Source organism: Pongo abelii, chromosome 10 (genome assembly GCF_028885655.2).
Source record: "Pongo abelii isolate AG06213 chromosome 10, NHGRI_mPonAbe1-v2.0_pri, whole genome shotgun sequence".
NCBI classification, from domain to species: domain Eukaryota; kingdom Metazoa; phylum Chordata; class Mammalia; order Primates; family Hominidae; genus Pongo; species Pongo abelii.
The window spans coordinates 67,241,762-67,313,850 of record NC_071995.2 but is presented as its reverse complement, the minus strand read 5'-3'; the positions used below and the strand labels follow the sequence as shown (position 1 = coordinate 67,313,850).

Below are 72,089 nucleotides of genomic sequence, written 5' to 3'. Positions count from 1 at the left end.
TCCATCTCAAATAAAATAAAATAAAATAACCAAGCTACAGCAATCTTAATCATTTTTAACTTAAAAATGATTACATTTCAGTAGTGTTAAATATATTCACATTATTGTGCAACAGATATCTAGGATGCTTTCATCTTGCAAAACTGAAACTTTATACCCCCAAACACTAATTCCTCTTCCCCCAACCTCCAGCCCTTAAAAACTACCTTTCTGCACTCTGTTTCTATAATTTCTGACTACTCTAAATACACCATATGAGTGGAATCACATAGTACTTGTCCTTTTATGAATGGTTTATTTCACTCAGCATCATGTCCTTGAGGATCATTCATGTTGTAGCATATGACAGAATTCCTTAAGGCTGCATAGTATTCCATTGTATAAATATACCACACTTTCCTTATCCATTCATCTGTTGATGGACATTTGGGTTGCTTCCACCTCTTGGCTATTATGAATAATGCCACAATAAACATAAGTGTGCAAATATCATTTAGAGACCTTGCTTTCAATTATTCTGCATATACACCCAGAAATGAGATTGCTAGATCACATGGTTTTTCTATATTTAATTTTTTGAGGAACCGCCATATGGTCTTCCACAGTGGCTGTGCCATTTTACATGACCACCACCAATGGAAAAGTGTTCCAACTTCTCCATATCCTCTCCAACATGTGTTATTTTCTGTTTTTTTTTTTTTTGATAGTGGCCATACTGGTAGGTGTGAGATAATATCTCATTGTGGTCTTGATTTCCATTTCTTTAATGATTGGTCATGCTGGGCATCGTCCTGTGCATTTATTGGCCATTCACATATCTCTGGAAAAATGTCTATTTGGATCCTTTGCCCATTTTTAACTTGAGTTTTTGTTGTTGAGTTGTAGAAGTTCCTTATATGTTCTGGATATTAACCCCTTATCAGGTACATAATTTGCAATTATTTTCTCCCATTCTATAGGTTTTCTTTTCACTGTTTCCTTTAGTGTGCTAAAGCACTTAAGTTTAATGTAGTCCCGTTATCAATTACTGCTTTTCTTGCCTAGTGTTTTTGGTGTCATATCCAAAATATCATCGCCAAATCCAATGTCCTGAAGCCTTCCTCCCATATTTTCTCCAGGAGTTTTATAGTTTTAAGGCTTAGAGTTAGGTCTTTGATCCATCCTTTTTAACTTAATTTTTGTGGGGTAGGGTAAGGATTCAGTGTCATGCTTTTGCATCCAGTTATCCCAACACCATTTACTGAAGAGACACCTTTCCCTATTGTGTGGTCTAGGCATACTGCCAAAGTTTATTTGACTATACATACAAAAGCTTATTTCTGGGCTCTCCATTCTGTTCCATTGGTCTATATATCTACTTTTATGCCATTATCACATCATCTTAATTGCAGTTTTTTTGTGGTATGTTTTAAAATCAGTAAGTGTGAGGCCTCCTACTCTGTCCTTTTTTAAGATTGTTTTGACTATTTGGCATCCCTGGAGCTTCCACATACAATTTAGAATTTTTTTTCTCTTTTCTGCAAAGAATGCATTGGGATTTTCATAGATATTGCATAGAATCTGTAGATTACTTTGGGTAGTATGAATATTTTAACAATATTTAGGCTTCCAAGTCATGAACATGGGATGTCTTACATTTATCTGTGTCTTCTTTGATTTCTTTTAGCAATGCTTTGTAGTTTTCAGTGTATAAGTCTTTCATGTCCTAAGTGTTTTACCCTTTCTTATGTTATAGTATATAGTATGTGTTTTTGTAATTTCCTTTTCTGGTCAATGTTAGTGCATAAAAACACAAATGATTTTTATGTGTTGACTTTGTATCCCACAAATTTTTTGAAAGTGTTTATTGTAATTGTTGTGGAATCTGTAGAATTTTCTAAATATGAGATCATATTGTTAGCAAATAGAGATAATTTTACTTCTTTTCCAGTTTGGATGTCTTATATTTCTTTTTCTTGCCAAGTAGCTCTTGCCAGACTTCCCGTGTTAAATATTAGTGGTGAGAGTGCAAATCCTTGCTTTATTCTTAATCTTAGAGGAAAAGCTTTCAGTCTTTCTTCATTGAATGTGATGCTAGTATGGGCTTGTCTTATATGACCTTTATTATATTGAGGTAAGTTCCTTATATACCTATTTTGTTGCATCTATATTCATCAGCAATATCAGTCCATTATTGGTCCATAGTTTTTTCTTTTTCTTTTCTTTTCTTTTTTTTTTTTTTGTGTGTGTGTGTGTTTTGTTTTGTTTTTGAGAGAGTATCTCATTCCTGTTGCTCAGGCTGCAGTGCAGTGGCACAATCTCAGCTCAGCACACTGCAGCCTCGACTTCTCGGGCTCAGGTGATTCTCCCACCTCAACCTCCTGAGTAGCTCCAAATGCACATCACACCTGGCTGATTTTTTTTTGTTTTAGTAGAGATGGAGTTTCACCATGTTGCCCAGTCTAGTCTTAAACTCCTGGGCTGAAGAGACCCACCTGCTTTGGTCTCCCAAAGTGCTAGAATTATAGATGTGAGCCACCATGCCCAGTCTCTTGTGTTTTATTCTGGTTTTGTTATCAGGTTACTGCTGCCCTCAAAGACTCAGTTTGGGATTGTTCCCTCCTCTTCAATTCTCTGGAAGAGTTTGAAAAGAATTGGTATTAGTTCTTTAAATGTTTGGTGGATTTTTTTTGTGAAACCATCAGGTCCTGGGCTTTTCTTCATTGGGAAGGTTTTGATTATTGCTTCAATTTATTTACTCACATTATGTTTATTCATATTCTTTATTTCTTCATGATTCAGTCTTTGTAGGTGGTATTCCTCTAGGAATTTATCCATTTCTTTTACATGATCCAATTTGTTGGCATAGTTGTTCACAACAGTCTCATAATCCTTATTTCTGTGACAATGGTTATAACGTCCTCTCATTTCTTTTTTTTCTTTTTATTTTTTATTATACTTTAAGTTCTAGGGTACATGTGCACAACATGCAGGTTTGTTACATATGTATACATGCGCCATGTTGGTGTGCTGCACCCATTAACTTGTCATTTACATTATGTATATCTCCTAATGCTATCCCTCCCCGCTCCTCCCACCCCACAACAGGCCCCAGTGTGTGATGTTCCCCTTCCTGTGTCCAAGTGTTCTCATTGTTCAATTCCCACCTATGAGTGAGAACATGCAGTATTTGGTTTTTTGCCCTTGCGATAGTTTGCCGAGAATGATGGTTTCCAGCTTCTCATTCGTTTATAACATTTTTTATTTTACTTCATTTTTAGAGATAGGGTTTCGCTGTGTTGCCCAGGCTGGTCTTGAACTCCTAGGCTCAAGCAATCCTCCCACCTTGGCCTCCCAAAGTGCTGGGATTACTGGTATGAGCCACTGCACCCGGCTTTCTAATTTTACTTATTTCAGTCTTCTCTCTTATTTTCTCAGTTGGTCTAGCTAAGCGTTAGACAATTTCATTGATCTTTTCAACAAAAGCAACTCTTGGTTTCCTTGATGTTTTTCTATGGTATTTCTATTCTCTAATGCATTTACCTATGCTCTAATCCTTCTGATAACTTAGGGTTTAGTTTGTTGTTCTTTTCTAGTTCTTTGAGGTATGAGATTAGGTTGTTGATTTGAGATCTTTCTTCTTTTTTAATGTAGGTGTTTACCACTATAAACCTCTCCCTCACTTCTACTTTCACTGCATTCCATAAGTGTGATATGTTGCATTTTTGCTTTCATTAGTTTCCAGATATTCTCTAAACTCACTTGTGTTTTCTTCTCTGACCCATTCATTAAGAGGGCACTGCTTAGTTCCCACAAATTCGTGGACTTTCTTGTTTTCCTTCTGCTATTGATTTCTTGTTTTATTTCATTGTGATTGGAGAAGATACTTTGTATGATTTCAATCTCCTTAAACTTGTCAAGATTTGTTTTATGGCCTAACATGTGGTCTATCTTGGAGAAGCCTCCATGAGTACTTAAGAATGTGTATTCTGCTGTTGTTGAGTGGACATCAGTTACAGCCAACTGATCTATACTGTGTTCATGTCTTCTGTTTCCTTGTCGATCTTCTGTATGGTTGTTCTGGCCATAAATGAAAGAGAAGTATTATGTCTCCTGCTATTATTGTATTGCTGTTAATTTCTTCTTTCAGTCCTGTCAATGCTTCACCTATTTGGGAGTTCTAACATTAGATGTGCATATATTTATAGTTGTTATATGTTCCTGATGAATGGACCCTTTATCATTACATAACATCCTTTCTTGTCCTCCTGACAGTTTCTACTTAAAGACTATCTTGTCTAGTATTACATATGGCCACCCCTGCTCTCTTGTAGGTTCCCATTTACATGGAATCTTTTTCTGTCCCTTTACTTTTAGACTATGTGTGCCTTAAGTGTAAAGTAAGTCTCTTGTAGAAAGCATATAGCTAGATCTTGTTTTTTAAAATACGTTCAGCCAATCTACGTCTTTTAATTGGTGGGTTTAATGCATTCACATTTAAAGTAATTGCTGATAGGAAAGAACTCACTATTGCCAGTTTGTTAATTGTTTTCTGTTTGTTGTGTAGCTTTTTGTCCCTCCTTTCTTCCCTTGCTGTCTCCTTTTGTGTTTTGTTGATTTTTTTGTAGTGACGTATTTTGACTCCCTTCTCATTTCCCTTTGTGTATATTCTGTAGATATTTTCTCTGTGGTTACCATTGCAATTACATAAAACATCTTAACATTGTAACATTCTATTTTATGCTGCTAACAACTTACCTTCTTTCATGTGTAAAACTCTGCTCCTTTACATCCTGCCCCTCTTCATGTTATGTTATTAATAACACAAATTTTCTCTTTTTATAATGAGTATCCAGTAATATACATACATAATTACTTATAATTTTTTTAAATTCAATTTTATTTTATTTCAAGACAGGGTCTCTTTGTATCACTCAGGCTGGAGTGCAGTGATGTGATCATGGCTCACCGTGGCCTCAACCTCCTGGGCTCAAGCAATCCTTTTGCCTCACCTACCCAAGTAGCTAGGACTACAGGCATGCACCACCATGCCTGGCTCCTTTTGTTTTTGGAGAGAGATGAGGTCTTGCTATGTTGCCCAGGATGGAAGAGCAAATATAAATTGATTAGAAAAAAAAACCAACAACCCTATGAAAAAAATGAGTAACAAACAGACAACTGACTCAAAAAAGGAAATACATATGGATTTTAAGCATATAAAAAGTTGCTAGGCCTGCCCAGCACTGCCCGCCCCATGTCAGAGTCCCAGCCCCCTTCGCCTGTGTCCAACATTCCATGCAGAGGCACCACCAGCATGTCTGACAAACTGCCCCACACAGTCACTGACATCAGCCTGGACGCTTGGGGACACAAGGCCCTAGACATTGTGGAGGCTGACATGGTGGGCCTGATGTACATGAGGTAGTTGTTCCTGGCTCCAAGCCACTGAAAGGCACTCACTCACATTACTAGCTGCCTGCAAATGACAGCGGAGACCACTGTCCTCATTGAGACCCTCATTACCTCAAGTGCTGAGATGCAATGGTCCAGCTGCAACATCTCCACCTAGAACCATGTGGCAGCTGCCATTGCCGAGGCTGGCATTCCAGTGTGTGCCTGGAAGGGTGAAAGAGATGACAAGTACCTGTGGTGCATCGAGCAGATACTGTATTTCAAAGATAGGCCCCTCAACGTGATTCTGGATGATGCTGGTGACCTCAACCAACCTCATTTACACCAGGTACCCACAGCTTCTGTCAGTCAGCTGAGGCATCTTTGAGGAGACCATGACTGGGTCCACAGGATGATGGCCAATGGGATCATGAGGGCACCTACCATCAATGTCAATGACTCCATCACCAAGAGCAAGTTTAACAACCTCTATGTCTGCCAGGAGTCCCACATAGATAACATCAAGTGGGCCACACACGTGATGATTGCTGGCAAGGTAGCAGTGGTGGTGGGCTGTGGCGATGTGGGCAATGGTTGTGTCCAGGCCCTGAAGGGTTTTGGGGCTTGCATAATCATCACCAAAATCCACCCACTCAACACACTGCAGGCTGCTATTGATGGCTATGAGGTGACTACCATGGAGGAGACCTGCCAGGATGGCAACATCTTTGACACCACCACAGACTTTTTCAATATCATCCTTGGCCGACACATTGAGCAGATGAAGGATGTTGCCATTGTGTATAACACTGGACCCTTTGACACGGAGATCAATGTCAAGTGCCTCAACGAGAATGCTGTGGAGAAGGTGAACATCAAGCCCCAGCTGGATGAGGCAGTGGCTGAAGCACACCTGGGCAAGCTGAACATGAAGCTGACCAAGCTGACCGCGAAGCAGGCCCAGTACTTGGGCATGACCCATGATGGCCCTTCAAGCCTGATCACTACTACTACTTAAAGGCAGGCCTGCCCTTCACCTTCCAGTTGCTGTCCTTGCCCAGGCCCCAGCTTTCCTCCCCAAGAGCAAATGATACCAATCCCATTGACTCCCTAAGGCGGATTCCTCAGTTTTTGACCTCTACTGCATCCCTCATATGGTTCCAAGTGTCACAGGGGAAGCTGAGAGGCACCTCCTCAAACCTTGGTCATGAAGGGGGTATGAAGGAGACATCCACTGGGAACCAGCTCAGTGGTCTCGGAACTGCTAAGTCAGTCAGTCCTTCCTTAGCCTGAAGTTGGCAGTGGGGTCACAAAGCCCATGTACTTTACCATCCAGTCTTCATGTGGCCTACAGACTTATGCCCATGGTGCTTGGTTTACAGGTTCACTGGTTCCTCAGCCCATGACAGATGAGAGGGAGCTATATATATTGAAGGGCAAGGGAGAACTGAAGGGCAAGGAAGAACTGTTCCTGAGAGCCTGGCTTAGTGCTGGGCCTTCTCTTAAACCTCCTAACAATGAGGTTGGCACTTTTAGTCCCTATTTTACAGGGGTTAGAATAGTTAAGTGACAACCACGAAAGGACAGAGAAGTGACAGCTTGAGGTTGAGAGAGGCCAGAAAAACATAAAAGCAGGCATAGACCTGCCACCATTTTGTAACAAGAATGGTTCTTATCACAACTCTCAGTCAAAAAGAGAGTAATTTGGTTTATAATGTCTATACAGTGTTTGTAATGTTAAAATAAAGCAGGAGTTTGGTAAATAAAAATTTGGGTGCCTAAAGGAAAAAAAGGTGCTTAATGACCTTCATAATACAAGAAATGTGAATTAAAACTATAATCTGATGCTACTTTTGGCCTATTACATTGGCAAAAATCAAAAGGCTTGACAAAATCCTATGTTCGCAAGGATATAGAGAAACAGACACCTTCATACATTGCTGGGGGAAGAATGTTCAATCTCCTCAAGATCATGTTGGCAATGTTGTTATCTGTCAAAACTACAAATTTACTCAGCCAATTCATTTCTAGGATTTTGTCCACTAGTTTCACATGTGTAAAATGACATGCATAAGGTTTCGCTTCAGCATTATTTATTATTGCAAAACATTGGAAAAAACCTACATGCACTGAAGAGGAAACTGATTATATAAATTATGTCACACATATACACAATGAGATAATATGTAGTCATAAACAAGATTAAGGAAGTTAATTATATACAGATATAGTATGTTTGCAAGATATATTTAAACATTAAAAAGCAACGTACAGGGCTGGGTACAGTGATTCATGCGTGTAATCCTAGCACTTTGGGAGGTCAAGGTGGGTGAATCACTTGAGCCCAGGAGTTTGAGACCTGCCTGGGCAACATGGTGAAACCCCATCTGTACAAAAAAATACAAAAATGAGCCGGTCGTAGTGCCTCGTGCCTGTGGTCCCAGTTACTTGAGGCTGAGGCTGGGGGATCACTTGAGCTGGGAAGCGGAGGTTGCAGTGAACCAAGATCGTACCACTGCACTCCAGCCTGGACGACAGAGTGAGGCCCTGTGTCAAAAACAAAAACAAACAACAACAACAACAACAAAACCCAAAAAAAACCCCACCAAAATTACTAAATTCTGATATATATACTCATCAGTACAAGTACTGATACAGGCTACCACAAGTATAAACCTTGAAAAAAGTATGCTAAGTGAAAGAAGCTAGTCACAGGAGACCATATATTGTATGAGTCCATTCTTGTAAAATGTGCAAAATAGGGAAATTATTATAGAGACAGAAGGTAGATTAGTGGTTGTCTAGGTCTGGGTGGGAGGAGTGTTAGAGGATAGGTGGGTAATAGCTAAAGAGTAAATGGTTTTTTTTCTTTTCTTTTTTTCCTTCTTTATTGTGGTAAAATATACAAAACATAAAATTTACCATCTTAACAAATTGTAAGTGTACAATACCGTGGCATTAAATACATTCATAATATTGTGCATCCATCACCACCATCCATCTCCAGAACTCTTTTTATTTTGTAAAACTGAAACTCTACCCACTAAACAGTAACTTTCAATTCTTCCCCAGCCCCACCATTCTACTTCCTATGATTTCGACTACTCTAGGTACCTCACCTCATATAAATGGAATCATAGTTATTCGTCTTTTTGAGATTGACATTTCACTAAGCAGAATGTCCTCAAGATTCTTCCATGTTGTAACACATGTCAGAGTTTCCTTCCTTTTTAAGGCTGGACAGTATTACATTTGCATGTAGATGCTTTACCACATTTTGTGAACCCTTCAACCCTGGATGGATGCTTGGGTTGCTTCCACATTTTGGCTATTGTGCCTAATGCTCTGAATATGAATGTACAAATATAAACATTCTTATTCACTCTATTGATATTCATGGATTTTTAAAAATGTGACAGATTCATCTATGATCAAACCCTTTTGAAAATCTGTGGCAGGATAAGTATACCAATGGTTCACTATGTTGAATCTCGGTTTACCACTTCACTAATTTCTGCTGTTATCTTTACGACTGTCTTTCTTCAATTTTTTAAAAATTTGCTATTCTTTTGATATCTTATTGCAGGAAATGCTTAAATCAGGGGATCAACAAACTTTTTTTGTAAAGGGCCAGATGGTAAATGTTTTAGGCTTTGTGGTGGTAAATATTTTAGGTTACTTACTCTGCTGTCAGAGTACAAAAACACTCATAGAGAATAAACCTTTATTTACAAAAACTAGCAGTGGGCTGGATTTGGCTCATGGGCCACAGTCTGCTGATCCCTGGCTTACATCATTAGATCCCTCATAGACCTGTTTCCATTGTTCATTGTTTCTCTTGGCTTTTATCCATGTTTTGTCTTCTGGTAAATCCAATAATTTTTTATTGAGTGTCAGAATAGCATTTGAAGAACTGTAGGTAGTTTGAAACTCTGCATGATGTTAACCTTCTCCAGATAACTTACTTTTGCTTTTGGTAGCAGGTAGACCAATGTCACTAGCAGTTCCTCTTAATTCCCATAAACCAACAGGGATTGAGACAATCTGAAACTAAATGAGTCTTTTGGGGTTCCAAATGAAAACTTGAGGTGTACACCTTCTCTTAGCAGCCTTCATCTTCAATTTTGTTCCTTCAGCACCGTGCATCTGTTGAAACCCCTATTGAGCTTCTAGACCTCTTGGCCTCCTTCAGAATTGGCAGGAAGAGGTGGCCTCAAATACCAGACTCTTATCTTTGGGCTTCTCTCCTTTCCTAGATATTAACCCCACAATTCCTCATGCATTACTTGCTTTCTGAGGCTTCAGGCAGATATATTTTCTCCAGCTTTTCTGGTTGTCTTCTGTGAGAGAGGAAGCCTAAACCATCTATTTTACCATTGCTTGAAACAGAGCTTTCTTTGTGGCAACCATTCTGGGTCAATATTTCCTATTACAGTGTGCCTTTTCAATGTACACACTTGAGCCTTCAGTTTGCAAAATTACATTTGGGTTTTCTACTAAGAATTTCAATTGTGACTGTTAGATTTCCTTTGCCTGCCTTCTTGTATTTCTGTAACTCAGTGGTGCTCAGCTTACTTTTTAAAAAAGGTTTAAGAACTATTGCTTTTTAAAAAGGGATTTAGGACGCTGAGGCGGGAGGATTACATTAGGCCAGAAAATGGAAACCAGCCTGGGGAATGTAGTAAGACTCTCCACCTCAAAAACAAAAAATTGACTCACTTGTTCTTTCAATACTGATTTTAGGCCAGCCATGGTGGTTAACACCCGTAATCTAAGCACTTTGGGAGGCTGAGATGGGCAGATCACTTGAGGCCAGGAGTTTGAGACCACCCAGGCTAACATGGCAAAACCCCATCTCTACTAAAAATAGAAAAAAAATTAGCCAGGCATGGTGGCACACACCTGTAGTTCCAGCCACTTGGGAGGCTGAGGCAGGAGAATCACTTGAACCCAGGAGGTGGAGGTGCAGTGACCCGAGATGGCTCCACTGCACTCCAGCCTGGGTGACAGAGTGAGACTCCGTCTCAAAAAAAAAAAAATTATTTTCATTTCTACGATGGTTTCCTTTTTTCTTTTATTTTCTCCCTCAGTCTGTCATTTCTTATTTCATCTCCTTCAATTATCAGACCATCTATGTTGTATTTTTGCATTGTGTTCTTTTACAACAGCAATAAGCACCTCATTGTCTACCAATTTCAATTCATAGTAAAAATGTTTGGCAGCCCCACTCTTTATATTTGCAGGGCCTGGGGCAAGAGTAAAAACGGAACCCCCAGCCACATGTCTAAATGTAAAGGTTATAAATCAAGCTTTGCAGCTATTAAATAAACCACATCCTGCTCTCTTAATTGGACCAATATACCTTTATGAGATTAAAATATGCAGAGAGATGGTTTTTATATGATTAAATGCAGTCAATATAAAAGAGAACTAAATTTAATTACTACTGCACATGTCTAGGTGTTCTATTCATGCATAAGCAATGTTTGCATAAAAAATAAACACATGTATTTCATAAATTTATTGGTTTTTTGCCTTCATTTTAGCACAATCACAATATATCACAACAAATGTTATACTGTTTTCACATAATTTCTGTTCCATTCACAGAAATGATCTAAATGATTACAAAAGAAACATTTTATTCAAAGTGTACCAAATTTCCACAAAGGGGTATCAAATGTTTACACTTTGAACACAAATAAAATCAGTAGGGCACTTAGTGAAAAATAATACTGCATTATGCAAAAATCGTTTGCATTTATGTTGAGGAAAAATATGACAGGTTGTCATTTCTGCTTCCTGAAACTTCTGACACTCCAATCCTCGCTGAGGTTGACTGCCAGTAGCAGTCAACCCATAAACCTGAATAATAGTTGGGCAGAGTTACCCATTATTTTAAAGATACTGGGCAAAGGATTTGGAGAAGCATTTCTCTGGGGACCGAATGGCGTTGTTCACAAAAAGTTTAGAACTATTAGTCATGCTATGCTGACTCCGAGCATCAAATCCAAAAGTGACAGAGCTGCCTATGTGTTCTTTAATAAACATCTGTGCTTGTGATATATGGGTCCCTCTGAAGTGTGGAACCCAGAGCAGGGGCTCCGTTTTTCTGGGTTGATGGGTGATACTGGCATTTGGTACTTCCCATCTTCTCTGTACCATGTTTTTCTGGTTAATTTTCTTCGTCTGATGCCATGTTTGACTGCTCTTTTTCACATTTTTTTCTCTAGTATCCTTATGTACCAGTGCAATGGCAGTACCTCAGATCATCTATCCTCATTGGTTCTTTATAGGAGCTGCTATGATCCCTCCCCAGCCCACTATGCCAACAGTCCATTCACACCACCTGTTGTCAACACTACTTAACTATTTTTACATTTGAGGATCTTCATCTGGTATCCAGTTCTGCCTAGTGTTATGGGTTGAATCGTGTCCTCATGTAAGTAAAAGATATGTTGAAGTCTTAACCCTTAGTACTTCAGAATGTGACCTCATCTGGAATTAGGGTCATTGCAGATGTAACTGGTTAATATGAGGTCATACTGGAGTAGAGTAGGCTCCTGATCCAATCTCAATGGTATCCTTATAAGAAGACAGGTACGGGAGGTCAGAGACACACATGGAGAATGCCATGTTATGACTAAGGCAGAGACTGGACTTATGCAACTGCAAACCAAGGCACACCAAAAATTGCCAGTAAACCACCAAAAGCTGGGAAGAGGCAAGGAAGGACATCTCTGCCATTTCAAGAGGAAGCATAGCCCTGCTTACACCTTGATTTTGAACTTCTAGGTCCCAGAACTGAAGAGATAATGAGTATCTATTGTTTTGTGGTACTTTGTTATGACAGCACTAGGAAACTAATACATGGTGTGTTTTACCTGTCTCTTGTTGCTCTGGTTCATTTCTAAAAGAAGATGAAACTTTGGATCTAAGATGTCATCAAGTTCATGGTGTCAACGATTCTCCACATTTGCAGTAGAGTTATGAGATTAGAATTGTCTACATGATTGCCCTAAAAGGAATGGATTTCTATTCCATCTATTAACCCACAAAAATCCTGAATAAATATATATGAGAAGAATTTTCATATATGGAGGCAACTAAACTTCCCCATAGTGTGTGACTGCAATTTGGAAGGTGTTTGAATTATTGTGAGATCATTTGTGTCCTTGCAAAGCTTTTGCCTTCTTAGAAACAGAGGCTCCCTGTAAGTAAATATAACCAAGTTGTGCTAAAAGTCCATGATGCCCTCTCAGTCCCATATGGGGACATAGACTTATGATGTTAGAGAAACGTGGAATTCTGTTTTCCATTGAAGACTGTGGAGGCCTCAATGTATTCACTGTTCTGTACCTTTCTTACACTCCCACTACTTCCCACAAGGAGTAGCTCATTGGAGGGTGAATATTTTATAAAATTGTGTAGTTCTTGAGGCTTCAACTTTACATAAAGAAAGGCAAGAAGTGGAAGGTGGCCTTTCAAATGTGGCTTGACTGTTCTGAATCATCATGACACTTGGCTTGTGCAAATCCCAAACATTCATTGCTTAATAATAACATTCCCTTCTAGTTACTTTCCCATTTCTCTTCTCAATTTTTAAAAACTAGAGGTGGACATTTGTGTTGCTTCCACCTCTTGGCTATTGTGAATAATGCCACATAAACGTGGGTGTGCAAGTATCATTTAGAGACCTTGCTTTCAATTATTTTTGCATGTATACCCAGAGGTGGAATTGCTAGATCATATGGTTTTTCTAATTTTTTGAGAAACCTCCATACTGTTTCCCACAGTGGCTGTACATTACCACCATCAATGCACAAGGGTTACAACTTCTCCACAGCCTCTCCAACATATATTATTCCTGTTCTTTTGATAGTGGCCATAATGATATGTATGAGGTAATACCTCGTTGTGGTTTTGATTTCCATTTCTTTAATGATTTGTGATATTGAGCATCATTCTGTGCATTTATTGGCTATTTGCATATCACCTCTGGAGAAATGTCTGTTCAGGTCCTTTATCCAGTTTTAGCTTTATTTATTTTTTTTTGTCGCTGAGTTGTAAGTTCTTTATATATTCTGGATACCAACCCCTTATCGGGTACATGATTTGCAATTATTTTCTCCCAATGCACAGGTTGCCTTTCACTGTTTCCTTTAATGTGCTAATAAAGCATTTAAGTTTGATGTAGTTCCATTTATCAATTACTGCTTTTGTTGCCTGTTTTTGGTGTTGTATTCAATAAATACTTGCCAAATCCAATATCCTGAAGGCTTCCTCGCATAATTTTCTTGTTTTTTAGTTTCTAGGAGTTTTATAGTTGTAAGTCTTAGAGTTCAGTCTTCGATCCATCCTTTTTAATTTTTGTATGTGGTATAGGGTAAGGATCCAACATTATGCTTTTGCAACCAGTTTCCCCAACGTCATTTAGTGGAGATACTCCTTTCCCTATTGTGGAAAAGTGTGGTCTAGATACACTGTCAAAGTTCATGTGGCCATATGTACAAAAACTTATCTCCGGGCTCTCTAATTTGTTCCATTGGTTTATATATCTATCTTTATGACATCATCACATCATCTTAATTGCAGTTTTTGTGATATGTTTTGAAATCATTTAAGTGTAGGCCTTCCACTCAGTCCTTTTTCAAGATTGTTTTGCCTATTTGAGGTCCCTTGAGGATCCACATACAATTTAGAACTTTTTTTATTTTCTGTAAAAAATGCATTGGGATACTGATAGACATTGCATTGAATCTGTAGATTGCTTTAGGTAGTATGGATATTTTAACAATATTAAGTCTTCCAAGTCATGAGCATGGGCTCTTAATCCATTTATCTGTATCTTCTTTGATTTCTTTACAATGTTTTGTAGTTTTCAGTGTACAAGTCTTTCATGTCCTAAGTATTTTATCCTTTTTCATGTTATAGTGTATGGTATGTAATTTCCTTTTGATTGGTCACTGTTAGTGCATAAAAACTCAAATGACTTTTATGTGTTGACTTTTTGTCTTGCAATTTTGCTGAAATTATTAGTTGTAATTTTGTGGTGTCTTTAGAATTTTTCAAATATGAGAGCACACTGTCAGCAAATAGAGGTAATTTTACCTCTTTTCCAATTTGGATGTCTTATATTTCTTTTTCTTGCCTAATAGCTCTTGCCAGAATTCCCACATTAAATATTAGTGGTATTAGTGGTAAGGGCGGACAATCTTGCTTTATTCCTAATCTTAAGAGAAAAAGCTTTCAATCTTTCTCCACTGAGTGTCATATATGACCTAAATATACATATATATAAAGAGACAGGGTCTCGCTATGTTGCCCAGGCAGGAGTACAGTGGCCATTCACAGGTGTGATTCCACTACTGATCAGCACAGGAGTTTTGACCTGCTCCTTTTCCGATCTGGGCCAGTTCACCCCTCCTTAGGCAACCTGGTCGTCCCCCCCTCTGGAAGGTCACCATACTGATGCCCAACTTAGTACAGACACCTGATCAGCATAGCGCACTACAGCCCAGAACTTCTGGCCTCAAGTGATCCTCCTGCTTCAGCCTCCCGAGCAGCCAGGAATACAGGCATGTGCCACCATGCCCAGGGGACCTTTATTATATTGAGGTAAATTCCTTATCTACCTATTTTGTTGCTACTGTATTAATCCAAAATGTTGGTCCATAGTTTTCTTGTTGTGTTTTTGTCTGTTTTCAGTATCAGGGTACTGCTATAAACCTCTCTCTCACTTCTACTTTCACTGCATTCTGTAAGTGTGATATGTTGCCTTTTTGTTTTGTTTCCAGACAGTTTTTAAATTCACTGGTGTTTTCTTCTCTGACCCATTCATTAAGAGGGCACTGCTTAGTTTCCACAAACTCATGGACTTTCTTTCTGCTATTAAGTTCTTGTTTTACTTCATTGTGATTGGAGAAGATACTTTGTATGATTTTCAATCTCTTTAAATTTGTCAAGATTTGTTTTATGGCCTAACACGTGGTCTATCTTGGAGAAGCCTCCACGAGTACTTAAGAATGTGTATTCTGCTGTTGATGAGTGGACATCAGTTACAGCCAACTGATCTATACTGTGTTCATGTCTTCTGTTTCCTTGTCGATCTTCTGTATGGTTGTTCTGGCCATAAATGAAAGAGAAGTATTATGTCTCCTGCTATTATTGTGTTGCTGTTAATTTCTTCTTTCAGTCCTGTCAATACTCCACCTATTTGGGAGTTCTAACATTAGATGTGCATATATTTATAGTTGTTATATGTTCCTGATGAATGGACCCCTTATCATTACATAACATCCTTTTTTGTCCTCCTGAGTTTCTACTTAACGACTATCTTGGCTAATATTACATATGGCCACCCCTGCTCTCTTTTAGCTTCCCATTTACATGCAACTGTTTTCTATCCCTTCACATTTAGACTTTGTGTGTCCCTAAGTCTAAGGTAAGTCTCTTGTAAAAAGCATATAGTTGGATCTTGTTTTTTTTTTTTTTTTAAATCCACTCAGCCAATCTATGTCTTTTAATTAGTGTTCATCACATCTACCTTTAAAGTAATTGCTGATAGGAAAGAACTATTGTCATTTTGTTGTTTTCTGTATGTCATGTAGCTTTCTTTTCCGTACTTTCTTCCATTGCTGTCTTTTTTGTTTTGTTGTGTTTTTTGTTTTTTGTTTCTTTTTTTTTTTTTGTAGTGGCATGCTTTGATTCCCTTCTCATTTCCCTTTGTGTATATTTTGTAGCTATTTTCTCTGTGGTTACCACTGCAATTACATAAAACACCTAAACATTGTAACATCCTATTTGAAACAGCTAACAACTTCATTCATGTATAAAAACTCTACTCCTTTACATCTCTGCCCCCCTCCACTTTGTAATTAATAACACAATTTTCTCTTTTTATAATGAGTATCCATTACTCAGATATATAATTACTTTTTACACTTTTGTTTTTTGTATTCAAAACTGGTACCTGGGCATGGTGGTGCACACCTGTAGCCCCAACTACTCAGAGGGTAAGGCAGGAGGATTACTTGAGCCCAAAAGTTCAAGACCAGCTTGGACAACAAAGCTAGACCCCAACTTTAAAAATAATAAATTCTATGCTAGAATTAAATGTAATTTACACACCTACATTACAATATTATAGGATTGTATATATTTCTATGCATTTACCTTATCAGGAACTTCTATACTTTGAATATATCATCCCATTCCCTTCTAGTCTGCAAGGTTTCTGCTGAGAAACCTGCTAATAATTGATCAGGAGCCCTCTTGTACATGATGAGTGCTTTTCTCTTGCTGCTTTCATGATTCTGTTTTTGATAGTTTATTATGATGTGTCTTGGTGTGGTCTCTTGAGATTTATCTTTGCTGGCATTTTCTTAGTTTCTTTTATATGTCAATTTCTCTCATATCTAGGAAATTTTTTGCTGTTATTTCTTCTAATAGGTCTGTGCCTTTCTCTCTATTTTTCTTCTGAAACTCCCATAATGTTGTTCTATTTGATGGTGTCCCATAAACCCCCTAGGCTCTCTTCATATTTTTTCATTCTCCTGTGCCTCGGCAATTTTGAAAGTCCTGTCTTTGAGTTCACTATTTCTTCTGTTCAATCCCTCTAGAGATTTTTTTTTTTTTCAATTCAGTTATTATATTCTTCAGTTGCAGAATTTGTTTGGTATTTCTTTACAGTTTCTCTTTGATGATATTCTCCATCAGTTTATGCATGATATTCTTGGTTTTGTTTAGCTATCTATGCTCTATTTTAATTAAGCATTCTTTTAATGGTATTTCTTAATTCTCTGGCACCTCATTTACCTCCATTTATTTCAAATTGGTTTCTGGAAATTTAATTGGTTTCTTAAATGTGCCATGTTTCCATTTCTTTGTTATGCCTCATTAATTTTTGTTGGGATTTTAGTACTGAAGAATCAGCCATCTCACCCAGATTTTCTGATCTCGTTTTCTATATCAAAGACTTTCTCCATTCAGCCTGGCTAGAGATTCTGGAGGCTTCTTAAGCCTTTTCTGGGAATGCATCCTCTTTAGGCTTGTGTGTGAATTCTACTTGAAGAGGTTTGCGGGGTTTCTAATCAGAAGTTCCCCTGCAATACTGTGGCGTCTTGGGTGCTATAGCAAGTCATGGTACTGGAGCTTCGCCTAGTGTCTGTCTGTGGTACTGCAGACTCCGGAGTAGTGTGTTCCCACAGCTTACAGCTGGTGCCCCCTTGCTGTGCTCAGATTCAGGCAAAAATACAGAAAGCGGTCCCTCAGCCAGGTCCCTAAAACTTAGAATGTTGGATATATGTTCTAGTCCTTTTCCTCTGCAGATAGAAGTTTGAAGGTTTCCTCCCAATTGCTCCACGTTGTGCAGGGGTTGGGGGCTGGGAGGCTCTGGCAAGCGACAAGTAGTTGAATTTTCCTACCTGGCTTTGATGCCGTTGATTTTAGTCTCACTTGTGGTAAAGCAACCTGTAACCGGTTTCTGGATTTCTCACAGAGGGATTTGGTCTATCATTGTTAAATTCATTTATCCATGACAGAAGAAGGGTCTTGGGCTTCCTGTTCCATCGCCTTGCTGACATACTACAGTACTCTTCTAAAGACCATTTCTGGGATGGGCACAGTGGCTCACACCTGTAATCCTCACACTTTGGGAGGCCAAGGCAGGAGGATAACTTGAGTCCAGGAGTTCAAGACCAGCCTGGGCAACATAGTAAGGACCTCATCTCTACAAAAAATTTTTAAAAATTGCCAGGCTTGGTGGTGAATGCTTTTAGTCTCAACCACTTGGGAGGCTGAGGTGGGAAGATTGCTTGAGCCCAGGAGGTTGAGGCTGCAATGAGCCATAATCACATCACTACACTCCAGCCTCGGTGACAGGGCAAGACCCAATCTCCACAAACAAACAAAAAAACTGTTTTCACTATCTCCCCTCTTATTCCCTCCTCAGTTCACTCAAATCACCCTTTTGTCCTCACCACTCCATTCAAACCATACTGCTCAGCCACTAGTGAACCTAATTGTCAAATCAAATGGTCAATTCGGTCTTCATCTTAGTCAGTCCTTCAGTAGTATGCCAGACACTTAATGTTTCTCCCTCTTTTATGAAACTTTGCTTCAAGGTCCCCCACGCAACTTTAATTTTTTTTTTCTCTTTCTCTCTCAGCTCTCTTACCTCACAGGTTGTCCCCTCAGTCTTCTTTATTGAGTCACTCTAATTTTGTCTATCTTAAATATAGGAGAACCCCAGGGTTCAGCCTGCTGACCTTTTAACTATCATTCTCTCAGTAAGCTCATCTGGTCCCACTGCTTTAAATACTATTTATATACCCATACTTCCCACACTTTTTTTTTTTTTTTTTGAGATGGAGTCTTACTCTGTCGCCCAGGCTGGAGTGCAGTGGCATGATCTCGGCTCACTGCAACCTCCACCTCCTGGGTTCACGCCATTCTCCTGCCTCAGCCTCCCAAGTAGCTGGGACTACAGGTGTCTGCCACCATGCCTGGCTTATTTTTTGTATTTTTAGTAGAGACGGGGTTTCACCATGTTAGCCAGGATGGTCTCGATCTCCTGACCTCATGATCCACTTGCCTCGGCCTCCCAAAGTGCTGGATTACAGGCTTGGGCCACCACGCCCAGCCCTATACTTCCCATAATTCTATCTCTAGCCCTGATTAAAGAAACTATACCTTTTTCTCTTACCCATATTAAAGCCTTTGCTTTAATTCCAATTGGTCCACCTGCTTCTGGAATTGTTCCCTAACAGCTTATTTTTCAAATAGTAACCAGTGATAAAATGTAGGATTATACCTTATCTGCTCATATCCTTCCAAATTTTGTCATACCATGAAAAAACCTGAAATCTTTACCATTCCCAATAAAGCCCTACAAAATCATGTCCCCAAATATCTTCTTGAACCCATTTCTGACCATTCTTCTCTTCTCTCATTCTAGCAGCCTTTTGCTGCCTCAATTACACTTAAGGGCACTTGCACTATTACTTCTGCGAGAATGTTTTCTCTGGCTGGGCATCATGGCTCACATCTGTAATCCCAGCCCTTTGGAAGGCCAAGGTTGGTGGATCACCTGAGGTCAAGAGTTCGAGACCAGCCTGGCCAACATGATGAAACTCCATCTCTACTAAAAATACAAAAAAATTAGCCGGCATGGTGGTGGGCACCTGTAATCTCAGCTACTCAGGAGGCTGAGGCAGGAGAATCGCTTGAACCCGGCAGGTGGAGGCTGCAGTAAGCCGAGGTCGCACCATTGCACTCCAGCCTGGGCAACAAGAGCGAAACTCCATCTTAAAAAAAGAATGGTTTTCTCCCTGATAGCCACATGACTATCACTCCCTCTCTATCTTTTCAGCTCTGTTCAAACCAAATTTCATAAGGATCTTCCTTGACAAACATATATAGTAATACCTTGCTTTATACTGGTTAATAATTTTTAACACAAACTGATATATTTGATCATTGTCTGCCTTTCCTCACTACAAATAATCTTCAAGAGATGAGAGATGTCATGTTACATTCATGGCTATATTCATTGTGGCACCTGGATATGTGACCAGAATATTTTTTAAATGAATCCTACCTGAAGAGAGATACTAACTATATCTTATCTGATTCAGATCCCATAGTGACCTCACATAAACTCTTCTTCTAAGACATAAGACATCCTGAATAGTGCAGCACCACCTCTTTTTGGCTAACCCTGAAAAGTGCATATATGTGAAAGCCCAAAAAATGAAATTCCTGAGCTACGTCTTTTCTAAGTTATCTCTATAAGATTCAACAAGATCTCAGACATAGCAGATTGGGAGGCCTACAGATCGAGCAAAATTGCTGGGTACAGTGGCACACACCTGTGGTCCCAGCTACTCAGGAGTCTGAGGCAGGAGGATCACTTGATCCTAGGAGTTCAAGTCTAGCCTGGGCAACATAGTAAGACCCTGTCTCTAAAAAGATTAAAATATCTACTGTTTCATGCAAATATTAGCTAATCTTGAGGTGGAGTTTTTAGTTTGACCCTAGCACAGTGCCTGACATCTAATGGGCAACTCAGTAATTCTGAATGAATGAATACACAGAACCCAATAGTACTTAAGGTTTCTCAAATGTTGGAAGACACTATTCATCACCAAAATTCTGGCTTCCCCAACCCATCTTGGTAAGCTGTCATGTAATGGTAGTTGCTTTCAACAATGCTAAGGTTTAATCTGTCCTGGAACAACTCTGGTTCTGGTAATCTCTACCTTGGCCAGTTTCTCCAGGAAGCAGGCTCCAATTGAGGTCATCATTCTGAGATCTGAGAGCTGTTAGGACTCTGAAAAGTATTTGAAAAAATGAGATACCACACCACCATAAGGGCAGAAATGGTTTGGCACAGGTAGATTACCACCAGGTGCAAACGTGTCAGGAAGATATACAGGCTCACCAGAGTGGCCCCAAGTTGCGTGAAATTCTACAGCAGTCTGCTTCATAAGGGAGGATGACTGTTAAGTCCCCATTCAGGTACATTACTTGTACTAATCACTGTGTCCCAACCAAGACAACAAATAGAGAAACTTTTGTGTGGCATCAACTGCAACTCAATGTTTCAAACTGTTTACCTTGTTGTAGACCTAGAGATACCATAATTGGTAACTGAAGTCCTCCCAACCCCCAGTCCAGTACTTGGTACACTGGTGACCAGGCCCTTGTCTTCCTCCACCTAGTGCTGTATGAAGACTAATTTTATGGCTATCTGGAGAGGAAGTGGTGTTAAGCCTTACAATCTCCTTTGATGTTATTTGAAAGAAAATATATCAAAGCAATAATAGTTTCAAAATATGCTTTTTCAACCTACATGTTCCTCTCTTTCATGTTGAGATTCTCTGATAGAGCAGAAAACTCTTTATAACATTAACTATTTGTTACTTCCATGCCCTCATTGGACTATTATCTCCCATTTCAAGTAAAATGTACTAAAACAAAATTTCAGATAATATAAATAGAAAATTATTTTAAAGTAGTATTTGACATGTTTTTGGAAAAACACCTAAGTATTATTTTAAGTATTTATTACTATCACCTTCTAGGTATAATGGTCACTTAAACGATCTAGAATTCAGCTAGACTTATACAATAGTAAGCATATTTCTATTATTTTATTGATTATAAAATACATCATACTTGTGTATCAAAATATATACTGTCCAAAAAGTAAAAACGCTTGGATGCCAGCCATTCTGGTTGGTTATGGCACATTAGATGCCCTGTGAGACTTCCTCCTTGATTACATCCCTCTACCTTCCTGCCCCTAGAAACCTATGCTGAATTTTATTAATGGTTTCTTACGTTGCTTTTCTAATATGTCTCTAAATGTTAGAATCTCTAATATAAATGGAATACTGTGTGAATTCGTCTGTGACTTGCTTATTCCAGTAAAGATGTTAAGTTTTTTTATTTTTTTTTGAGATGGAGTTTCACTCTGTTGCCCAGGCTGGGGTGCAGTGGTGTGAGCTCGGCTGACTGCAGCCTCCGCCTCCTGGGTTCAAGCAATTCTCTGCCTCAGCCTCCCGAGTAGCTGGGATTATAGGCGCCTGCCACCATGCCCGGCTAATTTTTGTATTTTTAGTAGAGACGAGGGTTCATCATCTTGGCCAGGATGGTCTTGAACTCCTGACCTTGTGATCCATCACACCCTGCCAATGTTAAGATCTTTTTATGTTCATGTGTGTAACTAGTTCTTACATTTTCAGGCTCCATACTATTTTATTGTATGAATGTCCTACTATTTATCTATTCTATTGGTGGATATTTGAGATGTTTCCAGTTTTCTATTACAAATGATGTTGCTATAAACATTCTTGTAAATGTCTTCTAGTGTAAAGATATGAGTTTCTCTTGGGGATACATGCACATTTACTTTACCAAGTAATGTTAAACTAGATTCCAAAATCGTCATATGAATTTATACCCCTTCCAGCAGTATTTTCACTTGCACCGTATACTAGCCAATACTCAGATTACATTTTGAACATTTTTTTTTGCCAATATTGTAGGTAAAAAATGGCACCTGTGATTTTAATATGCACTTTCCAGAATAAAATTAAATTTTATTTCATATATTTATAAACTTTCTTCTGTGAAATGTCAGTTCATGTCTGTTGTCCTTTTTTTTTTTTAATTTTCTTTGGGGCAGATCTGTTTATTACTAACATGGTGCACTGTAGTTTTAGCAAATTTAATTGTTTTAGTTTCTCAGTGACAATAATACAGATGGTCAAAAATAGGCAACAAAATCTCTTCTAGTTCCTCTACCTGGTCACCATTTTAAAAACACAAGTTCTTCATATATATAGATATATTTATATATTACTGTATGAAAACGCATTTTAACAGACTTCACAGCTCATTTAAAGCTTCAGTTTATAATCATTCATGTGAAAGATTTCTACATGGAATGTTCACTTAGAATTCCTCATGGGATTCCAGTGTTCTATGTTAGAAATGCAGAAGTCCTTCTTCAGTGCAATGCTCGACATTTTACCTTTGTTCATCATTTACTTTCATGCAAGGGTTTCCTAACCTCACTTTTGTACCTTCATTTTTGTTTGCTTGACTAATTTCCCTTAGTATATTTTCAGGTAAGGCAGGTTGATATCTGTATAAATAATCACATAGACGACGATGATAAATGAGGTATCCTAACTCATGCATAGTTGTAGAATCAACATAGTGAAAAGAAACTACAAGATCAGAACAGCAACCAGGACCCTCTACAGGAGGATAACAGTTGTAATTCCAGTGCCAAAAGGTTCTGGGTAGATAACCTTTAATTAAATGTTCTGGCATAAAGGGATGAAAAGTTTCTTTTCCAGTGGTATCTCTGGAATCTCCTGCTTCTACATTTATAATTTCCGTGCATTTCCCCAGTGCTGTCTTCAATGGAGGAACTAAATGTATGCTTGTCTGTTTTAAATGCATCAACAAATCTCTTCAAGGCTTCTTTGCTTAGCACATATTCTGCTCCTCCACTGAATGTAGCCCTGCTTTACATATAGGGTTTTAATTTTTCTCTCAAAGTAAATGGGTTCTTCAGGGTAATATTTTGAAAGAAGCCATCTCAAATTGTCTAGTATGACATACGTGTCATCATCTGCTTTCAAAAACCAATCAGCATCTTCTAAATAATGTTCATGAACATACTGAAAAGCTTTGTTTTCCAGTATAGCTGATCTCTGCCTTCTTTGGTTTTCAATCCCACAGTAGGGAAGTCTTTATTTTCCTCTGAACTCATAACACTTTGTGACAATGCTGAGCCCATGTAACTTTGACAAGTTTGGCCTTTTTCTCTAGGTTTTAAGGGCTTGTCATAACCCAGCAAAGAATTTTAACTTTCTGATAGAGGTTTTCAGCGATGTCGGTGTTCTCGTCTTTATGTTGGCTAGAATCTGCATTGAAGTTCATATGTCCTTCTAGATGATTGTGCTATTATCATCTGAATGCCTCGCATGAGGATCATTATGAAGAGTATTAGGTTGGGTGTCACCCTATTCTCCCAACAAAATACTAAATAGCTGAGAACATTAAAAAAAAAAAACAAAAAATCCTATTGCCGATCCAGAGAGGAAGGCTAAAAAATTCAGCCAGGATTTAGAGGCCATTTCCCGGAAGTCTATTTCTCACATCAACCGCGGCTCCCTCTCGCTCCTCCTGGGGGCGAAGAGGAAGACGACACGGGATCGACGATCTCTGGTTCTCTGGGCAGCCGCACAAGTGGCTCGCGGCCACAAGCCGAAACCGCCCGCTGTAGCTCAAATCATTCAGCGGCAGCGGCAGCGGCAGCTGCGGCGGCCCGAGTTGACCATTTTTCTATCGGGTTTCTACTGTTCTCATATATGTATGGTTTATTACCTATTCTTGATAAAAGTCCTTTGTCAATTATCTGTGTTCTAATTTCTTCTCCCAGTCTGGGACTTTTCGTTTCACTCTTTTAATAATCAGGAGTTCTTAATTTTATTCAAATTTATCAATCTTTCCCTTTATAATTTGTCCTTTTATGTCTTAAGAACTCCTTCTCCAATCCAAGGTCATACAATTATTTCCTATAACTTATTCTTAAGAATCTGGCTTTGCCTCTTACATTAAGTCCACATTTAATCCACCTAGAATTGATATTTATATATGAGATTCCCATTCTATCATAAATCTAGTTTTCATAATATGTGGCTTCTAGTCTCTGTATATTGTTCCATGGTCTATTCCTGCATCAAGTCTGTATTATCTTACTTACAATACGGCTTAGTATCTGGTAAGGCAAGTCTCACTCCACCTCCCTCTTGGTTATCATTTGCTTTTGAGCTTCCATATAAAATTTAGAACCAGAGAGTCATATTCAGTAACAAAAACAAACTTCTTGGGATATTATTCTGATTTGCATTGATGCTATAGATTTGGGCAGAGCTGTCATATTTAATGATACTGATTCCTCCTACCCAACAACAGGAATATTGATGTCAACGATGCCAGTCTGTAGAACACACTTTCAGGAGCAAACAGATGTCCATTGATTTGGGCCTATCTTAATGTCTTTCAGTAAAGGTTTAAAACTTTCTACAAAGAGAACTTTGCACACCTTTTATTAAATTTAACACTAGCTACATTATATCTGGCTTCTAAATTGACTTTGTATTCATTGATCTTGCTAAATTTTTAAGTCTATTAACGTATCTGTAGATTCTTTCACAATATACATATCACCTCATATCTTCAAATAATGACCTCTAAGAATCAGTTCTACCGTCACATTCTCTGGGTTGGCTTTTCTGACTCCTAACGTGATCATTGCTCTGCTACTGAATCTTACAAAATACCTTACCTCACCTGTAACCAAGGAATCCCAATAGGACTGTTTTTAACACTTACATGAAATAACATATGGGAAAGCACATATTAGTCTCTTTAGTTCCTTTCTTCTGGACAGTCAATTGTTTTTCCTTTGTATGCTCAAGGTATTTTGCACATTGCAATCACTTTGAGTTACTCACTGAATGGAAATTATTTTATTTCCTGGTTCCTAAAAAAACAGAAGTAATATTCACTGGCTTTGTATCTCCTTCCTGAATACCACACAAAGAGACATTCAAATGCTATATATATATATATATATATATATAATATATTTATATATATAATATATATTTATATATATAAAATATATTTTATATATATATAGCCTATAATAGACTTTCACCTAGCGCTAAAAACAAAAACAAAAAGCAGCATTACATAGCTAAGTAAAATTAAGACCACTTTCTTACACCTACCATGAGAATTCTATTCAGAATGTGAGGATACTATACATTTCCTAAAAAAAAAACAAAACAAAACTTAAATGTATTCTCAGGCCAGGTGCAGTGGCTCATGCCTGCAATCCCAGCACTTTTGGGAGGCCGAGGAGGGTGGATCACTTGAGCCCAGGATCCAAGACCAGCCTGGGCAACATGGCAAAATCTGCCTCTACAAAAATACAAAAATCAGCTGGGTGTGGTGGTGCACATCTGTAGTCCCCGCTATGCAGGAGGCTTGAGCCCAAGAGGTTGAGGCTATGACGAACCATGATCATGCCACTGCACTCCAGCCTGGGTGACAGAGTGACACCCTACATAAAAATAAAAGTATTATCTAAGGATTCTCTAAGGTAACAATCTAAATAGTAAATAACTTCTTTTTAAATGATTCTCATTGTGTGCACTAAGTAAACTTAGAAACATTTTCAGTATAAGAATGGAAATAAAAAGGGTTTGATTTGATTAGCTGACTCCACCATAATAGTCAGAATATACCAGGTTAATTCTGGTTTGATAGATTAGAAAAGGATCTTTCAGATCTTTCTTGGTTCCTAAATCAGATCTTCAGTTCCTGGGTCTGCCCTTTACTGGTTGTATTACTGAACTGTTTCCTCAATTACTAAAATGGAAATACCAAATCATGATTCACCGATTCATTTCTTATGTACGCCTATCTCTAGATGGAAGCACATAACTAACATTTAAATATATTTAAGCCACTCTAACAATCACGAAATAGTTAAAAATAAGATACCCATTTCCACCACTAAAATAGATTTTTTAAAGCACTAATTACTGAAAAGAATGTGGAGAAATACACATTTTCACATACAGCTGGGGTAAAAGTAAATCGGGGCAATTTAATGTGTCAAAAACTCAAATATTCATACTCTCAATCAAGCACTCCAAGAAATTCATTACTGGAAAACAGATATTTGCACTAAGATTTACCTATAAAGAAATTCATTGCAGCATCCTTTATAATATTCAAAAACCTAGTGAAATAACCTGAACACCCAGTGGCAAGAACTGGTTAAAATTATGTCACAAGTTGAAACACCAGGTAGCCATTAAAAGTAGTTTAAAGGCACAATTTGTCAATCTTTAATGTGCATACAAATTACTGGGGATCTTGCTCAAATGTAGACTTTGATTTCGCATGGTACATTCTGCACTGGTGACCAGTTCCCAGACCAGGTGATGCCAATGTTGATACCCTGTAGACCATACTTCCAGGAGCAAACTTAGAGCATTTAAGAAAATGTCAATATTCTAAAAGCCCTCAGTTGGCCCCACATAACTATACATTCTCTCTATAAAACTGACTTAGTCACACAAAATAGATCATATCCAAGAACTCATGCTACTAGTAATGTTTAGAGTCAGCTGTGTTTATTTCTAAACTATGTCAATGGTAATTTTGCCTGTGAGTTCATCTCAATATTATGCAAACCAATGAAACATTGAGTGCAAAAGAGAATTGGTTCAATGAAAACTAAGTTTACTTTGTTTTTTCTTTTTGAGACAGGGTCTCACTGAGGGTCTCACTGTCGCCCAACCTGGGGTGCAGTGGGACAATCTTCACTTGCTGCAGCCTCGACCTACCAGGCTCAGGCGATCCTCCCACATCAGTCTCCTGAGTAGCTGGGCCCACAAGCCTGTGCCACCACACCCAGCTAATTTTTGTATTTTTGTAGAGATGGGGTTTCACCATGTTACCCAGGCTAGAACTCCTGAGCTCAAGTGATCCACCTGCCTTGGCCTCCCAAAGCGCTGGGATTACAGACATGAGCCACTGTGCCCGGCAAGTTAAGTACTTTGTAGAGTCTCAATAAAAATGAGCTGCTTTAAAAATTGCCACTGACAATGAAATAACCACTTGTCCCCATTAGGATGACTACTATCAGATAAAAAGAAAAGCACAAGTATTGTTGAGGATGTACAGAAACTACAATCCTCATGCACTGCTGGTGAGAACGTAAAATGGTACAGTAGCTGCGGGAAAGTTTCATGATTCCCCAAAAAGTTAAACATAGAATTACCATTACCCAGCAATTTCACTCCTATATACCCAGAACTGAAAACAGGGACTTAAAGATAGTTGTACATCTATGTTCATAGTAGCATTATTCACAATATTCAAAAGGTAGAAACAAGCTGTCCACTGACAGATGGATAAACACGTGGCATATATGTATATAAAATGGGATGATATTCAGCCACATATTGACACATGCTACAACATGGATGAATCTTAAAAACACACCAAGTGAAACAGCCGGGCGCAGTGGCTCACGCCTGTAATCTCAGCACTTTGGGAGGCCGAGGCAGGCGGATCATGAGGTCAGGAGATCGAGACCATCCTGGCTAACACAGTGAAACCCTGTCTCTACTAAAAATACAAAAAATTAGCCGGGTGTGGTGGCGGACACTGTAGTCCCAGCTACTCAGGAGGCTGAGGCAGGAGAATGGCATGAACGCGGGAGGCGGAGATTGCAGTGAGCCGAGATTGCACCACTGCACTCCAGCCTGGGCGACACAGCGAGACTCCCGTCTCAAAAAACAAAAAGCATACTAAGTGAAATAAACCAGACCCAAAGCACAAATATTGTATGATTCTATTTATATGATGTACCCAGAATAGGCAAATTCAGAGACAGAAGTACAACAGAGATGATCGGGGACTGGGGCTAGGGTGGGAATGGGGAGTTACTGTTTAATGGGTAGAGTTTGTTTGGGATGATGGAAAAGTTCTGGAAATGGATAGTGGTGATGGTTGCAAAACACTGTGAATGTATTTAATGCCACTGAACTGTATGCTTAAAAACTGTTAGAATGTCAACTTCTATATGCTTTACAATTTTAAACATGCTGACGTAGCTCTTACAATAGTTGCTAACAAGACAGTGAGGCAGAACTACAATTCAAGATCGTTCATTCAAATATTAACATTTGCTTGCCACACGCTGATGTAGACACTTGGCATGTTAACAGAAACTACAATAAGATCCTTGCTTTCATGGGACTTTATATTTGAATGAACAAGCAAAATACATAGTGTTAGGTCGTAAATGCTTGGGAAGAGTAAAGAATAAAGCAGTTAAGGGAGGTAGCAGTTTCCATTCAATAGAATGGTAAAAACAAACCTCACTGAGATTCTTCTCAGGCAGCTATCTCCAGCACTCCAGGCAGGGAAAATGGCCCACACAAAGGCTCAGACACAAGACGATACCTAGCCTGTTTGAAAAACAAGGCCAGAGTGGCTAGAATGGAGTGAGCATGGGGAAAGGTATTGGCAGATCTGGTCAGAGGTAAGAGAAGCCAAATTGGTTGGGCGCGGCAGTTCACGCCAGTAATCCCAGCACTTGGGGGGCTGAGGCAGGGGAGCTTGAGTCCAGGAATTCGAGTCCAGCCTTGGCAAGATGGCAAAAAGCCCATCTCTACAAAACTGACAAAAACTAGCCAGGTGTGGTGGTGCGCACCTCCAGCTACTCAGGAGGCTGGGGTGGGAGAATTGCTTGAGATCAGGAGGTGGAGGTTGCAGTGAGCTGAGCTCATGCTACTACACTCCAACCAAGGTGAGAGTGAGACTCTATCTCAAAAAAAAAAAAAAAAAAAAAAAAAAAAAGAAAAGAAAAAAAGGTGGGGGGAGTGGGGGAGCAAATCATGGAGAGACTTTTGTCAGGACTGCAGCTTTACTCTGATAGAAATGAAGAGCGGGCTGGGTGAGGTGGCTCAAACCTGTAATCCTAGTGCTCTGGGAGGTTGAGGTGTGAGGATCGTTTGAACCCAGGAGTTCAAGGTTGCAGTGAGCTACGGTCACACCATTGCACTCAAACCTGGGTGACAGAGATCCTGTCTCTTAAGTAAAGAAATGGGGAGGCACTGCAGGATTTTTAAGAAACAATATAGATTGACAGCTATACTGACAGCAGACTGCAGTGGCAAAGGCAGAGAGCAACCCCAGCATTAGTAAGAGGTCCCAGGTATTTTCTGGTGGTAGAGACAAAGTACATCCCTGTATATGTAGGGTGTGAGGAGTCAAGAGTGATCTGTTTTGGGCCTACACAATTGAAATGATAGTATTTATATTCGCTGTTGGGTAAGACTGTGGGCTGAGCAGGCAGATAGTAGGGGAGAGGAGGGGCTGAAATATTAGCCCATCTGAATTGGAAATATAAATTTGGAAACTGGCAGCATGTAAATCCTACAGCCATGAGACTGGATAAGAGCACCAAGTGTAGAGACTAGTCCCCTGTAAGTGCCCTCAAAATTAAAAGGTTAGGGGAGAGAAACAGCAAAGGAAACTAAAAAGAATATAAATTTGACTCCCTGTTTTTACCTTTCCTATTAACCGATCAAATAACTAGTATCGGCCAAATCTAATTAGAGGGCACATTCTTGACTCCCTGTTTTTACCTTTCCTATTAACCGATCAAATAACTAGTATCGGCCAAATCTAATTAGAGGGCACATTCTGTCTGCGTGTGTAAGCAGAAGAAACAACTGTCAGAAGATAAATTACTCTAGATAACTTACTGCCCAGGTACACATAATAGAGATAAGAGGAGGTGGGCCATTCGTCTTTTAGTGTTCATTCAGATGATTTAGTAAGTCAAGGAAAACATAAAATGGACTGTTATAGAAGTAGGCAGTCTCTCACTGTGCACAAGCATACACAGCATGTGTTTACAATGTGAAATATAAAAGGCTCAAGTTTACACACTTGGAGTAGAATGGGCTGCCAGTATCCTTGGATCAATTTCTGAGTTGTATAAAAATGACTTCATCAGAAAAGTGTTTATAATAGATAACCTAAGATATACTATTGTGAAAAGGCAGCCATCACTAAAATCCTTTAATAACTTTTTTTTTTTTTTTTTTTTTTTTTGAGACAGAGTCTCGCTCTGTTGCCCAGGCTGGAGTCTAGTGGCACGATCTCTGCTCACTGCAAGCTCCGCCTCCCGGGTTCACGTCATTCTCCTGCCTCAGCCTCCCAAGCAGCTGGGACTACAGGCGCCTGCCACCATGCTTGGCTTATTTTTTGTATTTTTAGTAGAGACAGGGTTTCACTGTGTTAGCCAGGATGGTCTCTATCTCCTGACCTCACGATCCGCCCGCCTAGGCCTCCCAGAGTGCTGGGATTACAGGCGTGAGCCACCGCGCCCGGCCTACCTTTAATAACTATTAGCTCCAGTTTTCACGTTCTACAAATAACTTTCAACGGTATTCTTAGGTTAGATGCCTAGGTAAGATTCTTGCATTTTGTGTTAAGGTAATTTTTTCCCCTTACTTGAGGAAAGTTGAAGAGGTCATGATGTAAAATGATAACCTATTTCAGGGGGAATAAAGAGCTAAAGTGGTACACAGGACTGGTTTCTATACTTAATGGGGAGGGGTCCAATTTCTAGACTCAGTGCCTACATTTTCTATATGTTATACCCACCTACCTCATATCTGACAGCTACAGTAATTGTGTAGGTAGAACCTGTATTTACATGAAACTATAAGATACCACACTAAAATGCTGTGGCCTATCTTACACAAAAGTATCTAACACAGTATCTTGCAGAGTAGGTACTCAACATTTGTGCAAATGAAAATTTTAAAGTAATATGTTCCTAAATGGTTAGAGTATCAGTAAAGCTTAAAATGTTATGGTGGTGGTGGCTCAGTATCACGACAATTCAGTAAATAACTGAAAATTCAGAATCATAAAATCATTCTAACCTCTACTCACTATATTCTGCTAGTCATAACCTTTCAGAGCCCATTACCTCCCTTTTAAAAGTAGAACACTGGCCAGGTGTGGTGGCTCACGCCTATAATCCCAACACTTTGGGAGGCCAAGGCAGGAAGATTGCTTGAGCCCAAGAGTTTGAGACCAGCCTGGACAATATGGCAAAACCATGCCTACCAAAAATATAAAAAAGTTAGCCAGGCATGGTGGCATGCATCTGTGATCCCAGCTACTCAGGAGGCCAAGGTAGGAGGACTGCTGGAGCCTGGGGTGGGCTGCAGTGAGCCATGATCACACCACTGCGCTGCAGCCTGAGTGACAGCAAGATCTGGTCTCAAAAAAAGAAAACAAAAAAAGAATACTAACTGTCTTATAGGATAATTAAAAAACTAGTGAAGCAATAGGTCCAAAAACAATTTTTTAAAAATGTTGATGGCTGACCAGGCACAGTGGCTCACGCCTGTAATCCTAGCACTTTGGGAGGCAAAGCCAGACTGATAGCCCAGGAGTTCAAGACCAGCTTGGCCAACATGGTGAAAAGCCGTCTCTACTAAAACTACAAAAAAAAAAAAAAAAAATTGGCCAGGCGTGATGGCTCACACCTATAGTCTCAGCTACTCGGGATGCTGAGGCTCAAGAATCACTTGAACCTGGAAGGCAGAGGTTGCAGTGAGCCAAGAACGCACCACTGCACTCCAGCTTGGGTGAGAGAGCAACACTGTCTCAAAAAATAAAATGTTAATAGCAATCCCCTAAAAAACAACAGGACAGCATCGGTGATTGTGTTCTTCAGCTGGGTTGACAACCGTTAAAGTGAAAACTAATGAAGACAATTACTGCCTTCTCTGTCCCATAGCTTGATCCATCTACCCTCTCCCAGGGGATGAATGTGTAACTAGATGGACTGGCACCATAAAAATGGGAGCCTTATCTTAGATAGCAAATCCTGACAACCTCACAGATAAACACTGTTACTTCTAAACTAAGCCATGCCCACACCACAATGCCCTCAATTTCTATTTCAAAGAAAACATAAGTCACTAAATATGACATCTTAAAATTTCTACCACACACCTACAGCCCACAAACTTCTATTTTTATCTACCCTTATCTTCTCTCCTGACAGGAAGGGGTGTTTCTCTTTTATCTATTCTTTTATCAATTTAATCTGCAGCCAAGAAGCTTTTTGAAATGCTGATTATGACACTTCACACAATTCAATGATTCCACATGACTCTTGGGACAATCTTTAACGTGACCTACAAGCTCTGGAGAGCCTAGCCTTGCCAACTGCTTGAGCTCCACACATAGGCTATGTTCCTCACTCCCTGCTTCAGCCAAACTGGCATTCTTTCAGTTCCTACTAGCATGCTCCTCTTGCCAAAAGCCCTTTTTGCAAGTCTCTGCCTAGAAGGTACTTCCCTTTCCCATTCACCAAGTCATTTTTTTCCTACAGATCTCAGTATAACATTAAAGTTAAATTTTATTTTTTTAAAGTTTTTCTATAAAATGAATATAGATTTTTGAAAGGTAAAGTATATATCATTTATCTGGAACTGACAATAGTTTATCAGAACGGATGTACCACACGAAAATCCAAGAACTGTTAATGAACTATATAAATGGGAGAGAAAGACCAACAACGGCATTGGAAATCATTTCTAATAATTATTGTTTCATGGTAATGGCTCTGAAACAAAACTAGGAAGACTGGGAAAAATCTGTCCACAAATCTTTTGTAAAAAAAAGCTTCTCTCTTTCACTAAATCAGGTCTTGAACTAAGTCATATGTAGTGTGGCATCTGGCCAAAAAATATTCCTAATGATCTTCTCTTAAAGTTAAATGCCCTCACAGGGTAGGTATGAGAGTCTCAACTAATTCAACACAAATGGGGACTAATCAATGGAAACATATAACAAAGAGTAACAGGAAATCTAACAAAAACCTGAACCACAATTTTAGCAGACGCATGGAAAGGGATCCCAGTGATGGTAGTATTATTTCTCATGTTCATATTCACTTGTTTAGAACTGTTACCTTTAACATACTCTGAAGCTTGCAGGTAAGAAATCTGAGGCCTGACATTAATACCTGGCACAGAAGTATCTACTGAAATCACTGAAACTGAAGTCTGTTACTGTTTCAAAAGTACCCCATAATGTTTCCAAGCTAACTAGTAAAATACTTTTGCTACAAACATTTTTACTCGATTAAAGTCTAGTGAGGTTAATGATCCTCTAAAACTAGACAAATGCTTTCTGAATCTTCCATTTAAAAACAATGTAACAGCCCGGAAATCTGTCAGGCCTCTTAATCCTAATTTTAGCCCAATTATCAGTCGCTTTAAAGAGCACCAAAATGTCAACACACAAGAAAACCATCATCATCTAGGGGGCTGGCTTAAAGATAAAATACAGACAACAGTCCAATTTCTGCTATACTGCATATTGCCAATAAATATTAACTACTTAAAACCATACACAATGGTTACCAAATTACAAATTAAACAAAAAAGACAAACTGCAAAGTCTTATCAAAAGTCTGTTTTATTTTCAATACAAGATAAATACCATGCTTGTTACTAGTGCAGTTTAAGGCCAACAATGGCCATATATCAAACTGCCGAACAGTCACCTAAATGCTAAAGAAAGGAAAGACAAAGTAAACATTAAACACAAAATTGCAATTACAAACATTTTAATAAAATGGAATGAGCTTTTTAATAGAAGCTAATATGAAGTCTAATTCTCATGGACAGCGAAAAAAAAAAAAAAAGTCTATTAGATCAATTATCACCTTACCTTTTTGCACAGAAATCTTATTGTGAAGTCACCATAGAGTCAATAGCTAAAATTTTAAGACTTTCTTTGGCCTTCTGATATTAAACAAATTATTTACAAACTGTGATCAGTAATTCATGGATATTGGTAAAATGATACAATTTTTTTTGTTGTTGTTAAGGGCTTTCCATTAAAAATTGTAAAACAACTTTGTAAGGCTGTACAGGGCTGTAAACTACTTTGCTAATATACCATGGGATGCAGAGGAAGGAAGAATAGACCTTTTTTTTTTTAAGGCTAAAGTTATCAATATTATAGATGCATTCCTTAAAATACATTATGATTTATACCCAAAGGATCCTTTCCCATTAAATACCACCTGAGTACTACAATTTTCAAAGTAAAAAAATAAACATGAATTCACCATAGTTATTTTAAAATAATTTAACTTACAGAATGTTGAGAAGTGTTACGCAGTAACAGTGCGACAAAAAGAACACACTTTCAAAACAAAATGTTTTTGCTAAATGCAGGGTCTGTCCAATTATGAAATTAATGTAAAACATTTACACCCATGGCAGAGTTTTAGGATACTCCCACATGAAAAAAACTCTTGGTAGTATTTACTATGCAGTTACCACTTCAAGATGTGTGTGACTTCAATTAAATTCGACCTAGTATTTAAAAGACTCCATTACAATATGTTAATTAATACAGCAGGAAGTCTTTAAAGACATTAAAATCTGTCTGTATATAATCAAGTATTTATACGTCCCATACAAAAACCACAGTAGCTGCATACTCAGTGAATGCCACAACCTGAAATTCTAAAAAAAGAACATTGGTTAAGACAAACCTAAATCAATCTGAACAGTGTTGCCTGAATATTTAGAATATTCACAAAAATTCATATTGCTTCTTTCTAATGCCAAGAAAGAAGAGTATAAGAACCTCCTCCCAGAAGCCTAGACATTTTAATACATTTTCTATTTCAACTTACAATGAAACTTTAATCCTGAATCTTGATTTATCTAAATCAAAAATCTCACATTACGAACACAAGGAATGCCATATGTAAGGCCACATCTTAATAAATTTATAATTTTTGGTTGAATATTTATTGAAAAAAATCAGTCTAAGGCTTCTAAGAGTCAAGTTGCTTAAAAAAATAAAACAAATACACCAGTGTTTAAACTGAAGGTTAAAAAACGCATACACACACACACACACACACACACTGTAAGAACAGAAAAATAGAATGCTTTGCTACAAAAATCCCACTTAATATATTTTAGCACAAACATGTCTAATATACACTGGATAAGCGTGCATTTACGTACATACAACTAGGGGAAACATTTACAGAAGGCTACGGGATGCAAATGAACTTAATGAGTAATAAAAACCAGTTGTTATCTGTAAAACAGAGAGAATCTCAATACTGTATTCTCAGTCAAGAATTAGAACATAAACTTCCTCTTAAGCTGAAGCTTAAAACACAAAATTGGAGCCATTTTAGAAAATACAGAAAATGCAATGATCACTCAGGTATGAAAACCAAAATGTCGAGAGCACTCCAACAGAAAAGTCTTGTAATGCATCTCATTGTATAAAACAGTATGTATTTAGATTGGCACAGTTAAATACATAAGGGAAAGAGAAAGTCTTTACCCTTTCCACAATTTTCCTTCACTATAAAATATTATACAACATTCATTAAAACCTCCATGTTTATTTTAATAACTGACCTGAAACTAGTAAAAAATAAAGCAATATTCTCCACAGGAGAATTAAATGAAAATAGTATCTTAAGCTACAAGTTATCTGTGTATTCCAAATTGTCATTAACTGCTTAAGAACATTCTAGGTAAAAGGACCATTAAATGGGCTAAACTATGATCAAAAGCCACTGCAACTTACTCCAAACCTTATGAAAATTGACAAAAAAAAATACACATCTGCAAATTTAAACTGGAATATGCTTTCCACAACATAGTTCCTTTAACCAAAAGCAGCACTTTCAATCCAAAGTGTTGCCTGAGAAGCAGTACCATTCAGGTACTGTATCACTCATCTGTTTAACTTTACTACTGGCTGAAAGGAATGTGACTATATAGCACTAATAAATGCTATGTTTTAAAATTCAACTTGTTTGTTTTCATATCCACTACAGTTATTAACTAAGGAAAAAACAAAAAGTCTCTGAGACACTGTTTTTGGTGTCTATGCAAGGATTTATCTCTTTGGATTGTTTTTAAACATTAAAAAAAGGAAGAGTTTTCAAATAACATCAACCCATAAACAACTGAAGGGGGTATGAAGAACGAAACAAGGCTTGCAATTTTCACCTTTACTGCTATACATTCACGTGTTATCAGGTAGAGAAGGACTTTGCAAAATTACTTGGTCAAACCAAGAAGTTATTTCCTTCTGACAACACTTAAAATAACGGATTAGCAGCAAACAAATTAGTACACTCACACTGTCTGCAACAAGTCATGTAATGAGATCAGCCAAGCAAGGAGAAGAGTGATATAGAAGGAGCAATTAAAAGGTTCCACTGATAAAATATGAAAAGGTAAATAAAGGATTTAATTAGTATAAAATTTCCAGTTTCATTTCAAGTGCAGTTAGATTTTTGTGATTCCATTTTTAAACTGTTCAAAGAAAATTTTATTTTCATGGACATTTTACTTACCTTTTAACCCCTTACTATTAACTAATTTCTCTTGTAATATTTATATATCCATACTTCTTCGCATTAGGGCATTGTAGTCAAAATATTAAAAAGCCAAGAAATGACAAAACAATATACAGAAAACAGGAAAATTTTGATACAACTCTAAAATAATGTTAAAAAAGCAACCGCATTTTCAACAAAATGCTTTAAAAATCATTTCTGAAAGCGAACAGTTCTGATAAACATCAACGATCCCATGCACAGATACTTCAAACACAAAATATTTTAAAATAAAACTGGCAGTGATATGGTTAATTCAAAACAGCTAATTTTGTCAGAAGTGGTTTGATAGCAGACAAGATGAAAGTGAAGAACAGCAGTGGAAATTTCTGGAGGGTTTCTACAGTTGCATATAACATAGTATCTAGGGTATTTTAACACTTTAAGCATTGTCCTAGAATTTGGGTACTCTTTAACAACCAATGTGTATTAACAGAAGATCTCTCAAAGATAATCAGATCTTAAAAATATATTAACGTGCTCAAGAATTTTAACTCAAATTTCTGAAGTAGTGATTTCAAATTACATTCCCATAAAAACACCTAATCAAGTTGACACCCTGCCTCTGCCAATTTTGCAATCAAGAACACATGCTAGTCAGGTGCTTTTAAAGTGGGCCTATATGTAAGGCAGGTTTGAAAAAAATCTTTGATTAAGTAACTATAGCATGAATCAATACGCTGCATGAATATATATAGTATTCCTTAAACTGTGCAGACACGGTTTATCTGTAATTTCCCATTACAAATACTGGGGAATACAACCGAATGTTAATGAACATCACATCCTTCAAAAATTTATACCAATTGGAAAATATAAGGCTCTCTTTACTCACATTTACCTGCTGCAGGGCTGTATTTACACTGACTATGGCTTAAGAAATAAACCATAAGATCAACAAAAACAGCAAGTAATTGCAGCATCAAATCAGAATTGTCAAAATTTCTTCAATGTTAGCGGTTCACAATTAAGTGTTTTGGTACATCTGTGTTGTAATTAACCTGCATTACACATCAAATATGTACGGGTTTTTACTTATGTGTTAAAACCTCTGTTTTTTTGACCCCTTACACATTGACTGGATTGCTATGTCTGTCAAATTTCAATTTTTACAAGTTTACATACCATTCAGCAAAGTCACAAGCTAACTAGGTAAAAACAGCTAGAAAAGCAGAATATAGAAATATTAAATATCCATGTAATCACCTATTCTAATATCAAAATCAAGGGCAAAAGACACTTAATTACTATGTTTAATTCACTGAACGCAAGATTAGATTGAGGCATATCCAAAAACGCTATTGCAATGCTTTAAAGGACAGTAAAAATGTTGTCATAGTAACATTATCTTTAGATATTGCTGAACACAAGACTTTCCCTGAGGTGTAAACATCAAATAACTTGAACAGCTTTACACATCAGCCCCATTAAACAGTTTATTACAACACTACATCTATTGTAATCAAAGTGATGCTGTTTACAGACATTATCATATAAACATTTTTAACAAGAACAAACTACTACAAAAACAAGCATTTACTTGACTTTTTTTCCAATTGCTTGCACATTATAATGGCCAAATGTATATAACCAGTAATAAAGTTGCAAAAGCTATAACTTTTTAAATCACACAGGTTTCCTTCAAATAAAACAGTTAAGCAACATAAAAAATAAAAGTAGAGCTACTGGTTACCATTTATGCAGATTTGCTTTATTCAGATCTATTCCTGTTCATTTTATCCATGAATCCTTACAGGTTCAGTTCAATCACAAGAAGCAAACTGCTGGACAAGCGTCATTTTTCCCCCATGAAGACTGTTTTGTCTTGGAAGGTGATCCTCTTCCTTCAGCTGTAATGTGTCAAAATTTGTGATGTAGATTTTGCTATTCCCCAAAATACACAGAAAAACGCTGGCTTAACTATACATACACAAGTCGTGCATCTACTTCACTGTTATGTATTCTAACACAAAATAAGAATTAACTGAAACAGTAGCTGCCTTTGTGGTGGCGAAATGTTCCAATTTACCTGATGATTAAACTGAGACATTCTGATTTCATTCTTCTTAAATATTATTGCCTTATAAATTTAATGACTGAAGCAGTAATGAAAATATAGCAGCTACTGTTTCTGTGATGATGGAAACATTCATAAGTCATTTTCTAAAATATGCAAACTACAAAAATAAATGGAAAATGCTTGGATGATTTTAATGTAAATATTTTTCATTCACCCACATATCAAGTCTATAAACTCATTTAACAATTAAATGCTGAACTAAATATAAAATGCAAAATTATTTTACAAATTAATTTATTTAACAGCATACAGGAACTTCTGCAAGTATTATAAATCAAATGGTGTTCCATGTTACAAAATTTATAAATAAGATTTATAAATAGAGTATGGACATTTAAATTAATGACATCCACATACAAATCTTTAGACGTAATACAAATTTAAAACATTTACTTTACTTTTACTCTATTCCACCTATATAGAAATACCTAACGTAGTATTATAAACTAACCAAAACAAGCTAAGTGGGAATCTACAATGATAAAGTTCATTTAAAACTCACATAAAAGAAAAAAAATAGAATAAAGTTGATAAACTAAAATTTAAGGAATACATATATATGCAAACTTCAGGTAGAGGTTCACAAGAAACATTCAATTAACTTGGATATAAGTAACCACTGAAACACTAGGTAATGAAAGTATAAATGACAAGAAACCACTTCAATAATAAAGTGATTTAAGAGTCAAGAGGGCAGAAGGTTTTTAAAAACTTTTTTTTCAGTCTGAACATGTTCATAGGGCACAGTTTAGTGATATTTTGAAATAAAAATAACTGAAAAATACTTTTTGCTCTACAATTAAGAGTTACTTCTGCCACTGCTATAAATTTTTCTATTATGTCCTTTCCTAGGCTGTATCTTAAGAGGATCAGTACATATATGCATTCACACTGCCTAGCAGTAATAACTTAAAATTTTAAAACTGCAAAAGAAAAAAAAAATACAATCCATATCTTTCAGATAACTTCAGCCATTACTATTGTTATCTTTTATTGCATCTTCATCTTATGTTGATGAAGCTATTTAGTGAAACTATTTAATGGGAAAAAATCTAAAATGGCAGCTTTCAAATGTTTTATTTTTATTATCTGCACTACACTATTAAAAAACTGGTTTATGTATTAGAGAGAGACAAGGCATATGTTCTAATCTGAAATATTAATTACTGGGAAATTAATAAATCTAACTGCAAAAGAATGCTATCTCCCTAAATTTTCTGTTGTGCTGGAAGGGATAAAAAGTCATTAAGAGGGAAAAACTATTTAAAGTCATAGCAAAACAAAAATATTCAACTCTTCCATAAAACATATCACATACACTGCATCTTTGTATCATTATCACTCCAGTGGAGAATTATACTATTTTTATATAGAGAATCCTGTTTGTAAAATTGCAACACACATCTTTTCCCAGGACTAATGCACTCTTTTGTTTGATTATACTTTATAGATAGATCTTTTCTATTAATAAATCTAATTTTCACCATACAGACATAAAATATGGGGGATAGTCTAGCAGTTTTTATTTCTATTTCTAAACACTTTACATTTTATGCACTTGGAAATACAAATTTTACAGTCTTAAACGAAAGTGAATTTGAAGGCAATACAACCCATTTCCAATAATCCAATTCCATATTATACTCTCAAATGTCTAAGTAGGCAACTACATCAACAAAGATATCAAAAAGAAGCTTAAAAGTGACAAATACATTCAACGTCCATGTTTTCAATGTATCATTTGGTAAAATCTGTAATGTCAAAGCCACACAATTACTTGCTTTAGCTATTAATTATAAAAGAAAGGCCTAAGTAAACAGATGTTAAAACAACTAAGATGATAAATGGAATCTACACCTTTTTAATAAAGTCTGTAAACTAAAGTGAGCACTAAGTAAAATTTCAACACGCATAGAAGTACTTGTATTTTAAGATAATATATCAAGCCGTTATTAACAACTCAAATTATAACTGTTTCTGTTAGAAATTTATCTATGCACATTTGTTAGAATTAGTATTTTAAATTCATGGTAAATTCATCTTTTAAGATTTAAATAAATACTTGATAGGGCACTTTTATAGATTTTCACATTAATATACTGAATTAAAAGGATTCTCATAATTTTAGAGATGCACTACTAACTCAACGAAATAAAATTCACTTTTCTCTATCTGAAAATTTCTCCTTAATAAGAGGAATGGAAATGAGGTGGGCAAGAGAAATAATTATCTACATATGAGTTAACTCTAAAATCAAAATTCCTTCTTGTGTTGACTAGAACATATTACATAAAAACAATTCTAGTTATTGTAGATATTTACAAGAAGTTCTTGCTACCAAAACATTTCATATTTTCATCTCTGTACCTCTGTACATAGTACTTACCTCATTTTAACTAAAGTATTTTATTACTCTATAAAACACATACATAATTGCTCTTACAACCCAGTAAAATAGAAATAAACTTATCACATTCAAAGAAAAATGAGGTTTGTTCCCAAAGATTTACAAAATGAGCATCTCAAAATAACCTGTTATTTATAATTCATGGAGAGTTAAAACATGCTACCATAAAATAAAAATTCATAAAATTTGGATAGTGTAAATGGCACCCTTACCCCTTTCTGGTTATTAGATTTCTTTAAACAACGTTAACTAAATATTCATTCAAGACAGAATTTATTCAAAACAATCTATTTTACAAACTAAAACAATGGTAGTAAATTTAACACTGAGATGACGGTGAGAGAGCAAGATGACTCACACTGGCATTGAATTTTTTTTTCAACAGGGAACATTAATCATTTGTAAACAAAACTATATTCTTAAACCACAGTGAGCAAAACACACTATACATCCATTCAAGGGATCACTTCCTACTCCCTCTTGTAACTTCAATTAAGTCAGCTGTGTAGTGAGACAGGTTTTGTGAATACTCAAAGTAAGAAAAATCAGAGCTAAAGCAATGAAAGCTAGCATACATATCCAGATGAAGCAGAGCAGTTAGGATACATGGGAAAACATAAGGAAACAGGGCTGGGAGCTATAAGGCAGACCTCACATAATCTAAGAGCTGCAGAAACAATTTTAAAATCTTATTATAACCAGTATCATTCACCAGGTAATTAAGAGAATTTAATTTTCACATAAGCCTCAAAGCAACACTAAGAAGAAAATGAAACATCTTTAACACGTAAGAATTTTTTTTATTCTTTTGGCTTTTTTTTTTTTCAAATTAACACAAAGCTAGTAAGCTGAATACATAATGCAAAGCATCCTAAATCTTGGGCAATAACAAAATCTAAGATCCTAAGATCACCATATTTAAGGTAGGAAAAAAGTAATCAGACAAGATTGGGCGCGGCGGCTCACGCCTGTAACCAATCCCAGCACTTTGGGAGGCAGAGGTGGGTGGATCACCTGAGGTCGGGAGTTCGAGACCAGCCTGACCAACATGGAGAAACCCCATCTCTACTAAAACTACAAAATTAGCCGGGCGTGGTGGCACATGCCTGTAATCCTAGCTACTCCGGAGGCTAAGGCAGGAGAATTGCTTGAACCCAGGAGGTGAAGGTTGTGGTGAGCTGAGATTGTGCCACTGCACTCTAGACTGGGCAACAAGAGCGAGACTCCGTCTCAAAAAAAAAAAAAAGTAATCAGATAGCAAAGGCAAGTTATTTAATCCAGACCCCATACCCAATGCTTAAAAATTGTCATGGATAATTATTTGAGAATTGTAAAACCTCATAAAATAGGGAAAGGAAAAGCCTGAATAAAGAGTATTTTTAAAAAACATAATTTGGTTTCAGTAAACAAAGAAAAGCTGAATTGTTAACACAAATTTGCTGAGTAGGGATGTTCCAAAGAAGTAACAAGAGGAATGCAACCTTTTAAGTAACTCAAATATGAAACTAAAATTATTTCAGTAAAAATTGTACAATCTTAAAGCACTGAACTACTTTTATTTTGCTCAGAGTGGTCTGAGAATAGAGGTAGAAATTACAGAATATGAAGCACAATGTATTTACATACTGAAATTTACAATATTGGTATTTTCTCATTAAAATATTATCTATTTGAACTTAGATATTAAATACTTTTAGAAAAACCAATACATTTTAAAATGAGAGAATGCAATTAACATTACCAACAGTTCAAACACAAAAAAAAATTAAGATGGGACAGACATTAACAGCTTGCCAAGATCATTATGTTTCCAGTTAAAAAATTAAGAACTTGCCCTTTTAGCCATTCATCATCACTTTAATAGATTACATTAGTATTTTATTTGTATACAGCCTTACTAGTGACATTCACTTTAGCTTTCAAATCACTCATTCCATTTAGTCCATTTAAGATTTACATGAAAGCTCAAAAGGACTCATATTTTAAAACTTCTAAAAAGGTCAACAGACCTTATTATGATGGTGATGAAATTTGCAGATAGCTTTTGTTTTAAAAAGTTTTACTTGAATATATTTAATCCCAGTCCCCACCCCTTTATTCAAGTCTACATCCACAATACTGTTTGATATAGCAAACGTACAATAATCCAGGATAACAGAATTTTTTGCACTAGAAATGCTTATGTAAAATTTTACTTGGATGAAGGCACATACAGTATTACAACTCAATTCTGATTAATGTACAAACAAAACATGGAAATTCTGGTATGGTACATCAGTGATTAAGAAAAATGTCAACAATCGTTTGCACATTAGGAATTTGTAGTTAATGTCTGAATGTAATGAAACTCAAGTCATGATATATTTAGGTGTACCCATTACTAGAATGTAATGTTAGCTAACTCAAATAAGATTAACAATGGACTTTGTTTACTTGGTTGACTATGCTAGTTTTACTAAAACCAGTGAGGAAATTGTAATTAGTTAACTTTGGGCTTAAATTGGTTTAGAGGCCCCTTGATGGGCACATCTAATTTTGGAGACGAATTCAAGTTTCATTATCATGCCTTTACTAACAAGAAGCTTGCTGATAACTTATAAAGTCTAAAAAAATAGGTAACTTACAGAACCTGTACCTTTCTATAATGGAAATGACTGACACAGATAAGCATTTCAACTAATAACCCAGTCACAATCCACTTTAAGCAACTGATGGATATTAAGAATTTTTTCATTAAGATGGGATCAGATGTATTTAACTCGGGGGAAAAAAGTGCTACATCTTTAAAATTTAGTGTTTAGATTTACATAATACAACATTCAATTTTTACATTCAAAAACAATATCAATTTCCATAAGCTTATACTTTTAAAAAAGTATAAGATTTTTTTGCCTCATATTAAAAGAATGTTTTGAGATTTATATTAAATTTTGTAATACATGGAAAACTACAAATTAAAGTTTTGATATTCAATCTGCATATTCAAAATGCAAAGTATCAAAACCAGCCTTTAACTTAAAAAGCCCTTAAAATTGTAAATAGTGTAGGAGCTTATATCTGTGTTCCATAAAAATAGCATGCTTATTTTCTAGGCATTTAAGGACCTCATTTGCGTATCTGTTATGGTTAAAGAAATTGCTATTCTGTCACAGAATTACATACACTTGATAAAACCTTTAATTTTGCCCATAACAATTTAAATACTAACAATTACCATGACTGAATTTTCAGTAAGTTTCCCATGATTACTGAAAATAATCACATAAAGAGTATTTACCTATGAGGGGTTTGTTTAGCCTTGATTTAATTTGAATATGCCAACCAACATATAAAGAAAATATATTTTAATTTACAGAATAACCTATGTCACATGCATAAGCCTTACAGTGCCCTCCCCCAGCTCTTCACATGAATAAATGCTATTAACAAATATAAAAAATAAAATTACATGTGAAAATGAAGCATAAACAGACAACTCTTCCCACTTTATGAAAAATGTACACAAGAAATAGTTTTAAAATACAGAAAAAAAGACAATGATTATGATTTATGAATGAAACATCAAAGAAAATTATTTCAAGTTATTCTAAACTTGGGTATATGGCTTGACACAATTTAAAATTTTTAGATATAAATCAGTGCACCCTGAACCCATTTTAACTGATTAACTTTTACATCTTCTTTGCAAATTAAAGGATACTGTTTCTTTTAAAAACAAAAAGCAGATGTCAGGATAGTGTTTCTTCTAAAAAAAAAAATTATTATTTTTTTTTTTTTAAGGAAAAGTCTCTTCGAATGTTGAGAAAACACCCTCCTGTATTATAAACTATTATTGTGTTAGATTTTCTCATAAATTTTTAGGGACAAATAAAACTAGTTCAAGAATAGTAACTTTCCATTTATTTTTAAAAATCCAAACACATAATATATATGTGAAATAACTCCCTGTGTTTTGTATTTTAAATTGCACACAACCTACGTATGTGATACAAGAATCCCAATTTTTAGATTTTAGAAGTACACAATGAGTCCTCTTGATTATTTCCTTGCTTTGTTAAGACCATTAACTATTAGAAACCTAAAAGTGATAACTCAGCAATAAAATATTCATAAGATAAAGGGTCAAAATTTTTACCTGTCATTACTTACCTATAATTTGTTTCACATGTTTCCAGAAGATTAAATTCACAAGTAGCTGGACCATTTAAAATGTAGGTATATACTGTATAAACAGTAGCCTTGGAGTTATAGTTACTGTTAAGAATACACACACATTTAACAGGAAGAAGGAATACCCACCTTCTAACGATGACGATATTCGCGCTCTCGGTCACGTTCTCGGTCACGGTCTCGGTCACGATCCCGGTGCCTCTCTCGTTCTCTGCTTCTCTCTCTATAATAATCGTCATGACGGTCTCTACTACGGGATTTATGACGTCGACTCTTTTCTCGTGATCTACTATGGTCCCTCTCTCTTGATCGTTCACGTCTTCTAAAAGAAATTACTGGATTAATGCTCTCCATAATTAGATAGCTTAAAAATATTCAATTTTTTGATGTCTAAAAAAACTAAGGCAGCAAAAATTCTTTGTAAATCTGGTTTAAACTTACTATCCTGAGCTGCCAATAACAACTTACCAACTCACCAGTAAGCATGAACCAGAAATTTCATTATTAAAAACATTACCAAAAAAATCAGCAACCAGACACATCACAGAAATGAATCACATCATCTATTTAAACTAGTAGCCTAAAACAGATGTGTAGTATTTACTGAATGCACAAATAGAAAGGTAAAGGGAAAATTTCAAAGCACTCGTGTTTCAAGCTAAAAAACATCTACAATATGGTTTTTTTAGATATAAAAGTCATGAAATCACAACACACGATGGGGCTTAAATACATGAATATGACAACCTACTAACATATGGTTCATGAGCAGCATCCAACACAAAGAAACTTTCTAATACGCATGTTATATTCAGGAGAGGAGAAGAGGCATGGGAGAGGGCTAACAATTATGACCAGTAGCAAGAATTGATATAGTATTCACGTTGTATTTAATAAGTAGAAACGTTTCATGAACTGCCATTTTTTAAAAACAAATAATTTAACCAAAGCTTATTGCCCAAAAGACTTCTATAAATTCTGCTAAATTCACAGTAAGGAAATAATAACTGTCTACGAAATAATATTTATGTCTTGTATTTCTGCACCAGACAGCTAAGCTTAGCAAACATTAGGTGCTAAAATCCTTGATCAAGGCCTAAGTTATTGCTTTGTTTTTTCAAGATAGGGTCTCTCTCTCTCTGTCCCCCAGGCTGGAGCGCAGGGACATGATCACAGTTCATTTCATCCTCGACCTCTGAGGCTCAAGCAACCCTCCCACCACAGCCTCCCAAGTAGCTGGGACTATAGGCATGTACCACCACCAGGCCCAGATATTTTTTAAAATTTTTTGTAGAAAAACTCCCTATGTTGCCAAGGCTGGTCTCAAACTTCTGGGGCTCACGTGATACTCCTGCCTTGGTCTCCCAAAGTGTTGGGATTAAAAAATTATTACTTTGGACTTCAAAACTTAAAAAGATGATACAAGATAACTGTATCTATGACATATTTGTTCAGACACAAAGATTCTTACACTGGGTCAAAAGGTAATAATTACAAAACTGGGGACCATGTCAAAGGCAAGCTTTTTTCTCTTAAAGACTACTACCAGATAGAGTACACGAAAGACATATCTAAGAATACCAAGTGAAGATTAAAGGTCTGCCTTTCAAAAATATATACAATTTCAAAGTTAGCAGCAATGCTAAAAAGAAAAAAAAAGGAACTACCTAAAAGACCATTCATTCATTCAGTCACTCCCTCATTCGAGAAATTTTTATTCAGCACTCATTCTGTACCAGACACTCTGTAGGCATTAGAAATATTACAACGAGCATGGCTGAGCACAGTGGCTTATGCCTATCATCCCAACACTTTGGGAGGCCAAGCTGAGAGGATCACTTGAGTCCAGGAGTTCAGGACCAGCCTGGGTAACTTAACAAGACCCATCTCTTAAAAGAAAAGAAATACAGTGAGCAGGATAGATAAATCCCCTACCATCATTCAACATGTGTTCTAATGAGGAAAAATATGCCTTGATAACAAGTAAGAATTGGTTATTAAGTACTATGGAAGAAATAAAAAAAACAATATGGCAGACTAACTTGGGAGAAGCCCCATCCTAAGAAGTTAGAATGAGACGTGAAGAATAAGGAGCCAGCTATGTGAAGAGACAGGGAAAACTGCTCCCAGCAGAAGGAATATAAAGTGAGGTGGTCAAACATTTGATGTATCTAAAGAAAAGGAGAAATATGGAGAAATACTCACTGGAGAACAGTAAGGGGAGAGGTACAAAATGAGGCTAAAAAGATAGGCAGGGGCTTTATCACACAGTCCCTCAATCTTTACAGTCTTGCTTTAAGACTGAGTAGGAGCCTTTAAAGGGTTTTAAGCAAGGAACTAACATTTAGGGTTAACAAAAAAACACCAAAACTCCAGCTGCTAAATAATCAGTTAAGTAAAAGCAAAGTCCTCTTTTTAAAGTCTCACAGTATTTTTTCCATTTGTAAACTAACAGTTTTTTTAAATGGAAATGAGACAGGAAAGTTTTACCTTGATCCAGAACCATAAGACTTGGACTCAATTCCATGAAGGCAATCTTGCAAAGAACTAATAAGAACTTTGCAACGATCATCAGCGGATACTTTGGATTGTTTAATTAAAGAAATTGCAGTTACCAATGTCTCAATAGCACTCCCATAATCACCTGTGAGGGAAAGGAAAGGGTTTGAAGTCAAACAAGTTTTGTTTTCAAAACACCATCAAACCACTTGGGATAAGAGTGATAAGGCATTTTACAAAAGTACTGTGCTATAAAATAACTATGCAAGACAATGTCTTCTTTCAGTGTTTCACCATTTGCAAAAGCCTTTCACGCTCATGATATTAACTCAACTTATTACAAGTGTGTGAAGCACATTATCATTTTGCAAATATAAGAATAAATAAGGTGTCATAAGGCTCCTGAACCATTAAATGTCAAGGGTAAGACTTAAATCTATACCAAATAACTTAAAATTTGGATTTTCCCCACTACACTGTGACACACAGCTTTTTTCAATGCTTTTTAAATAAATCGCAGGTAATGATTTGGGAATATAAAAAGAACTACTACATGTAAATGACCTATCTTCTAGATTGTACTTACATTTTTAGGTCATTCCTAATAACATAAATAAGAAATATTAATACAAGAAATATACAAACCAGCACTGGCATCAGACACAGCTCTCGAAATAGCACTGCTTGAGATTGCCCTATTTCTATTCATGATTTCTTCAAATTCAGCTTCACTCAATGGCGTTCTTGCAGTATCCATTTCCCTGTAAAACAAAAACATAAACCTTAACTCATACTCAACAGATTTCCTCAGTTAGTCACAACAGTGTATAGCAATTCATACTAGCTGCTTCTGACATGTGCTTTAGAGATAGTAGTTACTTTTCCATATTGAAGCATGCTACTTTTCCTACAAAGAGAACACGTCTAAAAATTCTCCTATACCAGTATCTTTCAGCTAAAACAGAGTAGCAGCTTAAACACCTCATCTTCTTGGAAAGCAGAAATAACATATTTATATACCTACAATCTAATATTTACAGTCATTGTTCCTATCTTTTATCATCAAGTACTTTCACAGATACACACTAACTTACCTTCCAGGGGGGCCATAGTCACCCCTATCATATGGTGGAGGTCGCCCATATGGATCTGTTGGTGGTGGACCTCGGCTATCTGATGTAGGCATGCCGCTGTTAGTTGGTGGAGGAAAGAAAGCTGGGTTCACATGCGGAGCTGGCGGTGGGGCACCTGGAGGTGGTCCAGGAAGATGCGGAGGAGGAGCTAGTGTAAGGGGTGGCCCAAGTGGACCGGGTGGACGAGGTGGAAAAGGGCCTGGAGGTGGAGGCGGTCCCTGTTGTGGAGGTGGTGGGCCAGGAGGGGGGCCGTAGCCTGGAACTGGAGGTGGAGGGCCAGGAGGAAGTGGACCCAATGGAGGCTGCCCAAAAGGTTGTCCAGGAAAAAGAACTGGTGGTGGAGGGCGATCTCCTCGATTAGGAGGCCCAGCTAGAGGAGGAGGCAGAACCTGACCAGGAGGTGGAGGACCTGGTGGACCAGGTGGGCCTGGAGGACCTAAGGGTGGACGTGGTGGAGTCTGTCCAGCTAAAAAACAAAGGAGAAAGAAAAAAAAAAAACACTTCACTAATAAGATATTTTAACTTTTACATGCCAAGATTATACTTTAAACGCATAAAGCATACACCAAGTCTTTGTCTTTAAATAAAACCCGTATGGTAAATGTTACACTACCAACTACAATGAAGTATATCCTTACAAATTTAACTAGCTCAATTTATGCTTAAGAAAAATTATTGAAACGAAAACTTTAATAAAAAAAATTACAATGCCTAGAGATATTTTCCATCTTTCCGTGTACACACACTTCTTACAGTGAAATCACCCACCTTATATTCTACTCTGATGCCAAGCTAGAAAGTGAAACAAGGAAAAATGATCTTGAAAGGATTTTTTTAAGAGGTAAGAAAGTAAGACGGATGTAAATATTCTATATATAAGTCAAGCAAGTTTGGAGAAAAATAAAGACCTTTTAGGCCAAAAATGGGTATTTCCTCTATGCTGTGCCCCATATGCCATGGAATCCTAGTTTCCAGGAACAAAGGCCGAGTTCCTTTAACAAGATGCTTGATCAAATTTCCTGGATTCCAAAAATAGCATAACAAGGAGAGTAAGTCACATTAATAATGCATTACTTGAAAAAGAGAGAAAAGGAAAAGAGGTATTAGGTAGACATGTTTTATCCATGGTAATTTAAGAAAAGTTTTACCTGGAAAAGGTGGGGGTGGCCCTCCTGGTCCTGTTGGCCCAGGAAATCTGTCCCCACCAGGAACAGCCCCTGGAAAACGGCCCCGTCCTCTACCACCTTGTGGAAATGCTGCACGGGAACTGCCTCCTGGAGGACCAGCTTTACCTTCCCCAGACATTTGTCCTGATTGTGTAGCTGCAAATATCCAAATACTCATAAATAGCACTTATTAAAAATAGTTTTCTGAAATGCAACCACTATTATTAAAAACAACTCTATTTCTAATATATTAACTTGCAAATGCCTTGTGCCTATGCAAATTACATGAGAAAGTATGGTTTAGGAAAACATTCACATCTATTTGGATACTTTTAAAGACTCAAAATATCCAGGTTTAAATATATTTTCCATAGGTAATCGTGAGTTACTTTCAAAATACCAGCACTCTGCAGCAGCCAAGACTGAAATTCTTCAATAGGTATCTTAATTTCAGTATTACATCATTTAAATTTTGTAACATACTTCTTCAGTTAAGTCTTAAGTGCTAAAACATTAAAAGAAAAGGAACCACTTGAATTTCTGTTAATTACATAATCATCCATCTCATCTCTTAAATGATAACGTACTTCAATGTATAATGACAAATCTTTTCTATATTCAGTTTACCAAGTGGTGAAAGGTCTTGTTGCCAAGCAGAAAAATCAATGAACATTTTCTGGTAATCAGTGATCTCTCCCCCACCATAATACACATCCACATAGCTTTCCTTTAATCTAAGAATTAGAATGTAGTTTCTTTCTGTATCTAAGATGGAAACAATAGGACAAGAATGGTAGGGCTATAGAACTTGCATGTTGTTGTATAGTATTGGGTCTGTTACATCTGGAGAAAAATGGAACAGGAGTAGGTTTCTAGTACACAGGCCCACAGTCATAACCAGTGATTAAATCTAATTCAAAGCATGGACTTTGTGAAATGGAGTTTCTAGTGAGCTAGTATTAAGATGACTTCTCTAGTATAACACCTAACAAATGCACTGGTTAAAATGTACATATTTTAATAAAAGCCTCTGAGGATTGCTTACTTTTCCTGGACTGCATTTCAAATTGACTCAGGAATTGTTTATTGCATGGAGTTACAACAGGATTCTGACCATGAAGTTCTCTTTTAGGCAACAGATCCATTAACTTTTTTGAAGATGCTTCAGATCCAACACCAACAAGGGCAAACCTAAAAAGTGTTTAAGGGGTGAGGATACAAAGTAAAAAGAGATCAATATTACTGTTATTCTTCTGTAAAAAGGTCTTAATCTGCTTTTATCTAAAACAACAGCTGGGCACAGTGGCTCATGCCTGTAATCCCAGCTGCTTAGAAGGCTGAGGCAAGAGGACTGCTTGAGCCCAGGAGTTTGAGGCTACAGTAAGCTATAATCACACTACTGCACTCCAGCCTGGGCAAGAGTGAGATCCTGTCTCTAAAAATAAATAAAAACATTTTCATCACCCCAAAAATAAACTCCATATCCACTGGCCATCGCTCCCATTTCTTCCCATCCCTGTACCCTATGGAACCACTAAACCTAATTTCTGTCTCTGGACTGGCCTATCCTGGACATTTCATCTAAATGGAATCATACAATAGGAGGTCCCTTATGACCAGCTTTCTTTAACTAGCATGTTTTCAAGGTTCATCCACTGTTACAGCATGCATCACCACTTATTTTTATGGGTGAATAATTTTCCATTATAAATATATAACATTAAAAGAAATGTATCCATCAGTTCATGGACATTTGGGTTGCTTCCACTTTTTGCTACAATAAAAAGATGTACAATATCATTAAGTATTGGGGAAGTGCAAATCAAAACCACAAGATACCACCCCATACCCACTAGGGTGGCTATAATAAAAAAGACAAGTATTAAAGATGTGGAGAGGCCGAGGCAGGCGGATCATGAGGTCAGGAGTTCAAGACCAGCCTGACCAAAATGGTGAAACCCCGTCTCTACTAAAAATTCAAAAATTAGCCGGGCGTGGTGGTGTGCGCCTGTAGTCCATGCTGGGAGGCTGAGACAGGAGAATCATTTGAACCTGGGAGGCAGAAGCTGCAATGAGCCAAGATCCCGCCACTGCACTCCAGCCTGGGTGACAGAGTGAGACTCTGTCTCAATAAATAAATAAATAAATAAATAAATAAAGATGTGGAGAAACTGGAACTATTGCACATTGCTGATGACCATGTATTAATAAAATGGCGCAATGGCTCTGGCAAATAATCTGGTAATTCCTCAAACATTTAAACATAGAGTTACTATATAACCCAGTAATTCCATTCCTAGGTACACATCCAACAGAACTGAAAATACACGTTCACACAATATGGGTACACAAATATTCACAGAGGCATTTTCCTTAATAGCCAAAAGTGGAAATAACCTAGACGTCCATCAACTGATAGATTAAAAGAAAAAAGTGCTATATCCATGTAGTGGAATATTATTCAGCCATAAAAAGAAATGCTGATGCATGCTTCAACATGGATGAACCTTAAAATCATTATGCTAAGGAAAAAAGCCAGTCACATAGGACTACGTATTTTATGATTCCATTTAGATGAAATGTCCAGAACAGGCATATTCAGAGCACGTTAGCGGTTGCCAGCAGATAGGAAGAGAGGAAATGGGAGTGACTGCTAACCGGGTACAAGATTTCTCCTTGGAGTGATGAAACGTTCTGGAATGAGACAGTGGTAATGGTTGCTAAACTTCATAAATATAATAAATATCACTGAATTGTACATTTAAAAGCCTGCATTTTATGGCATATGAATTATACCTCAAAAAGAAAAACAAATTTAAAATAATCAGAATGATTACCAATTCGTATAGTTACAGGATATTCTAAATTATTTGAGGGAGGGAGGGTCTTAGTAGCTTAAGAAACTTAAGCTCTTTTCTCCCTAATGTTCAACATGATCTTTTAAACTATACTTCTTATTCTAGTCAACAAGTTCTGCTGTTTGCACCAGGATTATCTTGGGTCACAACATTTATAAAAAACTAAATTAATTTAACAAATATTTATTAAGCACCACTTCTTAGATGCAAGGTACCATTCTAGAGCTGGAGATGTAACAGAGAACAAAACAGAATCTCTGTTCTCATTAAGCTTAAAAGGCTTGGAAGAGGAGACAACAAACGAGTAAAATATATCAGAGTGGAAATAAAGAAAACAGGATAGGAAGGTGCTACTTTGCACAAGGTGGTCATGGAAGAAAACTCTTAAAACAGTCTGAGTCCTGAATGAAGTGAAAGAGTAAGCCATGTGGATATTTGAGGGGGAAAAGTAAACCAAGAAGAGAAAACAGCTAAAGGTCCTAGGTAGGAATTGGTCTGGCAAACAGCAAAGAGACTAATGTGGCTGAAAAAGAGTGGTAGGATAGGGTTAGAAAGGTGGTAGGAAAACAGACCAGAAAGTACCTTGTAGACAATGGTAAAGAATGAGACAGACAGGAAGCCATGAGAAGATTGAGCAGAATGTCATTTTTTTAAGAACTTCTATTATGTGGAGTACAGACTGTAGGGGGCAGTCTATACTTCCAGTTAGGAAGCTACTGCCAAAGTTTAAGTGAGAGATGATAGTGGCTTTGACCAAGTGGTATAACTGAAGTTAGCGAGAAGTGTTCAGACTCTGCATACATTTTGAAAATATTCTCAGTTTAGTATAAATTGGTATAACCTTCTAAGATAAGTAAGCAATATATGAAATAAGCATATTCTTTATCATTGTGCATCTAACAATTTATCCTTAAAAGAAAATCCAAAATCTGTACCAAAAGACTTATATAAAATGATGTCTGCTGCAACATTATTTACAAAAGGCAAAAGTGGAAACCACCACAATAACCAAAAATAAGAAAGGTAAATTACAGTAGCATACCAGGTATGATGCAAAAGAATTAGACATTAGAGAAGATGTGTATTTATTTTTATTTCTTGTATCAAACATATAAACACATGAATTATAATTCCATTATTTATTTATTTATTTATTTTTAGGAAAAAGCCCAAAAGAATCTTCACTAAAATGTTAAAAGTAAACATCAATGAATTGTAGGATAGTGGCATTTTATTTTCTTACTTTTAAATATCTGTATTTATAATGTTCTCATGCTGATGCTATCTCACTTGTATAGTTTAGCAGTGAAATAAAGCAAAACATCCATGTAACACACATTATTCAGTTGCCTATCTTCTCCCATCTCTTAATCACAGGGAGAGTAATGGTTCTTAAACTGTCATTTCAACAACCATTTCAACCACAGACAGAGAAAATTTGGGAAAAATAGAAAATAAATCTGTCCGCATTTCCACTCTACTGGTTTTAGTGTGTTAGGTAATAGGGTACATAAAATGAAAAGTATCAATCTTTGCCCAAGAACCTCCTTCCAATGTAAACAATCATGTGTTGTTTGTATACATGTGTATACATGTGTAATTAACATTAACTTAAAGGAAAGTTAACTTGTAAAAACTGTATCACTAGCTACTAAATCAAAAAGAAAAAAAAAACTTACCCCTTTGACTGGCCATTTGCCCGATTTTCAAAAAATTTTATCTCCAAAATATCATTTACTCCCAAAGAATGAACTGCTTCAGTTAAGTCTTCATCTGTTGTCCACTGCAAGATATTTTCCCCCTCATTAACCATTAAAATATAACCAAGATTTTTATTATCCCAGTTTAGTTTTTAAGGGGAAATTTGAGACATAAAAGAGAAAATAAATGCTGAGTGCAAATCTAAGTCTAGTTACGGCCAGTCAGGCTCCAATTTTTAAACAGCACAAAAAACATCTGGGAACCTAACTTCATTCCCTGATAAGTATTTCAGAAACTAGAAGGTATATACCCTTGGGGTTACAATAGGATTTGACTCTCAAGAGTTTCTGGTCCCTTACAGCTTTAAACTGCTATGATTTTAAATTGTGAATAAAACCAATTTCACTTCCTCCCATTAAAGGAAAGTATTTTGAATTTCACCTTGTTTTTAAATTAAAATGCAGATAAGAAAAAACTAACATGTATTTAATATCTACCATATACTTTATGTATCAACTATTTAACTCTTATAACAACCATATAAGCCCTATATTATCCCCATTTTACACGTGATACAATAGATGTTAAAGAGCTTGCCCCAGGTCACAAAACTAATAATAGATGGTGGAGCTAAGATCCAAATATTTACTTAGCAACCATACTTTCATAACTACACTGCTACTGTCTCCAATTTTATAGAATCTCAGACTGGGTGGTGGGAGATCTGTTACATTTAGTTTTAAAAGAAATGTAAATAGGCTCGGCACCATAATCCTAGCACTTTGAGAGCTTGGTTAGGAGGATTACTTGAGGCCAGGAATTTGAGGCCAGCCTGAAGCAATATAGCAAGAAGTCAGCTCTACAAAAGGGTTTGGTTTTGTTTTGTTTTTAATTAGCCAGGCGGAGTGACACATGCCTGTGGTCCTAGCTACTTGGAGGCTGACACAGGAGAATCACTTGAGCCCAGGAGTTTGAGGCTTCAGTGAGCTATGATTACACCACTGCACTCCAGCCTGGGTGACAGAGTTTTGCAAATTCTGTCTCCCCCCGAAAAAAAGAAATGTAAATAAAACGTTTAAAAATACAGTGTTATTAAGGAAATGCAAGGGTGCCAAGTTTTATTGATTTTTGGATATACGAGTTTTTAGCTTTCAAGCATACATATAACTAAGTAGAAATATAAACATTCTATAGGACTATTTTAATGATACTTAAGATGTAATATTAATAAAAAATAAATATACATATGTGCATTTAATGAAGCTCTAAATCAATAATCTTAGTCTCATGACAACCCAAATTAAAATATAATACATACAGCAGTGCTTCTATAAATCAGATTTCAAATTTAAGGGCAGAAATAAAACTCAAATTTGTAACACAAATTAAATAATGGACACTATTTTTAAACCAGGAGTGATACTATGTCTCTTTCCTTTTACACTTGAATCCTGGTTTGAGACCCCATGTGAGCATTATTTTTAGTGAAACTGGGCTAGCTGAAGCAAGGTAAAGTGGTAGCATAAAAAAGGTAACTGAAGACAAAACTAATTTAACTATATGTAACTAGTATCTCCACCAAGAAAAGTTGAATGACCACAAAACTCAAAACTAGAAGAATTCGAATTAATGATGTTGCAAAGATATTTGTATTTCCTTCCTCATTGGACAAGCAAACACATATAGAAAAACACAGTAACATCAAACTTACAAAAATCTGGAGAAAAACATTAATTACTAGAGCAGTTCAAAATCAATTACCAATAATTTAATTCTTGTATTAACTTCACTTACCCATGTTAGATTTCCAATATATAATGCAATTCTCTTTCCAGTATACGTATAGACAACATTTGGTGCTGCTCCTTTACCCACATCATCACCAACAGTTGGTGGGAGAGTATCCATGTAATCCCGGTCTTCTGGGGCATCTCCATTATTTGCAGATGGAGATATGACATCGTCATACAAATCTATCTGATCATGCCCACCATATTCAGCTTCCTGAGATACAGAAATAATGCTCTAGATTATACAAAAGTCAAAATACTACTAAAATAGATTTGAATACAAATTCAACTTTTTGTTTTAAAAATCTGATAGAAAAAGGCCAAGGATTTCAGTACAAATCTTTTTCCACTTTATGCAACAGATGTACTCTTGAACAGGCCTAAAAAGTGAATTTCTTGCCGGGAGTGGTGGCTCACACCTGTAATCCCAGCACTTGGGAGGCCGAGGCAGGTGGATCACTTGAGTTCAGGAGTTCGAGACCAGCCCAGCCAACCAACATGGTGAAGCCCTGTCTCTACTAAACATACAAAAATTAGCCAGGCATGGTGGCGCACGCCTGTAATCCCAGTTACTCAGGAGGCTGAGGCAGGAGAATCGCTTGAACCTGGGAGGCAGAGGTTGTAGTGAGCCAAGATCGTGCCATTGTACTCCAGCCTGGGCAACAGAGCGAGACTTCATCTCAAAAAAAAAAAAAAAGTGAGTTTCCTTTATTTCTTTTTTTTTTTTTTTTGTAGAGACCAGGTCTTGCTACATTGTCCACGCTAGTTTTGAACTCCTGAGTTCAAGCAATCCTCCTGCCTCGGCCTCCCAAAGTGTTGGGATTATAGGCTTGAGCCACTGCACCCAGCCTAGTTAATTTCTATATAATGAATCCCACTTTTCCACTGATATTTATTATAATATAAAAAATAAGTTCTTTTGGAAAAAGACATGGAAACAAAATAAGTAACACGAAACTTTCCTTTCCTTGGAAATACTCTTAACCAGAAGTAATAACACACGAATGCAAATAGACAAGTTTTTTTTAAACTGACATTAGAAAAATCACCCCAAAATCAAAAGCCATTATATCTTTAATATATGACCACAGAAAAACAGTTATTATTTTCTACAGTATTCCGATCTTGTTTTCCAACCTTGAGGAAGCTACCAGTATTAAAAAAAAGCGTAGTGAGCTGAGCCATAAAAGAAAGAAGAAATATGGGTATGTAAATAATTCAAAATGTCATAATAAATGAACAAAGTAAAGAGAAATAAATGAAATACATGTAGAATGATCCAAATTAATTATCTTGCAAGTTGTATCATTCTCAGTGAACAAAGAGCTAATGCTTACCTGAATTCTTAGTTATCTAGTCAAGCAAATTAGCAAGAGAAAAGCAACAGACAACAAAACAAAGAGTATAGTAAAGCTTTGGCACTGTCACCAGCAGAATTAAAGCAATGCTACTGGGTGTCACTTACATGCCTAAATGATAATCAGGGAAAAGGAAAACTAAAATGAAACAGAAACAGGAGCAGGAAAAAAAATAGAAGAGGGTTCAATTTGTAACTAAGTACATGAAAAATGAAATGTAGGTAAAAGCAGAACACTCAACACTATTTAATTGCCTTTGATAACCATTACTAGACCATAAGCTTGACTAAGCCTGTAGCACAGGAAAATCTCCATTTTTATCTTCTACTCTCCCTTTCCACAACTAAGTACTTGTATTAGTGTGAACCATTTTATTCTTATGACATAGAATATTCGACATAAGGAAAAAGACAATTATAAGATAACCTGAAAGTTCAGACATAACTTACAGATTCTTCCGTTAATACAATTTACTAAAGAACTATACAAATGGCACATGTGGAGGAGCTAAAGGTTTTAGGGACTATTAGCCAAAATAGTCCCTAAATGGATAGAGAATGACCCAGAGAAAAGCATTTGTTATATGATAAACAGAGCAACAAGATATTATGGGCCCGGGCTACTGTTTTGCTATTTAAAAGCGAGCCAGAATAAGATATTTTATTTATTTTGTATTTTTTTATTTTAATTTTTATTTATTTATTTTTTTTGAGATGGAGTCTTGCTCTGTCACCCAGGCTGGAGAGCAGTGGCGCGATCTTGGCTCACTGCAAGCTCCGCCTCCTGGGTTCACGCCATTCTCCTGCCTCAGCCTCGCGAGTAGCTGGGACTACAGGCGCCCGCTACCATGCCCAGCTAATTTTTTGTATTTTTAGTAGAGACAGGGTTTCACCGTGTTAGCCAGGATGGTCTCAATCTCCTGACCTCGTGATCCGCCCACCTTGGCCTCCCAAAGGCTGGGATTACAGGTGTGAGCCACCACGCCCGGCCCAGAATAAGATCTTTTTAAAAGAAAAAGAAAAAAGCCTAGAAGGGGAAATATCATTTATATACATAAATAAAGGGACCTCAAGTAATCATCAGGTAATCGTCTATGTAATTAATGACTTATCCAATTTACTAGTTACAGAATCTTTACATACCAATTTTACTTGTTATGAGGTAGAATATCTGTAAGACTTATTTAATAAGGGGTCTGGGATCTCAAGGTTAAATCAGAACAAAGCTAAATTTAACAAAGGGCAGAAACTAAGTCCACAAGTCACCAAATAATGCCATAATTTTATTCTGTTTGTACAGCAATACTAAAATAATCTTTAAGAAATGAGTTTTTGTTAAACAAAGTAACATGCTCAAATTGCAATGACCACAGAAATTAGGAAAAAAGAGGGTAAGTTTTGTTATGAAGTTTCAGTGTAGCTGAAGCTTCAGGCGGTGTGGCTGCAGCAGTAGTTCCATGCACTTAACATACTAAAAAGTTTCCCACAAGGGGTGTTGGGCACTTTAAACTCTCTTGCAATCCGGTTCTGAACATCAAGTAGAATTATTAATATTATTCAAAGGGAGTTGAGTTTCCATCCTCCTCAGCAGAAACTATAATCACAATATATGGTCTGAGGGAAAGTAAAAAAGAATGGAAGGGTTATTAACAGCACGACTAAATGTATTTTTAAATTTACACTTTCACTTACATAAATAGGTGAACAGATTCTTTGCTTTCTTCTATTAGCTACAAACCTGCGAAAATGTTTACGTAAGTAGACAAAAAATTTACAAGCATAATTGCAGCTACACTAACCTGGTACATCACAATCACTTACTATTTTTGTCCATCCATGAATTCCTATGTTGACACAAACCAATTTTCCATATTGATATGATTCTACCAATATTTAGGATCAGCCATTTTGTCTGGTAGTTGTACTGCTTCCAAGTGGTTGTAGTAGGATCCTAATTAAGACCATGGTCCTGGGGTTTGATCTCCATGTGGACTAGTTAGCTTCTCTCTGTTCCAAGGCCACAGCCTGTACACTTAGCCCCAATGGTATACATTTAAACTTTGTGAAAAAACATAATGAATCTGAATACATTTGCTGCCATTACTAAAAATGAAACTCAAAGCACACTCTTTCGTAGTATCAGTAACCTTCCTTTTAATCAGCTTCATATCACATCAATCCTCCAGAGTAAAAAAAATACAGAACACACTGAACTTTGTTCTTACTTCATAAAGTGAGAAAATATGCGTGATGTTTGCATGAGAAATTATGCAAAATGTATATCACACGTCATATATAAAGCTCTGTGAGCCTACTGAACAAACTAAAAAAAAGGTTTCCAGTTTGTCAAAGAAATATTTAACAGTATCATTTTTTATTACATGAAGGGTCTTTTCAATTATTACTTTTAATTTTAATGGCATTCAAAAACAAGAAAATATCAACATCATTCCTCTAATTATCTTTGATACCAAATGCTGCCCAATCTTATCTGCTGTTCATAGTAGCTAGCTATCTACGTTACATAAAGCTTGGAATAAACAACAGCTCTTAGGGTTTGTTTAAGAAAAAAAAAAACTCACTCATTTTTTTCATTCCCTACCATTCTAAATCACTACAATCATTCTTCAGACAAGGTATTCTCTCAACATTTTACACAAGATATGCTCTACATGATATACAAATACCTGTTGCCAAGCCAGAGAAAATGGACGGTAAAATGACCAAAATCCTATTAGTTCCCTTAAAGTAAGGCTTCTCAACCTTTTCATTATCCCTGTCTCCTCCCTCCCTTCAAGAAGTTACTTTTAGACATTTTTTCCCTAATTACCCCTCTTACAATTTTAATATCACAGATATACAATACATACTGTATACCACTATTGGGATGAACTTGTTAGCTGTCAAAATATTCATCATTCTCCCTGACAGGCCTGACATTTTTTTGATGGTTCTAAAATTACAGTAATATCATTCGAGGCTAGGCATGGTGGTTCATGCCTGTTAATCCCACCACTTTGGGAGGCCAAGGCAAGAGGATCCCTTGAGCCCAGGAGTCTAAGACCAGCCTGGGCAACTTAGGAAGATCCCATCTCTACCATAAAAATATATAAATATATATAAAATTTGTGCATTATATGATACTATCAGTAAATGCACAGCAAAGGCCACTTGTTTCAAAGCCTATTTTAAATTATTTCCATTTAGAGAAATATATGAAGGGGGGAAAGTTACATTTTGCATTTACAAAATATATCCTACACCTAGGAAGAGAAATACTAGTATGCAAAATCCAATAGCAGATAACCTAATGCATATATTTTTAAAGAAAATATATCATTTTCTGGTTTTATCTAATTATGTTCTCAGTAGGTATTAAAACTGGCTAGTAATCCCTGTAAAAATCCCTTCCTTAAATAATGGTAAGGAATTTGGTACTAAAAATATGCCACAGAAACCACAGTGGACAATTCACAGGCAACTAAATTAACTGCACCCATAAATAACAAAATAGAGAAGAGTTCTAGCTTCCCTGAACATTTCTATCCATTTTTCTGAATCAATTCTACCTAGCTCATTCTCAACCTGACAGCTTTATTTCAGATGGTTTTCTAGTAAACATAAATAAATCATAAACAACATTTCTCTGATATTTGTCCAAGAAACTTATATTCATTAACTGGCTCAACAATTGGCTAGAATACATACATAATGACTGAACGTAAAGCAAAATGAGTCATGACATAAAAACTGATTTATTGGATGTCCAGGTCCGTAACTCCTAAGTGAATTCTTTGTTCCAACTACCGCCTCTATACACCTCCATTCTTTTAAAAGTAATTAATCTATTTTTGTGTGTGACAAAGTCTCGCTCTGTCACTCAGGGTGGAGTACAGTGGCCTGATCTCAGCTCACTGCAGTCTCTGCCTCCCAGGTTCAAGCAATTCTCCTGCCTCAGCCTCTGAAGTAGCTGGAATTACAGGTGTGCACTATCATACCTGGCTAAATTTTGTATTTTTAGTAGAGACAGGGGTTTCGCCATGTTGGCCAGGCAGGTCTCAAACTCCTGACCTCAAGTGATCCGCCTACTTCAGACTCCCAAACTGCTGGAATTATAGGCATGAGCCACCGCAACTAGCCTACACTTCCATTTTAAAGCTGGGTGGCCAGATTACTAAATTTGTGCTATCGGTGACTGCCTGACAGAGCAGAAACTAAATTCCACATTAAGAGTTTCTGACTCCCAAACAAGCAACAAAATACACTACTTCAATGCACGCAGTGTAAGTTTCCCTAAAGTTCACAGAATTTTTTTGACTTTCCTCTCCAGATCAACAAAACTCTACACGTAAAACATAAAAGAATGGTAACTACAATATAGGACCTGTCAGTGTGCTATAATTATAGTAGTCCCCTCTTATCTGAGAGGGATATGTTCCAAGACCCCCAGTGGATGCCTAAAGCCACGGAAAGCAAGGAACCCTACATATACTATGTTTTTCCTTATACATACCTATGATAAAGTTTAATTTATAAAGTAGGCACTGTAAAAAATAACTAATAAAAAAGAACAATTTAGTCATGCATGACAATGTTTTGGTCCAGGAGGTCAGATTATAATGCAGCTGAAAAATTACTATTGTTTAGTGATCTTAGCCCAATGCATGCCTCACATGTTTGGGCTGGTAATGCTGGTGTAAACAAACCTACTGTGCTCTCAGTCATATAAAAGAATAGCACATACAATTATGTACAGTACACAATACTTGACAATAAGCAACTGTGTTACTGGTTTATGTATTTATTATACTATACTTTTTTGTTTTTACACTTTTTTTTTTTTTTTTTAAAATAGAGACGGAGTTTTGACATGTTGGCCAAGCTGGTCTCGAACTCCTGGCCTCAAGCAATCTGCTGCCTCAGGCTCCCAAAGCACTGGGATTACAGGTGTGAACCACCACACCAAGGCCAACTATACCATACTTTTAATCATTATGTTAGAGTGTACTCTTCCTACTTCAAAAAGTTAACTGTAAAACAGCCTCAGGCAAGTCAGTCCTTCACGAGTATTACAGAAGAAAGCAGTTATCCTAGCAGATGACAGTCCATGCATCTTACTGCCCCCGAAGACCTTTCCAGTGGGACAAGATGCAGAGATGGAAGACAGTCATATTGATAATTCTGACCCTGTGCAGGCCTAGGCTAATGTGTGTGTGTCTTAGTTTTTAACAAAAGCTTAAAAAAAAAAAAAAAAAAAGACCAGGTGCGGTCGTTCATGCCTGTAATTCCAGCCTCCTTTGGGAGGCTGAGGCAAGAGGATCACATGAGGCCAGGAGTTTGTGAGACCTGTGCAACACAGTAAGACCTTGTTTCTTCTAAAATAAAATAAATTTTAAAAGTTAAAAAAAAAATTTAATAAAAAAAAGTTTAAGCCCGGTGTGGTGGCTCACACCTGTAATCCCAGCGCTTTGGGAAGCCAAGGCAAGAGGATCACTTGAGGTCCAGGAGTTCAAGACCAGCCTGGCCAACATGGTGAAACCTCGTCTTTTACTAAAAATACAATAATTAGGCAGGCATGGTGGCGAGTGCCTGTAATCCCAGCTGAGGCAGGAGAACTGCTTGAACCCAGGAAGCAGAGGTTGCGGTGAGCCAAGATCGCGCCACTGCACTTCAGCCTGGGCGACAGAGCGAGGCTCCATCTCAAAACAAAACAAAAAAAAGAAGTTTATAGAATAAGGATATAAAGAAAATATTTTATATAGTTATACAATGTGTTTGTATTTTAAACTGTTATTATTGAAGAGTCCAAGTTTATAAAGTAAAAACGGGCCAGTCACAGTGGCTCACACCTGTAATCCCAACACTTTGGTAGGTCAAAGCAGGAAGACAGCTTGAGCCCAGAAGTTGGAGACTAGCTGGGACCTCATCCCTACAAAAAAATTAGAAATTAGCCAGGCATGGTGGCACATGCCTGTAGTCTCAGCTGCTCTGGAGGCTAAGACAGGAGGACTGCTTGAGCCTGGGAGATAAAGGCTGCAGTGAGCCACAATTGCACCACTGCACTCCAGACTGGATGACAGTGAGAAAATGTCTCAATCAATCAAGTGAAAACATTACAGTAAGCTAAGGTTAATGTATTATTGAAGAAAAAAGTTTAAATAAATTTAGTGTAGCCTGAGTGTACTGTACAATGTTTATGAAGTCTACAGCAGCGTAACGTCCCAGATCTTCGCATTCACCCACCACTCACTTGCTGACTCTCCCAGAGCAACTTCCAGTCATGCAGGTTCCTTTCATGAGTGCCCTACACAAGTGTGCCACTTTTTATCCTTTATGCCAAGATTTTCACTTACCTTTTCTGTTTAGATATATTAGATACACAAATACTTACCACTGTGTTACAACTGCCTACAGTATTCAGTACAGTAATATGTTGTACAAGTTTGTAGCCTAGGAGCAACAGGCTACACCATATAGCCTACATGTGTAGTAGGCTGTACCTTCCAGGTTTGAAATGCAAAAGCACTCTATGATCACAAATGACAAAAGCACCTAAGATGGACTTCTCAGAACATACCGCCATCGTGAAGCGACACATGATTGTAGAAGAGTTTACTGTCATAAAAGTTAGCTAAATATAGTATCTCTCAAACTACCTTACTGTATGTAATATTTTCAGACCTCAGAACCACGGGTAACTGAAACCACAGAAAGTGGAACTGTGGATACGTGTGCACTACTGTATGTAGGTATCTCTCAGCTCCTCTACAGTGTACTCTAAGGGTAGAGACTACCTAAACTTTGTATCCTTGTTGGCACATAACAGACACTCAAGAAATGTATTTTGAACAATTCAATTTTTTTTTTTTGAGACAGGGTCTTGCTGGAGTGCAGTGGCCCGATCTTGGCTCACTGCAACCTCTGCCTCCCAGGTTCAAGCAATTCTCCTGCTTAGCTTACCGATTAGCTGGGATTACAGGCAGGCACCACCATACTCGGTCGATTTCTGTATTTTGATAGAGATGGGGTTTCACCATGTTGGCCAGGCTGGTCTGCAACTTCTGACCTCAAGTGATCTGCCCACCTCGGCCTCCCAAAGTGCTGGTATTACAGGCGTGAGCCACCACACTCGCCCTAAACAATTCAACTTTTAAATTATTTAGTTTTGGCCAGAATTTTAAAATCTACAATTACTAAATATTGGGCTAGTAATTACTACACTTGAGTATAAATCCAGTTTAAACTGAGTTGATACGCTATTGAGTGTGAGACAGAATCACTTTCTTCTCAACTTCAAGTAATAGGGAGGTTTGGAAGATGTTCAAATTCCCCTTCCAACTGTTCTCAACTTGGTGACATCCAAAGATCTCTAAGAACTAAAGAGAACCCATAAGGAGTAGCCAGTCCCTTGTGCCTCCTCCCCCTTCATTCTCCATTCTTAAGTTCACCTGGTGAAGAAAGGAACTCTATTAGAGCTTCACTAACTTATTCTCAATCTATCCCCAAATTAGTTTCTGCTAAGACTGTTCAATGCCTCACTTTTTTCTACTTCAATAGATGCAAAAATCACTTTTTGAAATAATACTGTGCCTTACCAAAATACAAAAAAGCTTCATAAAAGTATGACATTTAAAATAGAAGACTCAGCAGGATACAGACAAAAAATAGTAGAAAATGGAAATAAAGACTATCCCGAATTTCAAAGTATACAAATCCAATTAGAACTGCAGTTTACACTGGAAAACAAAGATTTTTTTTTTAATGTTTACAACAGCTTTGAAGCCAAAGTAACTCAAAACTGGCTAATACTTAGTATTTTACTCAACGACAATAAAACAAGAGTTCTAGTCTACTATAGCAACTAGTAGAAATAAGGTCACCAGCTAGTAAAGATTCAATCAGTTGTAAATTATTTTGTGGTTGCCTCTAATTCTGGTAAGATTTTGGAAAAATATTTCAATGATAGTAACATATTTTTAAAAACAGGATAAGCTCTGAAAATAACCAACTATCCTTTTGTGACCTTTTTTTTTTTTTGGTACAGAAACTACCACAGCAAGAAGTGGTAATGTAAAAGGATATACAAATCAATCAATCATTGATTGGCCAATGATATGCAAAGTAGCAAAAACAATGCCTCTATTTATCCTCGCCATTAATCTATTCAAACATATAAAGATTTTACTGGTAAAATTATACAACTGTGTTAGACGTAATGCGGTAGGTACCTTACACAAATCATTGAAAAGTTACATTTAAAAGGAGTCCCTCATTGGGTCCACAAAACTAATCTCTTTTTACCTCGTGCCCAGTCAGCACTTGCTACTGCACAGGGATAAGAATCCACCCAGCTATCTAGATAAGGGAGATGTCCCTCTCAAATTAAGTATGCAGAAGCCTAAAAATACCTCATTAAGAGGTACTGAAAAAAGCTTAACTTCTAAAATTGCGACCCAATTCTTCTCTTATTGTGCATAGAAAGGTGAACCAATGTATTATCTTGTAAGTAAAGCTAATAAAGGCAGTCTTGAACACTTAATCGTTGTTCCTTGCAGTTACAACCCTCTTTTAAACGCAATGTTATATTCATTTGATAAATAAAAGGAAAAAAATTTCCTAGAGGTCTTATAAGCGTTAAAATCTGTGTTGCACTCGAGGAATGTATCTGATTTGTAATGGACACAACTCAAGTATTATTATTTAAAACACAAGCACAATTTTAAAAAGACAAAGATTTAAAAACTTAACCTTTGATTACAATGTATTACATTTAAACAAATTCAGTCTTTAACTGAGTAGCAAACATTTAAAGCCAACTGGTATTTTTCTGTTTTCTAATATTTAAACCAAAGGCACAAAGTCATTCCTGAAAAATAAAACAGTAAATATCTCTAGAGTTTCTTTGTTTTTTAAAAAGCCTGAGCAACTAGTCACGAATATGATGGGTAATGGAGGAGAGAAAAAACCACATTAGCCAGTATTATTTTATTAAGCTTCTCGTAAGGACCTGGGAAATACAAAAAAATAAAGCTTTTAGGAACACTGCAGTTAAGCACAATTTAATTGTTTTAAATGTGTTACTACATAAAATGCAGTAGATACGAACAGCAGGTTCAAACCTTAAACGTCACTACTCTAGCAACAAATGACATCTTTTACAAGGATGCCCATTAACAGACATCACAGCTCCGCGTTACCTCTAAGCAACGTCGTTCAGGAAAACCTTGCATTCTCACTTTCGCTCAACCTTTCAAAAGGTAACGCAGGGCCCGGGGGGTGGGGGTGGGTGGATTTAACACTGTTTTCGAAAATAGGGTCTTATCTATAACTCTTTATTTTTAAACCACATCATAAGGATTTGGGGTGAACGTTCTTTCATTTTAATCACTATGAGATCTGTGGGTGAGCTAACATCTTTTTTTTCCATTCAACCATCGCGCTTCCAATTCTTCCTTTTGGTCCCCGGCCACTCATCTTCACAGGTATTTTCATCACAAAGCCCAACAACGACTGGGCTTCAAAGCACTGCAAGCCCTGGATTAATGAGGCAGGACCAGCGCACCGACTTTTATATGTGGCTCCAAAAGTCAAAAGACTTGTTGCAAATGAGCCCGCACCTCAGTCGCCTTCAGAAAGTGTGAGGGGAGGAGGAAGGCGCCACGCCGAAACCTGTCGCAAACCCGAGGAGGGCGGCCCCGGGGACTGGGCGCGCGGGATACAAAGGGCCGTGAAAGCGGCCTTCCATGAGGCGACAGTGCGCGGGCAGGGAGACAAAATGGAGCGATGGGAGAAATCGGAGCCCGAGCGGCAGCGGCGGGGAAGGGGCGGCGGCGGCGGGCACGCACCCCGCCAGGGCTTCCTCCTCCGGCCAGCGGCGGGGGAGGGGGCGCGGCGGCGGCCAGTTCTCTCCGCCGCTTACACGCGGCCCCACCGCCCGGGCCTAGCGCGGCGGGAAGCGCCAGCCGGGTGCCGCCAACAATAGGGAGCGAGGCACCGCCGGCGAGGGAGGAGCCGGCGGCAGCTGCACAGCGGCCCGCGTCCGCGCTCCGGACCCCGCGGCGGGTCGCCGCGCCCGCGGCCCGTGAAACGACGCGGTAGAACGAGGGGCGGGGGGGCGCCACGCCAGGGGTCGGCGGCGCGGCCCAGAGGCGGCAAGGGCGCACAGTCTGCAGTCGCTTCGGCTCGCGGCCGCAGCGGGCCCCGGGTCAGCGTCCCGGCCGCAGCGCCGCCCGCGTCGGCGGCGGGGACTTGGGCTCTCACGTACCTGGTTGAATTCTTCGCCGACATCCGCGTAAATGTCTATGTGGTCCACGCCGTCCGCCATCTTCCTTCAGCCTCGGCCGCCGCCGCCGCCGCCGCCGCCGCCGCCTCCGCCTCCGCCTCCTGCAGGTCCGCCCGCCGCGGCAGCAGCAGCGGATCTAGCGGCGGTGGGGGGGCGCTTGCGTCACTTCCGAGGCCCGAGGGATGGAGGCGCGGGCGACTGGGGCCGGCCGGGGGCGGGGACTCTGCAGCCCAGCCGCTCTGCTGGCTGAGGAAAGGCTGCGCCTCTGAGGGGCAGAGGACGTTTCTTTTGTGTCTGGGTGAGGCCCGGGAGTGGGGGGCCAATTTCTTTGTCCTAGTCGCGCATTCAGCTTAGCAGTGGGTCCCACCTGTTTCCACACACCGTCTTTTCACGTGGCCTCTGGCATACTCAAACGTTTTGTTAATATTTTCATTTATTCGTTTTTCTTATCTTTCTCACATCCAGGACTTTTAAAGGTGGAAGTTATCTGTCCGTGCTTAAATGTAAAGTGTAACCCCCGGGCATTCTGTGAGCGGCTTAAGACCAAAAACAATGTCTTGTTTCTGCATCCTCAGAGACCAGCAGAGTTTTATTTGCATCGTAAACGCTAGGTACCAGTCAGTGGTTATCTCTGCATGCTGTTTATGTTGCCATTTCCATCTCTAATCTTCGTGGGCTTCTTTCCCCCCACCTTCCTCTCGCATTCATTGCCATTCATTTTTTCTTCCTTAGATCTACAGTAGGTTGTCTCTGGCATAGTTCAGATGCTTCTAACATGAATGCAGTCATCTTAGAGCACACCCAAGAGAGTGGAGGTATCTTGAGGTCAGGGGGGCTTCTCTCTCAGAATCCTAGAATGTCCCAACGGGAAGGAAACTGGAAAGGTGTCCTTAGGTCCAAACATCTCATTTTACAGAAGAGAAGACTGAGGCCTAATAGAACCTAAGTGATTTAACTAGGTCACATGGCCAATAAAGGTAGGAACATTCAGCCACGATACTTTACTCAAAGATGTCTCTCCAGTTTGAAACCTTCCCCTCCATTCTTCATTTCTTTTTCACTCATTAAAAAATATACTATAGTAGAGCGTGTTTCCTGAGAAACTGGCCAGAAATCATTCATAGAATAACCCAAACAACATCTGTAAGGTTGGGCATCTCTAATCCAAAAATTTGAAATGCTCCAAAATCTGAAACTTTTTGCGCACTGACATGATGCCACAAGTGGAAAATTCCACACCTGATCTTATTTGCCAGGTCGCAGTCAAAAATGCAATCAAAACTTTGTTTCATGCACAAAATAACTAAAAGTATTGTATGAAATAATCTTCAGGCTGTGTGTATAAGGTATATGTGAAACATAAATGAATTTTGTTTAGACTTGGGTCCCATCTCCTAGATAATTTATGTATATGCAAATATTCCAAAATCCCCTCAAATCCAAGCATTTTTGCCTAAAAAAGACTCAATCTGCACTTGGTATGGTGGAAAAAGCATGGTTGCAGTCCTGGAGACCAGTCTGGTGATCTGGGTACCCATTTCTAGTCAGACATTTTATCAGCTAGATGACCTCAGTCAAGTTTTCAACTCTCATATTCAATCTCAATCTTTAAAATCCAAGCAATAATATCTACCTCACCAAGGTTGAAGGTTGGTGATACTTTAAATTAGTTAATATGAGTTAATATGCAAAGTGCCCTGTCCTGTTCCAAGAATCAGTATTTAAATACTGATTCACTTTCTTTCATGGGGCATTATAGAAGTAAAGAGAAACTGAAGTTTAAAGATGAGAGTATTTTCTAGATTGGTGGTGTGGTAGAATAATGGCCCACCATAGATGTTCATATTCTGATCCCTGAAATCTGTGAATATGTTACCTTTGCAGCTATGATTAAGTTAAGGATCTTGAGGTAGGGATAGGGATACCTTGATTGTCCGGTAGGCTCAAAGTAATTGCAAGGGTCTTTAGAAGTGAAAGAGGGAAGCAATAGAATCAGAGAAGATGCAAGTGTTTCTATTGCAGTTTATTTTCTTTCAATACAATTAAAAACCATTCCAGTCAGCATGGTGGCTCATGCCTGTAATCTCAGAACTTTGGGATGCCGAGGAGGGAAAATTGCTTGAGCCCAGGAGTTTGAGACCAGCCTGGGCAACATAGGGATACCTTGTCTCTACAAAAAAATTTAAAAATTAGCCAGGCATAATGGCGTGCACATGTAGTCCCAGCTACTCAGGAGGCTGAGGTGGGAGGATCACTTGAGACTGGGAGGTTGAGTCTGCAGTGAGCCATAATTGCACCACTGCACTCCAGCCTGGGTGACAGAGTGAGACCCTGTCCCTCCAAAAAAAAAAAAAATTATTTTAAGGCTCTGACTTCTATCGTTGTCTGTAAAAAGTCAGCTGTCAATTGACTATAGCCTCTTTGAAGTTAATTGGTCCTTTTTTTTCTGGTTGCTAAGATTTTTCTTAGATTTTAGTTCTCTGTTCTCTTACCATGTGTGCTTGGAAGTGTATTTCTTGTTATTTGTGATGCTTGGGATTCACTGAACCTCTTGAATATATAGATTGATGTGTTTCGTGAGTTCTGGAAAATTCTCAACCATTACCTCTTCCAATATTGTTTCTGCCTCCACTCTCTTCTCTCCTTCCCTGACTCCAATTAAATATATGTGGCTGGGCACAGTGGCTTATGCCTGTAATCTCAGCACTTTGGGAGGCTGAGGCAGGTGGATTGCCTGAGGTCAGGAGTTCAAGACCAGCCTGACCAACATGGTGAAACCCCATCTCTACTAAAAATACAAAATTAGCTGGGCATGGTGGCGCATGCTTGTAATCCCAGCTACTCAGGAGGCTGAGGCAGGAGAATCGCTTGAACCTGAGAGGCAGAGGTTGCAATGAGCCAAGATCACACCATTGCACTCCAGCCTGGGCAATAAGAGCAAAACTCCGTCTCAAAAAAAAAAAAAAAAGAAATATATATATATATATATATATATATATATATATGCTACATATATTTTAATATATAATATATATGCCATATATTTTAATATATAATATATATGCCATATATTTTTAATATATAATATATATGCTATATATATTTTAGTATAAAATGTGCCTATACATATATATGTGTGTGTATTTTAGATCTTTTTGTTCTAGCCACTATTTCTCTTACCCTCTTTTTAAAAGTTTTCCATCCTTTCCTCTCTCCATGCTTCATTGTAGGTAGCTTTTTTTCTGATATATTTTCTAGTTTACTAATTCTCCCTCCTATGGTGTTAATCTCATCTACTGAGACATTAATTTTGTGTTTTTTGTAATTTTAGATTCTAGAATTTCTACTTGATTCTTTTAAAAATCTCTTAGGTTCGTTTTTATGGCATCTAATTATTTCCCAAAATTGTCAGTTTTGGCTTTTATCTCTTTGAATATAGTAGGCATCATTGGTTTACAATCTGGGGTCTTTGATAATTCCCATATCTGGAATTCCATTGGGATTGTTATGTGTTATATATTCTGGCTGTGGCCCACTTCCAGCAGTTAAAATAATGTAAACTCAAATATTTAAGACGATCAGGAAAGAGGTTGGAAAGCAGTAATGTTCTAAGGTTCTCTGTATGTCTGCTTTTTCTCTGTACAGAAGAACTTTCTCTCCTTTTCCATGTGCA

The 72,089-nt window shown here is 37.5% G+C and overlaps 1 protein-coding gene and 2 pseudogenes across 4 annotated transcripts; 1 reads left to right on the top strand and 2 right to left on the bottom strand.

Moving 5' to 3' along the window:
• The first annotated feature begins 5,293 nt into the window (after positions 1 to 5,293).
• Positions 5,294 to 6,663, top strand: LOC100455322 (adenosylhomocysteinase-like; annotated as a pseudogene).
• A 10,668-nt stretch (positions 6,664 to 17,331) lies between these two features.
• On the bottom strand, positions 17,332 to 25,502 carry LOC129049157 (glycoprotein-N-acetylgalactosamine 3-beta-galactosyltransferase 1-like; annotated as a pseudogene).
• Positions 25,503 to 38,395: 12,893 nt separating this feature from the next.
• On the bottom strand, positions 38,396 to 68,578 carry CPSF6 (cleavage and polyadenylation specific factor 6). 4 transcript variants are annotated; one of them, XM_009248016.4, is made up of 11 exons: positions 68,399 to 68,569; positions 56,782 to 56,991; positions 54,966 to 55,069; positions 51,474 to 51,619; positions 50,411 to 50,584; positions 50,171 to 50,281; positions 49,224 to 49,728; positions 48,775 to 48,890; positions 48,121 to 48,274; positions 45,760 to 45,949; positions 38,396 to 38,823 (listed from the first exon to the last, which is right to left on the bottom strand). In XM_009248016.4, exons 1-10 carry the CDS (start codon positions 68,456 to 68,458, stop codon positions 45,763 to 45,765), a joined length of 1,767 nt encoding a protein of 588 aa, XP_009246291.1. In that variant the 5' UTR covers positions 68,459 to 68,569; the 3' UTR covers positions 38,396 to 38,823; positions 45,760 to 45,762.
• Positions 68,579 to 72,089: the final 3,511 nt, after the last annotated feature.

Coding starts and splice junctions, on each gene's coding strand:
- CPSF6 (XM_024256338.3), bottom strand. CDS start 68,458: ATGGCGGACGGCGTGGACCACATAGACATTTACGCGGATGTCGGCGAA. Junction 50,585..51,473: donor TGAAATGCAGTCCAGGAAAA/GTAAGCAATCCT, acceptor GGATATTTGCAG/CTACACAATCAGGACAAATG. Junction 49,729..50,170: donor ACCCATTTTTGGCCTAAAAG/GTCTTTATTTTT, acceptor TTTGTTTTTTAG/CTGGACAGACTCCACCACGT.